The 72,089-nt window shown below is 38.0% G+C and overlaps 3 protein-coding genes, 1 long non-coding RNA gene and 1 pseudogene across 6 annotated transcripts; 1 reads left to right on the forward strand and 4 right to left on the reverse strand.

The window, feature by feature from the left end:
* The first annotated feature begins 5,660 nt into the window (after positions 1-5,660).
* Positions 5,661-8,237, forward strand: LOC121803353 (annotated as a pseudogene).
* A 761-nt stretch (positions 8,238-8,998) lies between these two features.
* Positions 8,999-11,790, reverse strand: LOC121805183 (very-long-chain 3-oxoacyl-CoA reductase 1-like). Its single transcript, XM_042204972.1, has 3 exons — positions 11,083-11,790; positions 9,789-9,858; positions 8,999-9,516 (listed from the first exon to the last, which is right to left on the reverse strand). The coding sequence occupies exons 1-3, from the start codon at positions 11,718-11,720 to the stop codon at positions 9,262-9,264; spliced, it is 963 nt and encodes a 320-aa protein (XP_042060906.1). The 5' UTR covers positions 11,721-11,790; the 3' UTR covers positions 8,999-9,261.
* A 3,415-nt stretch (positions 11,791-15,205) lies between these two features.
* Positions 15,206-16,361, reverse strand: LOC121803565. The gene is made up of 3 exons (XR_006051074.1): positions 16,225-16,361; positions 15,491-15,673; positions 15,206-15,396 (listed from the first exon to the last, which is right to left on the reverse strand). It is a non-coding gene; the product is annotated as an uncharacterized LOC121803565 (long non-coding RNA).
* Positions 16,362-18,791: 2,430 nt separating this feature from the next.
* LOC121802737 (ATP synthase mitochondrial F1 complex assembly factor 2-like) lies at positions 18,792-21,643 on the reverse strand. Of its 3 annotated transcripts, XM_042202432.1 has the most exons (5): positions 21,174-21,643; positions 20,256-20,430; positions 19,949-20,170; positions 19,096-19,195; positions 18,792-18,990 (listed from the first exon to the last, which is right to left on the reverse strand). In XM_042202432.1, the coding sequence occupies exons 1-4, from the start codon at positions 21,576-21,578 to the stop codon at positions 19,134-19,136; spliced, it is 864 nt and encodes a 287-aa protein (XP_042058366.1). In that variant the 5' UTR covers positions 21,579-21,643; the 3' UTR covers positions 18,792-18,990; positions 19,096-19,133. The 3 variants fall into 3 exon arrangements, with proteins under 3 accessions (XP_042058366.1, XP_042058365.1, XP_042058364.1); XM_042202431.1 differs by having other exon boundaries at positions 18,792-19,195; XM_042202430.1 differs by having other exon boundaries at positions 18,792-19,195; positions 19,763-20,170.
* An 8,628-nt stretch (positions 21,644-30,271) lies between these two features.
* LOC121804150 lies at positions 30,272-32,052 on the reverse strand. Its single transcript, XM_042203689.1, has 2 exons — positions 31,123-32,052; positions 30,272-31,018 (listed from the first exon to the last, which is right to left on the reverse strand). Exons 1-2 carry the CDS (start codon positions 32,050-32,052, stop codon positions 30,272-30,274), a joined length of 1,677 nt encoding a protein of 558 aa, XP_042059623.1.
* Positions 32,053-72,089: the final 40,037 nt, after the last annotated feature.

The following is a 72,089-nucleotide window of genomic DNA, read 5'->3' on the forward strand; positions in this document are numbered from 1 at the left end:
GCGACCGCTTCAAGGATAAACGTTGGGCCGCCGCCTTTGTGGCCGCTTAAGTGTTGCCCCTCCAAGCATTCGGGCAATTCTTCCACTTCCAATGCATGCAGTCAATGTTGCCAAGCATACCAGGAAATCTGTGGACTGTTTCATGAAGATGAAGCAACCGTTGACAATCTTCGGTGGTGGGTGCCCGAAGGAATTCCTCACCGAAAGCAGAACGAATGGCGACCTAAAATATTTTGAGGCATAGGATTCCAGTTGACTCACCCACATGTAAATACTCGTCGAAGAGGTCAGTCGTTTGCCCAGTAGAAAGTTGTCGGAGGGCACAATTACACTTCTGCAACGCCGAGAGACTTTGCCGACCGGTTGCGTCTCTACGTGATTGGAAATATTCAACACGGGCAGACAATGTGTTGACAATACGCATAAACAACCGTTTTGACATGCGGAAACGACGCCGAAAGTAATCTGTCGGAAACCGCAGTTCGTCAGAAAAATAATCGACAACGAGCCTTTCGTGGGCTCCCTCCCGGTCACGAGGGATGTAGCGGCGATTTGATCTCGTTGGTCGATGAGGAGGGGCGGGGGCGACATAGAATTCATAGGCGGCATAATATTATTGATAGTATTCTTGCTCTTTGCGCTCCGCTTTTGCAATGATAGCGTTCATATCCATTTTTGAATTTAGAGAGTGTTTGAGTGAGAGAGGAAGATGTAGGTGATGAATTGAGAGATAATTTGATGTGAAAAATGGATGATGAATATGTGTAATTTATAAATGATATTGGGATTAAAAAAAATTTTAAAAAAATCCAAAAACGGTCATATTTTTGGGATTCCAAAAATATTTTTTTTAATTTTTAGTATTATTTTCGATTTTAAAAAAATATCCAACGGAATCCTCCCCAGGTTGTAGCATGTTTTTGGTCCTCCCCAGGTTTTGTAGGAGGTCCACTATCTTCCTGGCCAGTATCAGTGTCCTTGCTCTTCTTTTTGTTGCAAGGAGTCTTCTCCTCCTCGCTTGAGATCTCTACAAGATCATGAACCTTGCTGGGCCCCTTCTTTTTCTCAATCCTACGCCTGATGATTCGCCTCGATGCGTGCTTCAACCCTTCTTTTCTCTCTGCCTTCTTCTCGGCCAGTTGGTGAGCCCCAGTGGCTCTAGTGAATCTTGACTTCTGACAAATAGTCTCTTCAATATCCTCTTCATCAGGTTCTTTAGTGGTTTCCCTTGAATTCTCTTCCGGACCTTGATTGATTTGAGGTTCAACAACTGGTTCAGTTTCATCAGGACCACTCATCTTGGTCAGTATGTCCCCTTTATCCTTCGTCCTTCTTGATTCCCCAACTGACTCCTTCCGTTCAGGCTCCTTGTAGGATGTTCCTGACCACAATGTCACCTTGCTCACATTAGCCTTGTCAGGTATGTGTACCGTAACTGGGAGCCTTTTCGCATTCCCACAAATCTCGTTCATCGAACTGGCCAGGTAGGACAGTTGCTTATTCAGCATGTCCATATTTTTCTAATGCTCTTTCTGGGCATTTTGCATGCCTTGCACCACTTCATTATTCGACTGAAATTCACTCCTCATGGTTTGCTGGTAAGCAAGCATCTCTCCCATCATCTCTTCCATAGATCTTCCTGACTTGTTTTGGTGTAGGAAATGGTTAGGGTTTTGCTGATGGTGGGGATTATACTGGGTGTTAGGGTATGGGTGGTAGGTATAGTTTGGCTGATTTTGATGAGAGGGGTACTGGCCGAATTGGTTAGAGTTGTGGGGTTGACTGTGATTGGGATTCAGGTGGTGTATGTAGGGATTTTGCTGGTGGTGGGAGTTATACTGGCCATTGGGATGCGACTGGTAGATGGGATGGTTTTGATTGTAAGGGTACTTTTGCTGATTTTGGTGTGAAGGGTACTGACTGAACTGGTTGGGGTGGTGATGCTGGTTAGGGCATGGGTGATTTTGGCAATGTTGGGGTGAGTGTGATTGGTAATTCTGGTTTCCCATCTGATATTGTGGCACATAGGTGGTATTTTCATATGGATTTGGTGGGTGCGGATTATGTTGGTTTCTTCCTGACCAGTTCGGCTGTGAATCTTGGGCTGGGGGTCCATCGCATGCATTCTGAGGTGGGTTGGGTTGGTTAGAGTTTCCCTCTCCCCATCTAAAGTCCAGGTGTTCTCTCCAAGGCGTGTACTCCTGCTTTTCAGGATTCCAGTTCCTATTTGAATTCCAAAGCCCAGTCGTATTTGAATAGTGATCCTCTTGGGCAGTTACCATGGTGGCATTAACTGGAGGAACTTGCGGTTTACTCTTCTCAATTGCTGACAAAAGTGTCCTCTCGAGCTTGTCAATCCGACTCTCTAATTGATCATTATTTCCTACTGCTGCAGCGTTTGCCATACCTCTTCTGGACGGGAGAGTACGTGGATTGTCACAGGCTCTTTTCGCGTAGAGAAGTCTTTCCATAATTCTCTTGGCCTCACTAACTCGTAGTTTGGAAAAACTTCCTCCACTTGATGAGTTCACTAAGTCCTTGCTCTCCGCATTCATCCTCTCATAGAAAATCGAGTAAATTTCTACTTCCAACATATGGTGGTTTGGGCATGCGTCCAACAGACCCATGTATCTTGACCAGTACTGACTCAGGGTCTCATCATAACCTTGTGTAACTCCTCGGAGTTTATCTCTCAGTGCACTTGTCCTGGCCGCTGGGAAGAACTGATCCAAGAACATCATCTTGAAGTCAGACCAGGTTCTAATACAATTTGGTGGCAGCCTCTTGAACCAAGTATTCGCCTCCTCTTTAAGGGCAAAGGGAAGGGCCTTCAGTCTGTAGTCGTCTTCGCTCGACCCCGCTGGCCGCTTTAGAGCCTTGCAGATTTTACAAAATTCATGCAAGAACTCGTATGGGCTATCACAACTCCTTCCCAAGAACACAGGCAAGATGGCCATAATGTGGGGCTCCACGTAGATTGCTTCTTGTCCTAGGGTCGTGACGATTGCTTGCGGTGGTTCTCCATCCAAGTGAGCGTACAACGAGCTTATCTCGGGATCATTTTCCTGGTCAGCCATGTTGGCTTTCTCCTCTTCAGTTGCGGATATTGATTCTGGTTCACTCTTGATGGTTGTGCTGCGATCCTCCTCACCGCTCGCATCCAAGTCAACAGGCAAGGCAGTGGTTAATTCTGAATGAGTGGTGACTGGATTTACCCCTTCTTCCCTTGGCCAGTTGGACTCAGTTTCATTTAACTGCGGAACACAAAAAATAAAGAAAAGTTTATCTACAATATTCACACCAAAATTCTTAACAAAACTCCTCATAAACTAAGAAACAAAAGAAAAGAAAAACAATTAACTATATGTACACCAAAGTGTCATGCAACAAATGTATGCAAAAACGCCATCCATCCCCGGCAACGGCGCCATTTGATGGAGGGAAAAGATGAGACTATGACTCTGTGTGTGCGTGTCAACTGGCCAGGAGGGTACCTAGACCTAGCTGTGTCATTGGGTCTGTGTCTATCTTCCCTATCAACAAAAAAATACCTCAACCCACTTCTACTGGCTAGTATAGTGGAGTAAGGGTCGAATCCCACAGAGATGGATGTAGGCGAGATACACTTGCGATGACATTCTGGGAGCGGTTGGTTAGCTACCACGCTTTTTTAGGGGGTTGAGTTTCACCTAGTCGGAAAATGAAATGGAACATATACCCCTCCTGACCAGTAGGTCAGGGTGGGCTCTAAATGCTGCATGCTAAAAGAAATTAAAATGCGTGTGTAAACTAGGGTGCGAGTGTGCATGTGAGAAGCTACTAGACGAAACTTACTAAAAATGGCTAGACAAAAGGTAAAGGGAATCAAAGGACATGCTGGCAGACTGTCTGCTAGGTGTGAAGAAAAGCAGAAAAAGTGCAAGCATAAAGCAACAAAAGCAATACAAGTGGTCCCATTCTTTGATTGTGACATTTTCTTCTTCACCAAGCTAAACTAACAAGATCTAACAAACTCCATTGATGAATGATCAAGCTTGAAAATTCGTAAATGCAATATTTAACTCGAAATTGAGAACGAAAGCTAAGAAAACTGAGATCTACGCAAACTGGTCAGCGGGACAAGGTAACAGAAGCAAGCAGAAACGATTCCCATGTATTTTTGATGAACTTAACCTGATTAAAACTTGTAAACACTCCAAGAAAACCTAGACCTAACTAAGCAAAGCAGATTCAAGCACTTAAACAACAGAAATCAACTTAAAACTACCAGATCTAGCTACTAGTAAGCAAGCTGAAACACAAAATAAAACCACAATAAACTTCATTGCATTCAAGATTATCACCCAAAAGATGTTCCAACTAAGTAGCTACTGGAATCCAAGTCAAAGGCAAGCAAAAACAAGTACTTAAACTAAGAAATCTTAAAAACAAAGCAAGTATAAGATTGTTTGGCTCATCGGAAACTGAAACTGGAGGAATTTCTGGAACTACGGCGGCTGGAATGAATCAGGCATGATGCTCCTGGCCGGCAGGTGGCCGGAATCTTCAAGTCAGGCTGCTGGATTTAGATGGAACTAAGAGCTAATAGAGATATTCTCCTCAAAAGTGATGTAGTAGTGATGATAAGTCCTAAGTGAAGTGGTGTAAAAATTTCTCCCTTTTCTTTATGTTCAGCTCCTATTTATAGGGTGGCTTGCCCTAATTTCTAGGGCTTTCTCTTCATGTGGAACGACAATTTTGCCCTTCTTTAGATAGGTGATTATTCCAAGCAAGTCCTTCCTTCTCGTGTCCAGTTCTGTAGCATCCATCCTGACCAGTTTGCGTATTTTCTGCTCATACTAACCAGTTTGCACACTTTTCGTAGCTTTTTCACTCGAATTCCTTCTGAACCTTTCCTCCTGATTTAGTACTTCAACCTGCACACTTTAACAACTATTTTGCAGATATTATCCAATAAAGCACCTTATACTGACCAGTAACCAAGGCCGAGAACGAGACTCATCAGCTACGTACAGCGGTACCTACCAGTAGAATTTATACATTGAGTGAATAAATGGTGCCGAAAATCTTTGTTGGATGCATGATTAATGGAATGTAAAGATTCCATGTTTCCAACTCCTTTTGTAAGAAAATAAAACATAACTAGGTGTGTGTATTTTTTCAAAATGTTGAATTCGATTTTGAATGGTCTCGCACGTAATTGATTTTCAACGATAACTTGAAATTTCAGATTATTAGAAATTCAAAAATCATGCAATATAAATAGTGTCTCTGAATACACAAAGATCGTATTTGGATTGCATGACTAATTAAATCCATTCTTCTAAGTTGGTAAATTTTATTTCAATTGCAAAACTAACTATTTCATCATCACAAATTCCACAGTTATGACACTAACAAAATCCACTGCATTATCAAATGCAAAAGTATTTCATTACCACAAAATTCCAACATTTTTTTAATCAACATTAACCTCAATTGCAACCCTATGATACTCTTCGGTTAGCTCATTTTCCCTCGTTTTGAGAACCCCACTAGTCTTGTCTCCTCCTAATATTTTGATGAAGTTAAGGTTGAGTGAAGAAAAAAACTGTATTTTTAATTACTTCATCCATTGGCAGAAATCTGAGATAGGTTTTTTTTATTGAGTTGAGAGGCAAATGGAAACTTCTAGAGGGTTTTGGGCTTCTTTGTGGAACTTGTTATGTTTCTTGCCTTTCTTCAGCAGTCTTCTGCTTCTTGGATTCATTAAAGGTTTGCATCAATTCCATCACTTCAACTTAATATTTTTTCCTCATTGTTTTAATCTCAGATTCTTGAATTAATATGTGGTTAAAGATAGAAGATTTTATTTTCCATTTCAGGTATCATTATGTTCCCTGTAATACTCGTCATAGTGACAATTGGAATTTCTGGGACAATACTACTTCTTTGGCCTATGCACTGTTTCTACACATATTATTGCATTTTAAGGTTAGTTTTTGAAGTTTGAACTTTTTGTGACACTGATTGCATTGCAACCACATTGCATATTGTTCTTGAATGCCTTCATATTTGCAGCACAAAGCAATTTGTTCCAGTTTTGAAGCTCATAATCTGCATATGTTTAGCTGCTGCCTTAATTTCATGGCCAACAATCGGCATTGCCTGCAGCGTTCTCTCCGGGGCAGCATACGGCCTCTTCTCCCCGATTCTTGCCACTTTTCGGGCAGTCGGAGAAGGGAAGAGCAGCAAGTTATCTCACTGCATTTGTGTATGCAACTGTTTCTGAGCTAATGAGCTTAAGTCCTTCCATTTCTCAAATGGCGTGGTTTGTGTTTCTCTCTAATTATTTGCAGGATGGGACATGGAGTGCTGTGGAGGGGAGCTTCACTATGATAAGGGATTTCTCTGATGTTTGCTACCATTCCTACCTCTGAATCATGGACGATCTCCTCCATTGAGAGGGGGAACGCTATGAAACCCGGTGTTGTTTCCCCTCCCTTCTGTCATTAGGCCGTCTCTCGGTTTCATGTTATGCCAATTTGAGCTCGCGTCTGTGCAGGTTGCTGCACGTTCCTCTGGCTCTTGTTGCTGGAGCTGCGGGTGTGGTGGTGGACCTGCCTGTGATCTCGGCTCTCGCCTTGTGCAAGAGCCCCTACATGCTTTTAAAGGGGTGGCATCGCCTGTTGCAAGACTGTGTTGGCCGTGAAGGGCCCTTCTTGGAGACCATATGTGTGCCCTTTGCAGGGCTCACAATCTTGCTCTGGCCGTTGGTCGTGGCTGCAGCCGTTGTCTGCTCCATCGTGTCGTCTGTCTTCTTGGGTGCTTACGCAGCTGTCATCGTGTACCAGGTCGGATAGAGAGAGAGTGAAACAGTCACATAGTTAGTGATCTTGTTGGAAACTTCAACTTTTGCTATGCAGGAGAGCTCAATCTGGTTTGGACTCTGCTACATTGTTGCCTCGGTGTCGATATATGATGAATACAGCAATGGCGTTCTTGGCATGCCCGAGGGGTCCTTGTTCCCCAGACCGCGTTACAGAGAGAAGGCCTCTCCACTGCCAACTTCCCTCTCTAGCCGAAGCTCCCCGCTTTCTCCTAGGGCTTCCCGGATGCTCGAACTGAAGCCTCTCGAGGTATGGAATGCAGTCATCAAAACTTTTTTCATGTCTAATGCTAAGATTTTCGCCATCTCTTTTGTGTAGCTAGCTAATAATGCCTTGTTCAAGGAGTGTCGGCGTCAAGGCGAAATTTTGGTTTTCGAAGGCACGATAAAACTGATCGACGTCGATGAGGCCATGAACCGGAGAATGCTCACCGTTGGGTTGCCTGCTTACTGCATTCTTCAAACACTAATGAGATCAGCTAGAGCTGATTGTGGTGGCATTTTGTTGAGTAAGTTGAAGAAATGTTTCTAATTTTTTCTGTGTTTTTAAGAAACGTGAAAAGATAGAAAGATTGTTGATACAGGTGAAGGCGTGGAAATAACGTCTTCAAATAGGCCTAAAGACGTGTTTTATGAGTGGTTTCTCAACCCTTCGCTGATCATCAAAGAGCAAATCAAAGCTGCTAGCCTCTCTGAGATAGAAGAGCATTATTTGGGCAGCTTGGTGCTGTTTAGCGGCGATGCCGTGAGATTGAAGAGCGCCCACGTCGGGACAGACCCTGAATCGGAAGTTAAACGGGCCGAGCTCAAGGCTCTAGGGCGAAGGCTAATCGGGATCACCAAGTCAATATCGAGATACCCTACGTTCAGAGCATGAGGGACGTCTTAGCACAGCTTGGTAAGAAATCAGGCAGCAGCAAGGCTCGTATGCTGAAGAGATCGGTGAGCATGTTCACTCGTGTTTTTACACGAAAACGTGGATCGGGTCAAGAAGATCCAACGGTGTAAGAAATAGAAAACTAAGTTCTTGATCTGTTACTCATTTGGTTTCAACAGAATCATAAGCTTTGTTTCGTATTTCATTTCATCAGTACACGTTAAGCACGGACACACACTAAGGCCATCCACTACGCGTGCCGCCGCCAGCCCGTGTTCCGTTCCGGAGGGACGGTTCCGCCGCGGGACGCGTTGCAGCGGTGCGTGCCGTCCCCAGCCCGTCGCCATGCCGTCCCGTAGCCCGTCGCTGTGCGACGCGGGACGCGACGTCTCGCCACGCGCCGAGGCGACGTGGCGAGCTCCCGATGCATGCTTGACGCCCACTCGCTGGCCCGCGAGTGGGCGTCGTCACGGATGACGCAATAATTCATTTTTTTTTAATTCGAATTTTAATAAAAAAAAATTCAAACGGTAATGTTACCGTTTTGTTTTTGCCGTTTTCAATTTTTTTTAATTTTTTTTTTTTTACTCTATAAAATACTCCTATTTCATACTAATTTCACACACAAACACACATATATTCCTCTCAAATCCTCTCTATATCCACTCCAATTTCCATCTCAAATCAACTCAAACTAATGGATCCTTTTGAGCAAATGTGTCAAAGCAGGCTCTTTTTGCCCAGAAGCAGGAGGCTGCTTGCAATGATGTGGAGAGAGCGTTCGGGGTTCTCCAAGCGCGCTTCAACATCATCAAAGCCCCGGCTCGTTCGTGGTTCATGGAGAGCATGGTTGACATCATGTATACGTGCATAATCTTGCACAACATGATTGTCTAAGACGAAGGACCCGAGGCGGGAAATTGATTCGACCCCGAATCCCCCGGAAGCTCAAAAGCAAGTAGTCCGCCGCGAAGTAGAGCGCATCCGTCTATACAAGCACGGTTGTCTATTCGGACAAGGACACGTGACTCTAGCGCCCACGCCCAACTCCAAGAGGATCCGTCTATACAAGCACATTTAGGAAAACTTTGGCGGAGAAAATTAAATTATGTCATTTTATTTTTTTAGGATTTTAATTATGTCTTTTTTCTATTTTTTTTGAATTTTAAGTTGTAATGTTGTTTTAATTTTAATGAAGTGTGTTTTTTTAATTGAATTTGTCGGAAAAAAAATTAAAATTGAATGAATAGTAATTTAAGAGCCGGTTAAGAGCCGGTTAAGAGCCGGAGCGTAAGTAAAAAAGTACAGTGGAACCCTCAAATAGTAGTTTAAAGGACGGTGAGGGGACAGCGTAGTGGATGCTCTAAGAGTTTTTTCAAGAAAAATGAGAAAATACATCCAAGTTCTAAGCAAAGAAAGTTACATATAAGTTACACAAATAACTAATTTCTTAGACAACATTCATAGTTGATGAGTGTGGAAATGAAAGAATGAAACGTAGAGATAGAACGGCTTTCTACTCCTCTTTCCTCGAATCCTTGAGTTGTCCTCGCTTTCTAATGGCGAGGCAGAACTTGAGACGCCAAGCGTCAATGGCTGACTCGGGCACTGAATTTGCCACAGCCCATAGGAGGGTGTGAGGCCAGTAAGGAGTGCAGCGGGGTTCGTAACCAATCCAACGCAAAGCTGCACGAGCATAACCGTCTGCTGATGGAACGAAGAAGGACGACCTTCTGATTGATGCCATCTTTGTGGCAACGTACAGCGGTACCTACCAAGAGCAGAATAACAGATTTAGCCCTAATATTTGTGATTTAGGGGCTGCCACCCGTGCTAATCATGACGATGGCATATATAAAGGCATCTGACGTAGAATCAAATGATAGTCATAGCAACTCATGTCAACTGGAGCTTGAAATCTGCCGACCTAAACATGATCCCTAATTTAAGGAAATTGAAAGGCACTACGACTATTGCAATGGGATTCTTGATGCAAAGTTGATACTCCAAAGAAAGAAAAAGAGAATATGCTGAGCGGAATACCTGACACTGTACGTCAATCCCACTCTTTTTGTACTCAACGTATAGACATCTTGAAAACTGATCAATATACCTGTAAAAACAAAACAACCTCAAATTAGTAAAACAGTAGTTCCAGCAAACAAAGTTGAACCCCCCTTTCATAATCTCACTCAAATTAGTCGGAGTCATAAAAATAACCTTCAATCCATCATATAAGTCCAGTCACCCGATAAAACAGTAATACACGAGCATACACATACTTATTCATTCATATTTCAAAACCACAATAATCTTCATTCTAAAATGGGAACAAAGACTAACCACTTTTTACATCTAACATCTACAATACTCAAATTTCAGTAGCAACCAAAATTGAAAATGGCATACATCAAGAACCACCAAACTTATAACAACTTGTTATTTCCTAATACGCATTTCAAAAAGCTTCAATCAAAACCAACAAGCCAGCAAATCAAACCTCACTAAGAACAGAGAATTAAACACTAAAAATTGTAACCAGATTCTAAAATAGGCACACAATAAACAACCACTTTGTACGTATATCTACTTTTCAAGAATCAAGGAAAAAAGAAAGACAACTAAAAACCTACTGAATCAATTGCAACTCAGTCTCAGATTCATTAATTTCAATCTTAACACCAAAATGCAACAAATCAACCGCCAACAAGATCAGCTGGTCAAACATCAAGCAACCAACCATTACCCCCTACATTTCACATATATGATATATCCACTTCTTCGATACTAATTCCAGCATCCATCTAAAGAGAGAGAGAGAGAGAGAACGGATCAAACTCACGTAGATTAACTAAACAGCAAACAATTTTCCAGATTTGGCACACAAAGAAACCAAATTTTTCCTCACATTTCAAATCTATTCACATCTCATACTAAATTCCAGCATCAACCCTCAGATCGAGAGCCAAGATAAGCTAAATATCAACTAATCTAAAGAAATTCCAGGTTAGGCACGAAAAAATATATATTTTCCCAGCATTTGAAATCCATAAACTTCAATACTAAATCCAAATCCCATCATCACGCTACAGAGAGAGAAAGATAAACAGTTCAAACCTCACAAAAAAATGCTAATTAATCAAATAACCAATCTCACACGTTACTTTAAACCAAAACCAGCAAATCAAACAACCCACGCAACAAAACAGAGACATCAAAACACGAAAACACCAACAAAAGGGCAAAAAGGAGAGAGATCAAACAGATCAACTAAACATCAAACAAAGTAACAAGAAAAGATGAAAAATCTTTCAAGAAAAAGAGCAAAAGGACTAACGCTTTAGTAGCAGCATAAACAGAGTAAAGCGGATCAGAAGGAATAACAATAGCAGCACCGGAGCCAATATTCACAATCGCCCCCTTTTTCCTCTCCACCATCCCGGGCAACACCGCCTGCGTCACCTTCGTGGTCCCAACAACATTCACCTTAATCAAATCATTCAGCAGCTTCTCATCCACCTCGTGGAAGAATCGCGCGTACGGATACGAAACCCCAACATTGTTAATCAGCAAACCCACATCCAAACCCTCGATCGCCGCCTTAATCCTCGATACCCCGTCTTCTAATTCGCCCGAGAAGTCCACCACCACCGTCTTGATCTGAATCGCCCCGAATTTGGATTTAATCGCGCCCGAGACCCCCTCGAGCTTGCTAGGGTTTCGGCCGACTAGAACCAAGTTGAGACCTTTACGCGCCAGCTGGAATGCGAAGGATTTGCCGATGCCGTCGGTGGGGCCCGTGATTACTGCCCAGGAGCCGTATTTCTTGAGATTTTTGGCGGGGCGGAGGAAATTGACGTAGGCCCAATTGAGGAAGGAGATGGAGAGTTTGAGGAGAGAGAAGGAGCCGAGGGAGAAGAGGAGGAGAAGCCATGTGGGCTGAGATTTGAGCTGCTCCAAGATGCAATCCGCCATGAGAGATAATTTTGAGGGAGTGAGATTTGAGGTTTTAGTTAACAATTTGATTTATATTTATATAGTTACTCCCTATGCTATGTTGGTTTGTTGTATGGTAATGTGAAATAAAATAGATTGCTTCTTTTTGTTAAAGACATTAATGTCATATTTTTAAGTGAGGACTAATGATGACCACTTTATTTTATTTTTATGGAAGTTGGTAAATCTTTCCTATAATTGTTTGATTTTTTAAATACTTTTAAAATTTAAGAAAAAAAATTTAGTTTGTAGTGCTCTAAAATATTTAGTTTCTTTTCATATTGTCTTTAATTCATTATCTTAAATGGTGCATGATTCCTTATTTTCTTTTCCTTTAACTCAAAAAAATGGCAAAAGTTTTTTTTTTAATTTGTAAATGTTTTAAATTCAAAGAAATACATATTGTCATTATCTTAAATGTTGCATAATCTCATTTACATGGTAAAAAATCTAATTTACTTGATCTAAATTTGATTTATACGAGTCTAGAAAACAAAATTAAAGTATATTTAAAATAAATAATAATAATAATAATAATAATAATAATAATTTTTTAGCAAGTTACTCGAACCTAACACAAAATTATCAGATTCTTAACATGTCAGCTTGGTAATAACAAAAGTCCAATAAAATTTGACCTAACTTCATTAATTTCGTTCATATTCGTATCAGACTTTTATATCGGGTCGAAATATCCTTTACAACAACTTTCTTCAAATGATTTAGTTTTAATTCAAATCTTGGCCCTAGGATTAGATGATCTAATGGTCAATAATTAACCAAAAACACGAAGGTCATAATTAAGTAATTTTAGGTCATATTATAATATTTGGGTTTAATGTCATGCTAAGATCATTTTAGGTCATGCTTTGTTAGCATGACCTAAAAATTAACTAACTATGACCTAAAAGTGCCCTACGTATGATATTGTTCTGCGTTTCTGTATTTAAATCTAGTTTTGCATAGATCAAAACCCTATATATATATATATATGTATATATATATATATATATATATATATATATATATAGGGGTGCATTATAATGATAACCCTAATTTCCGTAATAACCCTATAACTAAATCTGGACCACACATTTTTAAAATCACGTGGTCTAGATTCAAACTTAGATTTACTTCATAAAAAAAAGCGTGGGGGTAAATATGTCATTTCGCTCATGATAAAATTTACGTATCCAAATTTCGCTCATTTAATTTCTGAATTTCGCTCATTTTATCATTTTATCAGTCAGTCAAAAGTATCATTTTATCAACTCCGAGTATCATTCTATCCGGCAAAACTATCATTCTATGCAATAAACCTAACATATATCATTTTATCATTTTATCAGTCAGTCAAAAGTATCATTTTATCAACTCAGAGTATCATTGTATCCGGCAAAACTATCATTATATGCAATAAACATATCATTTTATCATTTTAAGTGATATTTGGCGAAATTCAGAAATTAAATGAGGGAAATGACAGTTTAACCCCGCGTTTTTTTGTTTATGAAGTAAATCTAAGTTTGAATCTCAACCGCATGATTAGAAATATGTGTGGTCCAGATTTGGGTATATGGTTATTACGATATTTAGGGGTTATCATATGATCACGACTCTCTCTCTCTCTCTCTCTCTCTCTATATATATATATATATATATATATATATATATATATATGGATGTATTCATTTCCTTTTTGTTCTATTGTTCTTTTTAATCTCAGCCCCACGATTTTGTCATCCGACGGTTAGATTGATGCCACGTGTTATTTAATAATGCAGATTTTTAGTTTAATAATGCACACCGACTAATAATGCACCATTATAGTGTAATAATGCAGATCATCACAACCATTCAATTCAAGGATCCAAGTGCTGTGATTAAAAGAAGCTTGGACTGAAAAGCTGCGAAGGACCTTAACACACCTCTATATATATATATATATATAAAAGGAGATGATCAAAATAAATATATGCTGCAATTTTAAAATTTTAGATAGGCCCCCCTCTCTTAATTATATTGACAAAGTTTTAACTAAATTTACAAGGGGTAATATATGAGACGATATGTAATTTCCTCCTTGTTATAGGAGTTGATTTGTAATTTCCTCCTTGTTATAAGAGTTGATTTGTAATTTCCTTCTTCATATATATGATATAAATATATGAAGTTAATTTAAAATATATATATATATATATATATATGAGACGATATGGTGAGAGGAAGACAGTTGGATGGATAGCAGTAGCATTCAATTTGGAGATTAAATTAGTTGAGCTCTTCAAAGATCTCATATTTGCAGTAGTTGGTTGAATCAGATGGCCAGAAATTGAGCCAATTAGGTGAACAACAATAACAACTTTATATTCAATAATTCACCAATATTTATACATGCTGCAAATAAAATACTATAATCGATAATGAAATTATATTTAACAAAAATAGAAACCAAAGATGACAAGCATGTTTTAAGATGGTATTGGCCTAGAAGCAATTAGAGCGCCTACCTTTGAAGTTTGGAGTGTGCCAATGCCATCTATTATCAAGTTTAATTCTTTGCTTTTGGTTTAAGTTTGTTTTGTGATGCTTTTAGAGCATAAAGGTCGAGCATTGTGGTCAATACTGAATTTGTCATTTTGACTATTAAAATTTGGTACATAGTTTTTTGGCTTCAGCTGACCAATTAGTTAGGATTTCATAAGTTAGAGGTCAAAATTGATAGCTTTATGAGTGTTTTTATGATCATGCAACAATTGATGTCTTTTAATTGTATCTCCATAGTACATAAAGTGTGTGGTTTACTATGATACTTTGATTTAGTATTCGTCATGTGCATAGTACAAATTTCTTTCATAGAGGAGTTCATGTTTTAGAATTATCACCATTTGACATCATTAGTTGGTTAATCCATAATAGATTATGTTTCTTATATTCATTAGTTGATTTATTTTTGGGTTTAGCAGCTTTCTTTTACCAAAAAAAGAGTTTATAAATTAATAAATATACCATATGTGGTGTGATCCGTTGCTAACTTTTCTTAAATTGCTAACTTGCTAACTCATCAACGTAATGTATTAAATATGTCAACACGGTGATACTGAAATGTCAATATAAACTTAAGTTGATATTTTAATACATTGTGTTGACATTAATATTCAAATGTCAATACAAATATGTGTTGACATTTTAATGTGATCGTGTTGATATTTTTAATACACTACGTTGATGAGTTAGCAAGTTAACAATTTAAGAAACGTTAACATTATAACGTACCCCTATAGGCTATATCATATATAATATCATTTTGCGGATCAAAATCAACTGTACACTATGATCCAACTGATATATTCTTCATCATAAATATTGTTTTTGCATTACTTAGTCTTTAAGTGTGTGTAGAGAGAGAATAGATAGATAGTCTTATAAGAACAATAATAGAAAGGAAATACGGAAATCTGCCAATCAATCGATTTATTGGTTACACATATATCCATATACAAAAACAAAGTAAAAAATTGACAATAGTCTCAAATAGAATTTGACCACTATATATATGTGTGTCTATTTCTTGTCAATTGCACATTTCCACTTTTAATAATTTCCAGTTCTCCAAAACGCAATAGACGCCTCAGAAACAACAAAGCCAACCCGTCTGTATGAATACAAAAAAAGTTAGAAAAAAGGTCATATTTTTCCATATAATTATTTTGAGGCAGAATAAAATTATGAGAATCTATATAAAAGACCTTGCGGGGTGCGTCATGGCGGGCCGTGCTTTGAGTACGGGCCGGCTGGTCAGATCCCCCTGCCGAGCTTTTGGCCTTCTCGTCCCGAGCCTTTGCAAATATGACCGTAAATCCATCCGCCGAGGCCGGATTATTCACATCCCATTCTCCGAATTTAGGCAATGCCCGACCCTTCTCGTTCTGCTGCGCTCCACAAAATAGACATGCCGCCAAAATTTGACCATGTAATATTAATTTTAGCTACTCAGTACCATCTCTTTTCAAGACTGAATAAATTGAAATCTCTTTATCCCATCCAGAAAAAAAATATTAATGTTCATCAATTGCTACATGTACATGTTGTTCCAACCTAGTCGATCTAATTGACGTTAACAATGTTCTAATCTACCAATTAGGTACATTAATGAAATAATTAATACTCCATATAAATGCTTGTCTTTATTTCGCATGTTAAGTAAAATCTAAAACAATTCATTCTCCCAAGATGAAAAGTTTGAAAATAAAAACTAAAAATTACCCAAAAAACTAAAACAAATTGAAAAGATCAGGAAGAAATCCAGATTATCACAAGAATTACATCAAACATAAATTAATCGGACAAAAACATGAATTGCATTTGATCATGTCTTGGCAGATAAATCTTAATTCAAATAAAAATTACTAAATCAAATCGTCTTATTGATGATATGCAAATCAATCCAAAAAAATAAGATTAGAAAAAAGAAGAAACTTACAGACGTCATTATTGCAGGCTTTAGAGCTCAGGTGGAAGAGAAAAACGAAAATTGTGTTTTTCTAGAGAGAGAAAGAATGAGATAATGAAGATTATATGAGATAATTCGCAACGCCTTTTTAGGAGATGAGGAAATAGCAACTGTTACAATTTTTTCCACAAACATATTCCTTCTTGCAAATTGCAATCCAAATTTTGATTACATAATCCTTGGGTTGACATTATCATTCACATTTTCTACCATATTTTTATATACAGAGCATACCACTACGTTGCACGTATTATTAGGAGTATTATTTTTTTTAGTACCAATTTTTCAAAGTTAAACCAATGCATAATACTTTATGGCCTTTAATATATGATTTGTTATGGATTTTTATTCTAGTCTCCAAATTTGTTTTCAATAATTTACATCGTCTTTTGAAAAGCAAACATTGCGTCTCCAATAACCATATGCAATTTTTTTTCTTTTTAGTTCGTCTCACAAGAATATACACTTATTAATTTTGGAAACTCTTTTATCTCTAATGAGATGATACATATTCTCCACTAGCAATACTTTAATTATTTTTTTCTCTAACTCTCTTAGTGTACCAATTTTTTATTAAAATTCGTGTCGAACCCAGAGTACATATTCTTTTGAAACAGAGGGAGTACTAAATAATTTTATTTTTTTCATTTTAATTCACCCATCAAAATTAATCATTTCTATTTATGTAAAAAGAAGACTAAAGGCCATTTTTGATCCTAAACATATGACGATTTTATAATTATAGTCTCAAACATTATTTTTTGAATTATTACATCCTGAACATATGATTTTGGTTCGTAAATGGTCCTTTTCTAACTCTGTCGTTATAAAATTAACAGTCAAACAAAATTAAGTCAGTCAAACGAAATTAAGTCAGTTTTGAGCTAATTAATATAATAACCCCAAATAAATTAGAATTTTCAATATTTTTTAAATAATTAATCAAAACGAACGTGTCTTCTTCCACATTTCACTAAAAACATTCTACAATCCAAATTACTCTTTCTTCTTCCTCATTCAACCCAAGAATACTCCACAAACTCTAGTTCTATCATTTCATTTAATTTGAGATACATGGAGCTCATGTCCGATTTGGTTTTCAGTTTGAACCACTACTTCAGCGGCTTCCTTTCCACCAGCTATGGTGGTGCCACACCCTTCCTTGCAACTCCCCATTCTGCTCCACCGCACACTCTTCCTTCCCCTCTTCCCATCTTTGTGCTATCTCTAATTGCCCTCTCGAAACCATCAAAATGAGCACTTGCCACAAGTTTCCTGCCCATCATACTATGCCTACGGCGACGACAGCTTCGTCGCTAAGCTATACCATGGCACCCTCCCCTCCTCCCCATCCTTAAACCTCTCTAATTTCACAATTGGCTACGCGCATTCCGTCCTTAGGGAACCCATCGGCGTCGCTGAATTCGGCTGCCAAGGGAAACCCAGTAGAATCGACAGACAAACACACATTAGCTTTCTAGAGAGAGAAACTATGCATCCCCATTAGCTGAGCCATTCCCCCACTTTCTCTCTCCCTCACACACATCAAAGGCATGAACATTCGTCTCCATCGAGACGGATCACAGCTCCTCTCTCTCCTCTCCCTCTCGCTGTTATCGGCATTTGTCTCCTTCGCTGCAGATGACTTCAACTGCCACGCGAGGTCCACAGCTCGTTGACTGACCTCGACGGAAATATTTCAGACTTTTTTCAGTTGTGCCACAACCTTCAAACCCTGAATCTCGCTCGTAATTTGCTTTTCTAGTTCGATCCATGAGCAAAGAGACTTTGAATTAATCTATGTTCTTGTTTTTTAATTTTCTAATTTATTTTATTTATTAATCTATTTTCTAAATTATTATTAATAAAATAATTTTAAAATTCTAATAATAAATTGCTAATCCAGTCAGAAAACTCACTTATTTGCATTAACCGTTAACTTTTAACAGCTCCGTCCAAAATGGACTAAATGCAAACCGTTTTCATTTGTTCGGGATGCAATAATTCATAAGAAAATATTTTGGATCAAAATCGTAAAACCAACATAAGTTTATAACCAAAAATGACCTTCAATAAAAAAAACCATCATTTTCTCTTTTTCACTATGCCAATTTTTTCGCTCGATACTTTTTCAATTATGCATTAAAATAATTTATAATAAGACTAATACTAAAGGAGACCAATTCGTACCAAGTTTAGCAAGCTTCAATTAAGAGCTAGACCCAACTCAATTATTTAGTAGATTGAAAACATGTCTGAATCTCAATTAACCCTATAGACTAAAGCTTAACTAACATACCATAATAAGGCCAAGTCGAGTATTGTCAAGCTCGAGTTGAAGCCTCGTGTGACTATCAACCCGAGTACAGCTAAAGCGAGCTCAACTCACTCACCGCTCTCAAGTTCAAATTAAACTCCCAGCAAAAACAAGATGCCCCATTAAAAGATGTGGTCTCCACACATACGATTAGGATGGGCTCAGATTTTTTTTCTGGACACCCAATTCTTAATCTTGGCACAGTTTATGGATGACAATGTTGTAAAATATGGTCCCATTATATATATAGACTCATAACATCCTCAACAACCTAAGAACTAACCACACAACCCATCATGTTCACAAAGATCACAAATTTAGCTGCTGTTTTTGTGATCATTCTAGTGATCTTTCATCACCCAGTGTCACAAGTTACCGGAGCAAATGCCCGTCTCCCCCTCCTTGTGAATCCTCAAACCCTAAGAATGTCTGAATATGTTACTATAACTGGTGCGCTCTGCATAGCTCGACGTGAATACATCTTACTCTTCTACTTCCTTAACTACTCTGATTGGTTGCTTTACCTTGCAGGTTGTAGCAGTGACTGCGATGTAGCCTGCTGTTACTGTGATATCACGACACAGCCACCGGTCTGCATCCAGTGCTGCAAAGGCGATCCTTGATCTGCAAAGTATGATATACATGTATACATATATGTATTTTATACATTAACTTACACCATCTTCTAACACAATGTACAGGAATTCTATAAGCACTTAAGATACATAACATTGAAATCTTATGAAAAATCACTTAGAAATTATTTGATCCACGAAAAAATGAGTCATATATGTAATCTGAGATAAGATCGACATAAGCGTACATAAGGCAGTTCCCTTTTCACTCCAATCTGTCTTGGTAGTTCATGATGAGTATTCAAAGGTCAAGAAAAAGAAAGTGCAGTAACAATGAGGTGCTTCCTTTGATTCACCAAGTAATATTCAAACCATAGTCTTAAAACACGTATGTGAGAGAGAAAGATTTCAATGTTACAACCAGTGTAGGAAAGAGCAGGAAAAATCTGAGTATTACACACAAGAACTCTGACATCTCAACATTCTTTTATTATGTTTGTTATCTTTAGGTCGAATACATAACTTGCTATGTCAAAAAACACCAACCAATCATTTGGCTCTGGCAAGATATGGCACTTAGTAAGCAGAAAGGGAAAGCTCGCTCTTGGAATATTACCTGACTATGATTAAGGCAAAAATTAATGTTTTCTTGAAAGTCCTAAAAACACAGCTGCAGACGAAATTTGAACTCTAAGATCGGCAATATCAAGATCATGGCCCCCTTCAACCAAACCCCACCTATCAACCTGTAAATCTTCCTCCAGTCTTATCAACTCAATCGTTTGCTCAATGCTCAACTTACCACGAAACATGCCAACTGCAATGATCAAAGAGTGTGCAGCTGCAGCAATTGCATCGATTGCAGCTAGTTCATAATCATCCGCTTTCTTAAGAACGTTCTCAAAAGCCTTAACAAGACCCTCTTCCTGCTTTCCACCAAAGAAACTCGTGTACATAACAGGCTTAAAGCCAAATTCCAATTCCACCCATTTAATTAGGGGACCGAATTTCTCCACCTGCAATTCTGAAAGAAGCAACTATATGTTCACATCACATAGATTTTGAGCGGAGTACTGGCATAACTAGACTTGTACACATATTATACACACCTCGGAGATCCCTTGTAAGATCATTGTCTTGGGGAGCACGACAAAATACCAGATCTTGATGGAACTTTTGCATCAGATTTCCAATTACCTTTGGCCTAGTGACCGGTACTCTTTCCAATGCAGTACAAGCAAGCTTCATCAGAGGCATCGTAAATGGTCTAATTCCATCTGTTTGCTACAAGACAAAGATTTACCCCTTAAACGTCAAATCAAAGTATATTTTATACATTCAATACGAACTGTAGTTTATAAAGCTGCGAAGCACCCTATAACTAAACACAAAGGAAATGCTATGACGCACATCGGCACCTACATAAATATGATAGTCGATTGCCCACACCAGATAAACAGACAATATCATGGCACTATCACAATTAGAAAAATAAATGTAAGATGGTCTTGAAAATATTCGAAAGCACTTCTTGACCAGGATACACAGAAAACTAACAAAGACACTGGAAAGACATAAAAACTGCTAATAACTAGGGAAGATATGAATCAGACAGAATCCACATAATATAACTTGGACAAAAAAAGAGTAGAAAGTTACAATTTTGATCCACAATTAATATGCAGGTGATGCATATTAATTGTTCCCAAAACTAGTTCTGCATAAAATGTTCTACAATGAAGCTGAACTAGCATATACCGAAAAAGACCGAGATTAACCAACATTCGAAATCGAAACTTGTGACGACAAAGCTATTACTTAAAGATCAATTCAACAAAAAAATTGCAGAACTTGAACAACACACTTGTTAAAATCAACGCAGAAAACCTAAAATTCTAAGAAATGGTAGAGCTTAACCAGCATCAGAAGTCGTGAATTTTATGACAGTGAAGCTGTTAAAGTTCAATTCGAAAACAAATTGCAGAGTAAAGTTAAAACCCTAAAACAAGGTACAAACTGGAATGCACCTGGTACTCCCACTCAGCTGCAATGGCCTTAGCCAGAGCTAGGGTTGGGCACTTGAGATTCCTCTTGGAGGGGGTTTTGAGCGTCCTGTAATCCAGCATGACTCTCCACCCAATCCCGTCGTCAGCTTCTTTTGTCGTCACCTCATTGTAGAATCGTTTTCCGACAATCGAGCCAGTCATGAACGACATCGGCATGCTCACAGAATCGGACGCCCTTTCCCGCCCCTTCACGTATATTGTGTCGTCTCCCTCGCCGGGTTTTGGATCTTTGGAGGAGAAGGTGAATGATGACTGTTCGCTCTCGGAGTCGCCGGATGCCACCGCGACACTGAAGCGGCGCGCGGAGGAGGTGAGGGTTCTCAGAGCGCAGGGATTTAGGGCTTTTCCGACAATCCATGATGCCATCTTCGCTTTCAGAGAACTGATTGTGTGTGTATGTGTGAGAGAGAGAGAGACAAAGAGTGAGTATGTTTTTGACCGCCAATAATTGGGCTAGCAAAGGCCAATTATTTATAATTGTCAAGCCCAATCTCAATAATTGAAAATTAATCAGGCCCATTTTAGAAAATTTACCTCTGGATGTTATGAACGTGAAGGGGTAGTTTAGATAAATCTTATTCTCTCACTTTCATTTATTACCATAAATACTAAAAAAAATTACACATTTCATTAATTTATTTCACTCACGTCTTATTATAGAACTAATATTATCTTCATCCTTTATCCTTTAAAATTAAAAATTAATTTTAGAAACGTCGTAGGGATCTGTCGAGTCGGCAGATTCGGTAAGGCACGAAGCTGGAGAGTCGCTGGTAGTGTTGCTAAAGATGTCGTGAGCGTTTGGCGAGTCGCCGTCTTCGTCAAGGCACGAAGCTGGCGACACGCGCAGTGGCCGAGGGAGGTGGGGTCGGCAGAGCCCAACCATCGTTCCCGGAGAACCGTCGAAAAACTCCTCTGAACAACCCCCGACCCGACGACGGTGGCGACGGAGGTGGCGACGACGGAGGCGACGGAGACGAGGAGTGAATTTTTTAAATTAATGTACTTTTTTTAATTAATGTACTTTTTTTTTATTTTATTGTACTTTTTTAATTAATGTACATTTTTAAATTTTAATAGTATTATTAAATTTTCTCGTATCTGTGTTGTAAATTTAATTTCGTATGTTGTGTGATTGTTAATTATTTGTTTTATATAATTTTGAGTGATGTGGCTAGGCTATGGCTGTGCTATGGGCTTGTCTTGATGATGTGGCAGGAGGATTTTTAATGATGTGGCAGGAGGAGTTTGTGGCTAGGCTATGGGTGGGTTATTCCTATTGTGGATGCTCTAAGAGCATCCACAATGGCGCCTAGCGCACCGCCTAGCCGAGCCCCGGCGCTAGGCGGTGCGCTCGGGGAACCATTGCAACCGCCTAGCGGTTTTCCGAAAAAAAAATCGCATAGCGCTAAGTGATATACGGGCGCTCGGCGATCCGCTCGGCGCCATTGCAGGGCCTGGATCGCCGAGCGCATCGTCCAGCGGATTTTTTAAATTTTTTTATTTAATTTTTTTTATGAAACTCATTATTGGTTGTTTCTCTTTTATAGAGACATCCGTGAATGTTTTATGTTCCACTTTCGATGTGGGACAAACTCATTTTTGGTTGTTTCTCTTTTGTAGAGATATCCTTGAATGTTTTATGTTCCACTTTCGATGTGGGACAAACTCATTCTTGGTTGTTTCTCTTTTATAGAGACATCCTTGAATGTTTTATGTTCCACTTTTGATGTGAGACAAACTCATTCTTGGTTGTTTCTCTTTTATAGAGACATCCTTGAATGTTTTATGTTCCACTTTCGATGTGGACAAATTCATTCTTGGTTGTTTCTCTTTTATAGAGACATCCTTGAATGTTTTATATTCCACTTTCGATGTTGGACAAACTCATTAATGAGGATGTTGTAATGTTATTTTAATTTTAATGAAGTGTGTTTTTTTAATTAATGTACTTTTTTAAATTTTAATATTATTATTGAATTTTCCCGTATCTGTGTCGTAAATTTAATTCCGTATTTTTTGTGATTGTCAATTATTATTTGTTTTGTATAATTAGAAGTGATATGACTAGTCTATTGCTGGGCTATTTGCTTGTTCTGATGATGTGGCATGAGGATTTTTAGTGCTGGTGATGTGGCAGGAGGAGTTTGTGGCTGCCTATGACTGGGTTATGGCCGGACGAAAACCATTGTGGATGCTCTAATAGTAGGAGACATGAAATGCTGCACGACACTAAATTATCGCCACTGCAAACGTGGCAATTAAATTCCGATTAATTTTCTCTCATTTAAAAGCTTTTTAAATATTCTCTCTCCTCTGTTTCCATATTATCTTGCTTGACTAATTTAGGGAAATTGCAGTTTAAACTTTTTTATCTGCAAATTCTCCAATTTTTTGATGGAAATTCTTGAATAAAATTTCTTCTCCATCTTTAATAGGGAAGATTGAACGATGGACTGCTATTATCATGGATTTGTCGAAGGGCAAGAAACGATTTCAAAACAAGTTTAAATGTGTCGACACATGTTTCTCTGCAAAGATCAATTTTTTTTAAAAAAAGTAAATCTGCAAAAGCTGGTTTTAATGAAATTTTAGGAAGAATTTGTAGAAACCTTGAGAAAATTAAATCCAAAAATTCGTTGAAGTGTGCAGATGGAATTCCAATTGAATGGTTGACTTATGGGAATGATTTAGCATTAATTAAATTGTGGGAAGCACCCATGGTACTAAATCGTAGGGCTATCAAATCAGGTACCTGCGGGTACCAGATCCCGAAAAATCCAAAATTTGCTACCCAATACCCGATCCGCAAACAATTTCGGGTACCCGAATACCCGATTCGGGTATCCAGTCCCGAAAAATAGGGTACCCTATCCCGATTTTTTTAAAAAAAATCTTTATTTTTTTCATATTTTTCCAAGTTCCAACCTATTAAATACTTACAAATTCCAAATTCCATAAGTTCCTAATCCTAATAACAATACAACATTCAAAGTTATAATTTTCCAATCACACTTCACAAGTTATAACAATATAAGTTATAGCATACACAATAACTATCAAAGATTCATAATTCAAAATGTCACAAGTCAATGAAGTCATAATCTCCAATCCATTATCCATAAGTAACATAAGTTCAAGTGACATAACAATATAACATAAGTCTAATAGTCAATTTGGAGAAAAAAATTAACATTCTTCATCCAAAATCCATCATTCATTCATTCTTCATCCAAAATCCATCGTTCTCCGTCTAAATTCAAATTGATTAATTGAGTCAAATTGATTAATTGAGTCAAAGTCAATAAGTAAATAATAAATTGATAAATTAAATAAATCATTATCAAAATTATATATTTTTTTTCGGATTTTCAGGTATTACCCGATCGGGTATCGGTAACCCGATACCCGAAAATCCCAATAACCCAATACCCGAGCCCGACCCGAAACCTGATTTTTGGATATCGGGTATCCAATTACCCGATTTTTTCAGGTTTGGGTATACCCGATACCCATTTTGACAGCCCTACTAAATCGCAAGGTTGAAGAAGAACAGTTCATGAGTAGAAAATACTGGGGGCCCATCGTAACCACAATGTGTGAATGATTGAAGGAGTAATATTTTAGAGTGATATTCGATATGGGTAGAGGTCTCCAAACCGAACCGAACCGGACGAACCGGCCCAGAACCGTCACCGGCGGTTCCAAACCGGAACCAGAACCGTCGGCGGCGGTTCAAACCGTGACCGGAACCGGCGGTTCCACCGGGCCGGTTCAGGTTTCAATTTTTGGCAAACCGTAACCGGCGGTTCCCGACAAGTTTTCAGGCCTACTACTAGCCTTTTCAGAAACCACTGCCACGGATGCCGGTTTTCGTCAGAAACCGTAGACGAAACCGGTGGTTTTCAGCCTAAAACCGGCGGTTCCGCCGGATATTCAAAATTTTGAAATTTGAATTTTTTTTATTTTTTTTAAATTCAATCACAATTTTCCTCTATAAATACCCCCCTCCTCTTCATTTCTATTCACCCATTCTTGTGTTAATAAGAATTTTTCTTCTCAATCTCAATTTCTCTATTCTCCATCCTCATTCTCTCAAGTTGTTTACGTTATTTGCGCTCATAATTTACTCACGTTGTTCACGCTATCATCTTCACACAATCACACTACTCTCTATTCTCCACTTTTAATTTCCATAAATATCATGTCTTCAGCTCGTTGCGGTGGTGATCGGGGCAAGGGAATTGCCCAAGATCAAAGTGATACTCGTCGTCGACGTGCCCCTACTAGAGCACAAGTTGCGGAGGAGGTGGGAAGGCGAGCCGCTCTTCGAGCTCAAGTAAGTTCTAATATGTTTTAGTTTTTTGTTAATTCATTTTTATTAAATTCATAATTTCATTTTTCAACATCTATGTGTCTATGTGTTTTATTTTTGTGTTAGTATTTTTACTTAGTTGTATAATTTTCATAGGAGCAAGAAGATCGAAATGCGGCCTTGTTACTTGCCCTCGCCAACGATGACCAACAAGGGGGGCATTCACATTCGGCTTCGCGTTTCGAGTACGATGTGAATCTATCGTCGGACGAAGGCGATGATGGATCGCATCAATTCCCCCCTTCTAGCACCGGCCAAGTTGGCGAAAATGATGAGGAGGCCGATGTTCCTCCTTCCGCAGGACGACAAAAGAAGAAGATGCCTCCCAAGTTGAAATCCGATATTTTCACCAAACAATACAAGAAGGTCCCGGTGGTAATTTCAAATCCTAATGATCTGACCACTACCGTGGAGACAAGTGAGTTCAAAGCATACTGCAACTATTGCGATAAAGTCTATCCATTTGGAACCGGTGGGGGATATGGTACTCTCCATCGCCATTTGAAGACAAAACACCCCGTGGAATATGGGCATACTAAGTCCCAAAGCCAAATAAACTTCCCCGCCGGCTCATCGTCTCAAACAGGTACGCCTCTATTTAAATATGATCTCAAAAATGTTACCGATGCTATGGTAAGATGGCCGGCAATGAAACATTTGCCGTTTAATTTTTTTAATGACAAAAAATATGAAGTTACGATGCAAACCGCTTTTAATGTTGCTACAAAAAGAATTCCCCCTCTACTGCGAATGGAGTTGGGCTCCATACTGTCCAGCCAATCCTTGGCATCATCCTCCAGAGAAAAAGGGAACACCCTTAATCTGATCTGTTCATCTGTGACTCCATTTATCTTCGTCGTGTTGCAGATCTGGATGAATTTAGTGAGATGCTTGTTAGGATCCTCTGTGGGTCGGCCTCTAAAAGCATTGTTTTCCGCCATCTGAAGTAGTCCTCTCCTGAGTTCAAACGTGTTGGCATTAACATTGTTGCCAACGGGTGGGTTTGCCACCCCATGATAGGCATACATGTTCTGGACAGGTACCACGTTTTGCCTTTGATTTAACTGCCTTTGCAGGTCTTCGAGTTGTTGTTGAAGCTGAGCATTCGTTGGAGGAGGTGGTGGAACATCATTCCCCTCTACGTTCTTCATCAGAATAGGAGAATGTGGCTCAAACTGAATAGGGGAGTGAACTGGTGACGGAGTAGGTGACGGTGATTCTTGAACTGGTGAAGGTGATCGTCTTTGGACCGGAGAAGAGACTCAGATCCTTTGATTTAGCCTTCTCAAAGCGTTTCTCCTTCTGTTGGATGCTTCGATCTCAAGATCGATAGGCTCTAAAGGTAAACCCCTAGAGCGTGTGTGCATACAACCTGAAACTAGAAAACTCAATGTGAGAGCTCAAAAATAAAATAAAAATTAAAGCAATAAAGTCTAAACTAGTAATCTCTATCTTCACCACGATATTGAGCTAAATTAACACAAATTATCCCCGGCAACGGCGCCAAAAACTTGACTCAACTTATTTTAACACAAGAAAATCCCGCAAGTGTACGGGGCTAGTGTAGCACAAAGCAAGCAAGAGTATCGTATCCCACAGAGACAAAATGTATAAACTCAAGTACCACGGACCAATTTTAACTACTATCTAGACGATTCAAAGGTTTGGTTGATTCTTGGAAAAACAATTAAACATAAACAAGTTAAAAGCACGCAACAAAGGATAGATTTCAAATAAGAGAACGAGGTAGAGCTTTGGATCCGACTATAATACCCACAATGTAAACAACTCAACAACTTTGATTACCCGTTAAAGTCTCTAGGATTAGAAGGACAATCGCTATTCTAGGCTAAGCCCCCTCTCGAGTGCGCTCAACCCGTTGATTAACTATTAATATTGAAGTCTCCTTCTATACTTCACAATTAACTCCTATACTCAAAAGATTCAAGTCCTCACTCTAGAATTCCTTATCTCGAATGCAAATTATCTAGGTGTTGTTCATTCTTTTATCAATCCTAATTAGGTATCTCTCGATTACTCAAAACTAGGTCAATATATCCAATTGGTAGCTAGACAATTGAATTGAAAGGCACAAGAATGAAACAAAATAATCACAAGAGCATAGGTAATCAAAAGCTATTGAATCAATCACAAGTATTCATTGTAGTCTTTACCAAAACTCTACAAATGATTTAGCTACTCATATTCAACTCAAAAACATAAGAATAAACCATAGTCATTGAATAAAACATGAAAACCAATGAAAATACTCCCAAGGGTGGATTGAATGGAAATTCATCTTCGTCTTCAATCTTGTTGAGGATTGGGACGCCTTTCCTCTCAATTCCATTCTCCAAACCTTCAAAAGCTGCTATGGGGCGTGTATGGTGTGTTGAGGTCGAAAACCTAGGTCTCCTTTTATACCCGGGGCGGAAATAATAGCAATTTCAATCTCGCAGAACACATCGCCCGACCGGGCGATTTTAAGTCGCCAAAACGCCCGGTCGGGCGAACTTTCTGGAGTTCGCGACCAAAACGCCTGGTCGGGCGTTTTCCCCTTAAAAATCGCCCGGTCGGGCGTTTTCTCTGGAATCCTCTAAAAGCATTGTCTTCGTCTTCGAAAGGGCTTCGCGTGAGTATCTTGCACGCCCCCATCGGAGTCCGGATGAGAGAGTTATGGCTATTATCCGAAAGTCGCGCATTGAAGCGCGCCCGGTCAGGCGATTCTTCCTTCAAGCTCGTTTTCAAGTCATTTTCACCTGTTTTAGCTCCAAACACTCGACAAACTCGTCAAAACATTTATGTAGTGGATAATGGATGTAAACTCAAGTAGTATGCTACAAAAACACTGAAATGTTCACGTTAAACATCCAAAATACTTGCAAAACCACGAGTTTATCAACTCCCCCAAACTTAAACACTTATTTGTCCTCAAATAAAAAGTACAAAACATAGAATGTGAACTCGTGTAAGCATGTTGGATTGTCATCACTGCCTCAGTAAAAGAAAACAGAATCATCATGTATCAATAACTTCGCAAACTAGTACACCAAAATGAACATTGCTTCAAGCTAATAGCACGTATTCCACTTTGTCAATTTGCCCTCACCGGAAGTATATAGTGTGATAAAATTTTTTTCTTCTTTCTCTCACTCTCAAAGTGTATGTGTATAAAATGGACCTCTCAAATCAATCAAAAATGTATAGCTTACTATAAGCTTGCTCGAAGTCTAGACTCTCTTCTACTGTGTTGTGACTACAGATTTAGGATCCGAAAGGTCTTTACTAGAGGTTGTAATGTAAGGCTCTTTGGTAAGGTGAGGAAATATTTGGCTAAAAAGTGACTAAACCCAATTATAGCAAAAGTGATCAATTTCACTACATCAAACTTAGTACCCCACCAACCATTCGAATCTCAGTAAATTCTAGACTTTGTCAAGATTTCTTCTCACTTCCCAATTCCTTTAATTTTTTTTTTCTTTTCAAGATCTTTTTTTTTGTACATCATTTCCCTTTTTTTCTTATGCACAACCAATTCTTTCATTCAAACAATGATGTCTATGCACTTTTCACAAGTAAACGCGCTACTTTTCTTTCTACCTTATCTCTCCAACTCTTTTCACAAAATATAAACTAAAATTCACCAAGAGTGTATGGATATTCCCTTTTATTTAGCTTCCAAAGAAAAAGGCTTTAACGGCTCAAAGTGACTAGCTAGGGAAAAATATTATGAATAAGGTCATAAATTTGGATATCAAAAGTAGCTAAGAATGATGGCCTAACGTCCTCTCCTATTCCTATAATCACTATGTAGACTCAAGAAGACCGCGAGCAAGTTCTAGAAACATATAACATAGTTGTTGAAAAATCACACATTTTTGGAAAAAGATATTGGCTCAATTCTCACATGGTATTTTTCGGCAAATGACAAAGCAACGAGCAATTCACTCTAGGCAAATCACAAGCAGGAAATACGAGTTACTTAGCTAAATCAACAAGTTTTCACAAACATTTTACGCAAGTTCTCATCATAGACAATTCATCCAACAAACCTACTTAATTCATCTCCAAATGTCTCCAACTTCCCATTCAATTTCACCCAAGGGAGTATACAAAAAGAAACAACACAAACTAACAAAGCACACACAAGGAAAACTTCACTAATCATTATATCAATTACGGTACCATCAAATAAAGAGAGAGAGAGGTAAAAGAAGGAATCCACTAGACACCCCCCAAACTTATTCCAAGCAAAGCTGGGATAAGTTTGAAAGATAGTGGATCTCTCATGTACCTTCACTGCCGAGGAAGAGGCGCCACTAGCCACGGGCATTGATGTCGTTTTTCACCCATCGAAGCCTATTTCCCCGTTCCACTCAAAACACAAAGAAAACACAAAAACACACCAAAACGAGAACAAAACAAAAACACACCAAAACACACAAAAATAAAAAATTTACCTACTAGGGGTGCCTCCCCCATAGCGCAACTGTTTAACGTCGTTTGCCCGACGGTCTTCAAGCTTTCACTTAATGATCCAATCTCACTCGGATAATGTCATCGGGGCCCTTCTTCGCTTTAGCGGCCAAGTAGAGCTTGTGTAGACGCTTCTTCTACCAAGTGGGCTTCACATCGGCCCCAACAACACCTTCTTTAGGTATTCCAATTTCCACTTTGGCAACCTTCATCTTTTTACCCCCAATCCATGTTCATCTTCAAACATCCATTCAGGCATAAATATTTCCTCCAAAGGATTCTCAACCTCATCATCCCTAGCCCTCACATGTGCCGCTTGTATCATCTTGCACTCTTCAACTTTTAAGGGCACCTCTTCCACTCTCTTGGACTCTTCCACTTCATGACGTTTCATCTTGTCCAACAAGGAGAGAATGACCGTCTTGTTTCCATGCCTAAGGGTGAGTTCTCCCTTAGTGACGTCAATTAGAGCTTTTCCAGTTGCTAGGAATGGTCTTCCAAGGATGAGAGGGACATTTGGATCCTCCTTCATGTCCAAAACAACAAAATCCACGGGGAAGATAAAATCATTCACCCTTACTAATACATTCTCAAGGAGTCCATTCGGGTATTTGACAGATTTATCCGCCATTTGAAGGGTAAATGTAGTTGGCTTCAAGACACCAAATTTCAACTTTCGGAAGAAGCTTAAAGGCATGAGATTTATGCTTGCCCCTAAGTCATACAAGGTCTTAGTTTGCCTATCATTCCCGATCACACAAGAAATGTTAAAGCTCCCCGGATCTTTCATCTTTGCCGGCATCTTTTCTTGGATGATTGCACTACAATTCTCGGTCAAGTTTACGGTTTCATAATCAACCAACCTCTTCTTCTTGGACACAATCTGTTTCAAAAACTTGAGGTAGCCGGGCATTTGTTGGAGAGCCTCAATAAGAGGAATATTGAGGTGCACTCTCTTGAAGATTTCAAGGAACTTAACAAGCTTCTCGTCCAACGTCTTCTTTTGCACCACTTGAGGAAAAGGAATTTTAACCTCTTTCGGCGTGGGGAAACAATTGCCTTGGGTTGAACCTCGGGCTGCATAAGAGGTGCTTCCACCTCAATCTCCTCTTCTTCTTTCTCTTCGGGCACTTCTTTAGCTTCCAACTCGGGCATAGGAGGACTCTCATAGCTTGTCCCACTCCTTAAGTAGATTGCCTTGCAGTCTTTTGGATTTGGAACTGTAGTGCTTGGGAATTGCCCCGATTGATGTAATTGTCCCACGACTTGGGCAATCTGACTCATCTGCGTCTCCAGGCTCTTCATATGTCCTGCCATGCCATGCATATTATTCTCAACTTTCTCTAGCCTTTGATTGGTATGCTCCATGTTCTTGTGTGACTGAATCATGAATGCATTCAATATGTCCTCTGAACTTTTGTTCTGCGGCTCAGTGATCATTCCTTGAGAAACTGTGAACCCCGGTGGTGGTTGAAGGGCATTGTTGGGGTTCCCATATGATAGGTTAGGATGCGCCTTGTTCCCAAAATGATTGTAACCTCCACCCCCTTGATTGGGGCGGGAGTTGTTATAGTATCTATTGCCCCCTTGGTGTATGTAGCTAACATCCTCTACACCCTCTTTCTGCTCCTGTATAGCCGGTCCCATCCCCATGAGATCTATCTTCTTGTGGAGGAGCTCCATTTGTTTATACATGCTGTCCATATGGCTGCTCTCTGCGGCAGAGGCTACTCTGTGTATGTTGCTCTTCTCGTTGTTCCAGCCTTCATCATTAGAGGTCACTCTCTCAATCACCTCCATGGCCTCTGCTTCTCCCTTCTTTAGCAATGACCCCCCTGCGCTCAAGTTCAGTTCGCGCTTTGCTTCAGGCAGACACCCCCTATAGAATGCTAGGACTTGATGCGTCGGATTCAGCCCATGATTGGGGCACCTCTTCATCAGCCCCTTGAATCTTTCCCAAGCTCCTCGGATACTCTCTTGGGGAGTCATCTCAAACGAAATGATTTCTGACTGCCTCTTCAATGCCTCACTCGGTGAAAGTTCTTTTATGTGCTCAGTTACAATAATGAAACAGAAACTTGTAGCTGGATTTCTTTTTATGTGCTCGATTACAATTATCATAATTTTACTTCAACAGAAATTGAATTTCAATTAAAATCAAGTGTTTTAAGGCACATAGTCAGCTGCTTTTCATAAAAATTGAAGTATGCAATATTATAATTTACTATTTATTATTTTATTTTTTGAATTTTATTTGATAGTAGCAAAAAAAAGTTGTCCTAGTTTAATAGATAATGATGAGGGGTATCATTTAATTGCTAACTACGACTAATTTAAAACTATAAGCTATGTAGAGATCTAGTGGTCTACAAATTGCCACGTGTAATTTCGTTTTATTATTATTTAAATTTAAAAGATTAGAAAAATACTAAATTGGGGTTTTAGACAAAAATGTCAATATAGGGCATTAAACATATCAACGTGATTCCTTGAATATGTCAACACAATTTTACATTGACAATATATAGTCGTGATCATATGATAACCCCTAAATATCGTAATAACCCTATAACCAAATCTGGACCACACATATTTCTAATCATGCGGTTGAGATTCAAACTTAGATTTACTTCATAAAAAAAGCGCGGGGGTAAAACTGTCATTTCCCTCATTTAATTTCTGAATTTCGCCAAATATCACGTAAATGATAAAATGATAGGTTTATTGCATAGAATGATAGTTTTGAGATTCAAACTTAGATTTACTTCATAAAAAAAAAGCGCGGGAGTAAAATTGTCTTTTCCCTCATTTAATTTCTGAATTTCGCCAAATATCACGTAAAATGATAAAATGATATGTTTATTGCATAGAATGATAGTTTTGACGGATAGAATGATACTCTGAGTTGATAAAATGATACTTTTGACTGCCTGATAAAATGATAAAATGATAGGTTTATTGCATAGAATGATAGTTTTGCCGGATAGAATGATACTCTGAGTTGATAAAATGATACTTTTGACTGACTGATAAAATGATAAAATGATAAAATGATAGGTTTATTGCATAGAATGATAGTTTTGCCGGATAGAATGATACTCTGAGTTGATAAAATGATACTTTTGACTGACTGATAAAATGATAAAATGATACATGTTAGGTTTATTGCATAGAATGATAGTTTTTCCGGATAGAATGATACTCTGAGTTGATAAAATGATATTTTTAGCTTATAAATGTTAGGTTTACTGCATAAAATGATAGTTTTGCCGGATAGAATGATACTTTCAGCCGATAGAATGATACTTTCAGCCGATAGAATGATAGGTATTTTTGGTGTATAAAATGACATTTTTGTTTAATAAAATGATACTTTTACCTGATAAAATGATAATCAAAGCGGATAAAATGACAGTAATCTTATAAAAATGATACTCTGAGTTGATAAAATGATACGTTTACTGCTTTGTAGGTTTGTATATTATGTATTGTGCCGATTATATTAGGTTTATTGCATAGAATGATATTTTTGCCGGATAGAATGATACTCTGAGTTGATAAAATGATACTTTTGACTGACTGATAAAATGATATATGTTAGGTTTATTGCATAGAATGATAGTTTTGCCGAATAGAATGATACTCTGAGTTGATAAAATGATACTTTTGACTGACTGATAAAATGATAAAATGATATATGTTAGGTTTATTGCATAGAATGATAGTTTTGCCGGATAGAATGATACCCTGAGTTGATAAAATGATACTTTTGACTGACTGATAAAATGATAAAATGAGCGAAATTCAGAAATTAAATGAGCGAAATTTGGATACGTAAATTTTATCATGAGCGAAATGACATATTTACCCCAGCGCTTTTTTTTATGAAGTAAATCTAAGTTTGAATCTAGACCACGTGATTTTAAAAATGTGTGGTCCAGATTTAGTTATAGGGTTATTACGGAAATTGGGGTTATCATTATAATGCACCCATATATATATATATATATATATATATATATATATATATATAGATTAGTGATCAAGGTATAACTAATTTTAAGTGTATAACTAGAGAACAAATCTCAGTCACTCATTATCTTAATCTAATGACTAGATTAAGTATTCATTTTCTATTAATAAAAATTGGATGGGGGTATTTTGGGGAAAAAAAGCTCCACCTTCGACATGGGGGAAAAAATTTGTAGGATTGTTCTTCGCTAACCATTTGATTTCCGCCGCTGGCAAACGCCACGCTGTAGCTAAGAGGCTTGTCGTCGTTCGTGGAGAGCGAGAAGAGGTAGTGCTTCTCGTCCAGCTTCACCACCGGAGATTGATAGGCTTGCCGTCAACACTATGCGCGTTTCCACCGCGTTTCATCACGGTCAATTGTTAAACTGCATTTCCTCCCTTTTTAGCTGAATCTGAATTTAGTTCGAGTGTGAAGAGATGCTGTCGTCGTCGAGAGATAACTGGGAGCGGCTGGTGGAGGCGGTGATTAAGAGATATGAGATAAGGCAGCTCTGTCACCAAAACTCCATCTCCACCATTGCATCCGATACTCCGAGATCCTCTTATTCCAGTGAAGACATTCTCAGGTATTTCCTGCTCTGCTCATCTCACTTTTCAGTGTAAATTACACCATCACCGACGTTTCTAATAAAAAAAATGACAATGAAAATTTGAGAATATTTCAGAATTCCTAGTGATTTCTGGTCGTGGATTAAACTGATATGGTTTTCTGGGATTGATGTTTCTTGGTTTGATGGTTGTTGAACTTGAGTTTTTGATTCCATTGGGTTGCAGCAGTTAGTCTTTTCTTGGCGATTTCAAAGACTAATCAATTGCAATGGGGGATTTGGCGGTATGCTTTTGCTTCGACAGCTGCTCGGATCGATTCTTCGAGATTCGATTTCAGAGAAGATGAATGGGAGAGAGCTCGGATTTGGTGGTGGGAGATTGATGAACTAAATGTCGTAGCTGATAACGCCATTTCTGGAATGGAATTTGGAAATGAAGCAATATTTTGATTGGGGAATTTGGTCGAACATATGGTGGACTGATGAATCTTGTCGTTGATGGTGGATTTAGTATGGAGAATTTGTCCGAACAGATTAAATATCGATTTGTGAAATTATGAATCCTCATGCAAAAAGCATAAGACATTTCCATGTGTAACTTACTGGATAAATTCGATGTTGATTTTACGGAAACAAATGTAGGCCAAGGAAAGTGATTGGAACCGTTTGTGCTTTTGTGCTAGGTCAGACTTCTCAAACAAGAGAATCCCCTAGATCACGAGGTCTAGGAACTCTGAGGATCTCAGAAGTCTCAGTCGTCGGACACACAAATTCCGCATTCAAAACCCTCAACCCGCTATACTATGAATTAGTAAAGGGAAGCAGGGATCGATCCCACGAAGATGGACGCGTAGGAAGGCATTCAGAAGACTCTGGAAAGATAAATGGCTGCTGCCACGCAAAATTGGGTTGAGGTAAACTATTACTAGACTCAGGAATTAAATCTAACAATAGACATAGGAAACTGTAAACATCATGCAGACTTGGAACATATTCTTAACTCCAATCTCTCAAACAAATTTCCTTGACCTAGTAAACAACTACCTAAATTAGCTAGACAGAAAGAACGCAAGCAGTGGGGACCATCTCCCTAAAACAGCAAGGAACGGAAGAAAAAGCTGCAAATAACAAACTATGAATTTAACTAACAACAAGCTGCATCTCATTACCTGATTTAAACGCGGACATGGAGAGAACAAAGTAAATAACTAGATTCAAATAGGACATACAAATTCGGACGTCGGAAACTGACGATTAACTGGAAACCAACAGATCTACTTCTACTAGACGAAGTGAGCAGAAAACAGAAATAAGACATCAAACTCATGCACAATCAGACAACTCTGCTTCAGATCCACACGTCGGACACTTAATCCACTCCGGATCCAAGCAATCCGAACCCAATTACAACCAAAATTAACTCCATAGACTCCGATTCAACAAATCTACTCCGATCAACTACAATTCATTCACGATTCTACTCCAATTCAACAGATCAAGTGCGAAAAGCATCCATTCAAGTAAATAACTATAAACTCAGAAATGAACATCATCCATACTCAAAAGCAACATCATCATAACGGAAAATGGAAATTGCGTAGATAAGATCAATGAAAATACGACAGTCAACACAGCCGAGCTTCGAACATCCAAGCTCGGTGAAATTCGCAGCAACAAACGAAATAAAAGTAGTAAATTGTATCTTCGCCCTTCGTGAGGACGGTGTTACACAACAACCAAACTGAAAGTGAACCCCAACACCCCTCAAATTTCAAGACCCAAGTGTGTAGGAATGTTTGCGAGTGAACCGAGAGCCAAAACAAAAGTGCCAAAAAAGGTCCCCGAGTCTTGCATGCTCTCTCCTTTATATAGATGCGGAGGTGATCATTGTAGAAGCCTTCGTAGAAATCTCTATTCTGCCCTTCAGCTTTAGCGATCTCCTTCGTCTGGTCATTTTTCTTCAAATTGTTCACTTTATCGCCAAATTTCCCTCGCCAGGCAATTGTCTTCCTTTCTTCCTTGGCCTGGCGGATTCTACTACACACCTGGCTTAAAAAGATGTGTTAGACCCCGTAAATGCATGAAATTAATCCCCTGACCAATGCATGAAATTAGCATTATCAAACTGCTCACACTTAAACCATGCTTGTCCTCAAGCATGAAAGACAAGAAAAAGAAATAAGGCGAATTTCAATGCATGGTTATCCTATGACCGACTCTGGACACAAACTAGACACAAAATCATAGACCTAGACATACTACAGACCTACAAAAAGAAAATAAACACTTAAAGAAAAAAAAAACAAAAAAAAACACAAAGGCATGAACTAGTTGCAACTTTTGGGCAGCCGTCCCCACAAGCTTAAGGTCTATCCGATTCGTCTACAGTCTTCAAATCCTCCCCTTCCCTTCTTCTACCTAATCGGTCTGTCAGTTCGTCAAGATAGCCTATTGACCTCCCAATTGTTGGATTCACTCGATCTCTCATTCCTCACCAAGGATGTTAGGATCGATTCGCTCTTAATTCAATGACACACCACTGATGCTTCGGGTTATGAGAGTTTCTCCTTCCTACAGTCCCCTTTTCCTTTTAATTCCTGGGTCAGGTTACTATTACTTCCTGCCCTTAGATCTCTTTTTTCCTTCCTATTCCCCTTTTATATATATATATATTTTTTATTCCCCCTGGACTTCGTCCAGCTTATACCTCTGATTTTTTTATTTTATTTCTCCCATGGACTTCGTCCAGCTTATACCTCATTTTCCCGGACTTCGTCGTGCTTATACCTCCAAAAACCCTCTCTTTTTTTCTCCTTCAGACTCTTCTCCCTATGCAATCAGTGGCGGCCCCCTTTTTACATGTTAGCTCAAAGTGTTTAGGCTTATAACTCACTCTTATAGTGGGGCTTCACAACTAGGTCATCTAAGACATCCTCTATCGTTCTTACTACCTTCAAACCGATGTCAGCTTATTAAGGAAAAATGCCTCAAAGTTGACATGCATCCTATCTTCAATTGCTCTTACCAAGGGAATCTTGCCTCATTGTATTCACTAGCTCAAGCGACACACAAAAACCTAAAGACTCCTATACACGTTAACAAAAACTCCACTAACTCCCTCCCCCTCCCACTTCACTCAAGCTTGTCCCCAATCTATCCCAGTGAAGGGGGGAAATGGAAGTAATAACAGATAAAAAAAAACAAACAAGCATAAGCAAAACAAACTTCTCACACTTAGACCGAGCAACAGGCTAAGTGGGAGAAATTACAACAGAACAAAAGCCAAAACATGCCTAAAAGAAGCACAAACTTCTCAGACTTAGACCAAGGATTGGGCTAAGTGGGAGAAGACACATATAAACGTACACATATAAACATCACGAGGCATGCTGGAAAAACAAACACAAAAGCACAAACTTAAAAAAAACAAACATAAAACCGAAAAGAAAACGAAAGAAAAACTGAAAGGTAAAAGTTACTTGGTCATGGGGGGTCTCAATTCTGGGTTTGGCCCCCGCGGGAGCCAAACTGGGGTGGAACATAGGGGCGGGTCACTTTCGCTTTCTTTCTAGCCGGCGACGCCGGCTTCTCCTCTTCCTTCCCGCTTTGTTTCGACACTGGCTTCTTCACAGACAACGGCTTCGATGCAGACGGGGCTAACATGGGCTTGGAAACTGGTGGGGGTTGCTGGAGGGACGAGCTTCCCTGCCCTAGCTGCTTGGACACGCTGCTGGGTCCAGAGGGCAATTTCTTCTGGGGCTCGGGAAACTTCTCCTTCAGCCACTTGGTCATCATCATCATCAAGTTTATGGCCTCTGCCATACGATGATTCTGCGCGGACGACCTCACCACCAGCTCAGTAATACTGCCCCTGAGGACTTTTATCTCGTCCCGGACTCCGCCGAGTTCTTTCCTCATCTCGCCCATCTCCTTCTGGACTTCACTGAGCTCCTTCTGCATCATGCCCATTCCCTTCTTCATCTCTTCATACTCCTCGCTGGTCACTGTCTCGACACCATCCTGTTCCGGTTTCACTTGGGGTTCCATCCTGCCCACCTCATAAAAACACACATCCTTCCCATGCATGTAGAGCAGACCCTTGTTGAAGAAATAATCAACGCTGAATATTTCTGGCGGCTCACACATGACTACCTTGGGCGCGGATTTGGCTATCTTCATTATCGTGTTGCTCTGGAGGTAAGTTCCGAGAAGGTGACATGTATACATGTGGCGGGAGGGATTGGCGGCCATTTGATGACAAGCCTGAGCCAGCCAATACCCCAAGTGTACCTTTACTTCTTTCGCCATGCACCATGTAAAATAGAGGTCGGCAGTTGTCAAGGCAGAATTGGAAGTCCCCATCAAGTTGTAGCTTATAAACGTCTGGGCAAATCGCAGGATGCGGTTTTCAATATGGAAGCTCTTTGAATAGCTGGTCTTGAATTTCCCCACCTTAGGATGGGTGACAAACTCCCATGCAGACTGTGGCTTAAACCCGGGGGTGAACTTCGGAGCTCCAACTACTCGCTCGTTCTAAATTCCCTCATCATCCTCTGCGCGAGTGAACAGCCCCATCCGTAGGGAGCACTCCCTGTTACTCATCTCGTGCTCCTCAGTAAACAGCCGGAAGGTGATCGAGTCCGCATCAAGATCGGTGGTGGGTTTTAGCCTAAATGTCGAGAAGAACTTCCGTGCTAACACCGTTGGCACTTCCGCGGTGCAATGTTTCAAGAGCCAATCAAACCCAATGGCACCTATGTATAGGCGGAACTCCTCATCTGAGTCAATCTCCCTCAACTCCTCCAGATCGTATTGTTTCCCTGACTTCGCCAACTTACCACTACCGCTTCTCTCCTTATATGTTGCTGCCCTTTTTGAATCCCCAAACTTCCCCATTGCATCGAGCAGCCCTTTTGTCAACCAGACCTCTGCTGGCTCGAAATTCAACTCTTCCTCTTGCTCATCCATCGATTCATCCTCAGACTCACTAGCCGGGTCAAGGCCGACTTGTGCCTCAGACTCACTAGCCGGATCATGCTAAAAGTGATGTGTTTTGTAAACAACAGTGAAGTAAAATCATGCTAAGAGTGATGTGTTTTGTAAACAACAGTGAAGTAAAATCATGCTAAGAGTGATGTGTTTTGTAAACAACAGTGAAGTAAAATAATGCTAAGAGTAATGTGTTTTGTAAACAACAGTGAAGTAAAAATCATGCTAAGAGTGATGTGTTTTGTTAACAACAGTGAAGTAAAATCATGCTAATAGTGATGTGTTTTGGTAACAACAGTGAAGTAAAATCATTCTAATAGTGATGTGTTTTGTTAACAACAGTGAAGTAAGATCATGCTACGAGTGATGTGTTTTGTAAACAACAGTGAAGTAAAATCATGCTAAGAGTGATGTGTTTTGTAAACAACAATGAAGTAAAATAATGTTAAAAGTGATGTGTTTTGTAAACAACAATGAAGTAAAATCATGTTAATAGTGATGTGTTTTGTTAACAACAATGAAGTAAAATCATTTTAATAATGATGTGTTTTGTTAACAACAGTGAAGTAAGATCATGCTGAGAGTGATGTAATTTCTAAACAACATTGAAGTAAAATAATGCTAAGAGTGATGTGTTTTGTTAATAACAGTGAAGTAAGATCATGCTAAGAGTGATGTGTTTTGTAAATAACAGTGAAGTAAAATCATGCTAAGAGTGATGTGTTTTTTAAACAACAGTAAAGTAAGATCATGCTAAGAGTGATGTGTTTTGTTAACAACAATGAAGTAAGATCATGCAAAGAGTGATGTGTTTTGTAAACAACGGTGAAGTAAAATCATGCTAAGAGTGATATGATTTGTAAACAATGGTGAAGTAAGATCATGCTAAGAGTGATGTGTTTTGTAAACAACAGTGAAGTAAAATCATGCTAAGATTGATGTGTTTTGTTAACAACAATGAAGTAAAATCATGTTAATAGTGATGTGTTTTGTAAACAACAGTGAAGCAAAAGCATGCTAAGAGTGATGTGTTTTTTAAACAACGGTGAAGTAAAATCATGCTAAGAGTGATGTGTTTTGTAAACAATGGTGAAGTAAGATCATGCTAAGAGTGATGTGTTTTGTAAACCACAGTGAAGTAAAATCATGCTAAGAGTGATGTGTTTTGTAAACAACAGTAAAGTAAAATCATGCTAAGAGTGATGTGTTTTGTAAACAACAGTGAAGTAAAATCGTGCTAAGAGTGATGTGTTTTGTAAACAACATTGAAGTAAAATAAAGCTAAGAGTGATGTGTTTTGTTAACAACAGTGAAGTAAGATCATGCTAAGAGTGATGTGTTTTGAAAACAACAGTGAAGTAAAATCATGCTAAGAGTGATGTGTTTTGTAAACAACAGTGAATTAAAATAATGCTAAGAGTAATGTGTTTTGTAAACAACAGTGAAGTAAAAAACCTTCTGCTAGTGATGTGTTTTGTTAAAAAGAGTGAAGTAAAATCATACTAATAGTGATGTGTTTTGGTAACAACAGTGAAGTAAAATCATTCTAATAGTGATGTGTTTTGTTAACAACAGTGAAGTAAGATCATGCTACGAGTGATGTGTTTTGTAAACAACAGTGAAGTAAAATCATTCTAAGAGTGATGTGTTTTGTAAACCACAGTGAAGTAAAATAATGCTAAAAGTGATGTGTTTTGTAAACAACAATGAAGTAAAATCATGTTAATAGTGATGTGTTTTGTTAACAACAGTGAAGTAAAATCATTCTAATAATGATGTGTTTTGTTAACAAAAGTGAAGTAAGATCATGCTGAGAGTGATGTAATTTGTAAACAACATTGAAGTAAAATAATGCTAAGAGTGATGTGTTTTGTTAACAACAGTGAAGTAAGATCATGCTAAGAGTGATGTGTTTTGTAAATAACAATGAAGTAAAATAATGATAAGAGTGATGTGTTTTTTAAACCACAGTAAAGTAAGATCATGCTAAGAGTGATGTGTTTTGTTAACAACAGTGAAGTAAGATCATGCTAAGAGTGATGTGTTTTGTAAACAACGGTGAAGTAAAATCATGCTAAGAGTGATATGGTTTGTAAACAATGGTGAAGTTAGATCATGCTAAGAGTGATGTGTTTTGTAAACAACATTGAAGTAAAATAAAGCTAAGAGTGATGTGTTTTGTTAACAACAGTGAAGTAAGATCATGCTAAGAGTGATGTGTTTTGAAAACAACAGTGAAGTAAAATCATGCTAAGAGTGATGTGTTTTGTAAACAACAGTGAATTAAAATAATGCTAAGAGTAATGTGTTTTGTAAACAACAGTGAAGTAAAAAACCTTCTGCTAGTGATGTGTTTTGTTAAAAAGAGTGAAGTAAAATCATACTAATAGTGATGTGTTTTGGTAACAACAGTGAAGTAAAATCATTCTAATAGTGATGTGTTTTGTTAACAACAGTGAAGTAAAATCATGCTAAGAGTGATGTGTTTTGTAAACAACAGTGAAGTGAAATCATGCTAAGAGTGATGTGTTTTGTAAACAACAGTGAAGTAAAATAATGCTAACAGTGATGAGTTTTGTAAACAACAATGAAGTAAAATCATGCTGAGAGTGATGTGTTTTGTTAACAACAATGAAGTAAAATCATGCTAAGAATGATGTGTTTTTTAAACAACGGTGAAGTAAAATCATGCTAAGAGTGATGTGTTTTGTAAACAATGGTGAAGTAAGATCATACTAAGAGTGATGGGTTTTGTAAACAACAGTGAAGTAAAATCATGCTAAGAGTGATGTGTTTTGTAAACAACAGTGAAGGAAAATCATGCTAAGAGTGATGTGTTTTGTAAACAACAGTGAAGTAAAATAATGCTAAGAGTGATGTGTTTTGTAAACAATATTGAAGTAAAATAAAGCTAAGAGTGATGTGTTTTGTTAACAACAGTGAAGTAAAATCATGCTAAGAGTGATGTGTTTTGTTAACAACAGTGGAGTAAAATCATTCTAATAGTGATGTGTTTTGGTAACAACAGTGAGGTAAAATCATTCTAATAGTGATGTGTTTTGTTAACAATGGTGAAGTAAGATCATGCTAAGAGTGATGTGTTTTGTAAACCACAGTGAAGTAAAATCATGCTAAGAGTGATGTGTTTGGTAAACAACAGCGAAGTAAAATCATGCTAAGAGTGATGTGTTTTGTAAACAACAGTGAAGTAAAATCGTGCTAAGAGTGATGTGTTTTGTAAACAACATTGAAGTAAAATAAAGCTAAGAGTGATGTGTTTTGTTAACAACAGTGAAGTAAGATCATGCTAAGAGTGATGTGTTTTGTAAACAACAGTGAAGTAAAATAATGCTAAGAGTGATGTGTTTTGTAAACAACAATGAAGTAAAATAATGCTAAGAGTGATGTGTTTTGTAAACAACAGTGAAGTAAAATCATGCTAAGAGTGATGTGTTTTGTAAACAACAGTGAAGTAAAATAATGCTAAGAGTGATGTCTTTTGTAAACAACAGAGAAGTAAAATCATGCTAAGAGTGATGTGTTTTGTTAACAACAGTGAAGTAAAATCATGCTAATAGTGATATGTTTTGGTAACAACAGTGAGGTAAAATCATTCTAATAGTGATGTGTTTTGTTAACAATAGTGAAGTAAGATCATGCTACGAGTGATGTGTTTTGTAAACAACAGTGAAGTAAAAATCATTCTAAGAGTGATGTGTTTTGTAAACAACAGTGAAGTAAAATCATGCTAAGAGTGATGTGTTTTGTAAACAACAGTGAAGTAAAATCGTGCTAAGAGTGATGTGTTTTGTAAACAACGGTGAAGTAAAATCATGCTAAGAGTGATATGGTTTGTAAACAATGGTGAAGTTAGATCATGCTAAGAGTGATGTGTTTTGTAAACAACATTGAAGTAAAATAAAGCTAAGAGTGATGTGTTTTGTTAACAACAGTGAAGTAAGATCATGCTAAGAGTGATGTGTTTTGAAAACAACAGTGAAGTAAAATCATGCTAAGAGTGATGTGTTTTGTAAACAACAGTGAATTAAAATAATGCTTAGAGTAATGTGTTTTGTAAACAACAGTGAAGTAAAAAACCTTCTGCTAGTGATGTGTTTTGTTAAAAAGAGTGAAGTAAAATCATACTAATAGTGATGTGTTTTGGTAACAACAGTGAAGTAAAATCATTCTAATAGTGATGTGTTTTGTTAACAACAGTGAAGTAAAATCATGCTAAGAGTGATGTGTTTTGTAAACAACAGTGAAGTGAAATCATGCTAAGAGTGATGTGTTTTGTAAACAACAGTGAAGTAAAATAATGCTAACAGTGATGAGTTTTGTAAACAACAATGAAGTAAAATCATGCTGAGAGTGATGTGTTTTGTTAACAACAATGAAGTAAAATCATGCTAAGAATGATGTGTTTTTTAAACAACGGTGAAGTAAAATCATGCTAAGAGTGATGTGTTTTGTAAACAATGGTGAAGTAAGATCATACTAAGAGTGATGGGTTTTGTAAACAACAGTGAAGTAAAATCATGCTAAGAGTGATGTGTTTTGTAAACAACAGTGAAGGAAAATCATGCTAAGAGTGATGTGTTTTGTAAACAACAGTGAAGTAAAATAATGCTAAGAGTGATGTGTTTTGTAAACAATATTGAAGTAAAATAAAGCTAAGAGTGATGTGTTTTGTTAACAACAGTGAAGTAAAATCATGCTAAGAGTGATGTGTTTTGTTAACAACAGTGGAGTAAAATCATTCTAATAGTGATGTGTTTTGGTAACAACAGTGAGGTAAAATCATTCTAATAGTGATGTGTTTTGTTAACAATGGTGAAGTAAGATCATGCTAAGAGTGATGTGTTTTGTAAACCACAGTGAAGTAAAATCATGCTAAGAGTGATGTGTTTGGTAAACAACAGTGAAGTAAAATCATGCTAAGAGTGATGTGTTTTGTAAACAACAGTGAAGTAAAATCGTGCTAAGAGTGATGTGTTTTGTAAACAACATTGAAGTAAAATAAAGCTAAGAGTGATGTGTTTTGTTAACAACAGTGAAGTAAGATCATGCTAAGAGTGATGTGTTTTGTAAACAACAGTGAAGTAAAATAATGCTAAGAGTGATGTGTTTTGTAAACAACAATGAAGTAAAATAATGCTAAGAGTGATGTGTTTTGTAAACAACAGTGAAGTAAAATCATGCTAAGAGTGATGTGTTTTGTAAACAACAGTGAAGTAAAATAATGCTAAGAGTGATGTGTTTTGTAAACAACAGTGAAGTAAAATCATGCTAAGAGTGATGTGTTTTGTTAACAACAGTGAAGTAAAATCATGCTAATAGTGATATGTTTTGGTAACAACAGTGAGGTAAAATCATTCTAATAGTGATGTGTTTTGTTAACAATAGTGAAGTAAGATCATGCTACGAGTGATGTGTTTTGTAAACAACAGTGAAGTAAAAATCATTCTAAGAGTGATGTGTTTTGTAAACAACAGTGAAGTAAAATAATGCTAAAAGTGATGTGTTTTGTAAACAACAATGAAGTAAAATCATGTTAATAGTGATGTGTTTTGTTAACAACAGTGAAGTAAAATCATTCTAATAATGATGTGTTTTGTTAACAACAGTGAAGTTAGATCATGCTGAGAGTGATGTATTTTGTAAACAACATTGAAGTAAAATAATGCTAAGAGTGATGTGTTTTGTTAACAACAGTAAAGTAAGATCATGCTAAGAGTGATGTGTTTTGTAAACAACGGTGAAGTAAAATCATGCTAAGAGTGATATGGTTTGTAAACAATGGCGAAGTAAGATCATGCTAAGAGTGATGTGTTTTGTAAACAACAGTGAAGTAAAATCATGCTAAGAGTGATGTGTTTTGTTAACAACAATGAAGTAAAATCATGCTAATAGTGATGTGTTGAGTAAACAACAGTGAAGTAAAATCATGCTAAGAGTGATGTGTTTTTTAAACAACGGTGAAGTAAAATCATGCTAAGAGTGATGTGTTTTGTAAACAATGGTGAAGTAATATCATGCTAAGAGTGATGTGTTTTGTAAACCACAGTGAAGTAAAATCATGCTAAGAGTGATGTGTTTTGTAAACAACAGTGAAGTAAAATCATGCTAAGAGTGATGTGTTTTGTAAACAACAGTGAAGTAAAATCGTGCTAAGAGTGATGTGTTTTGTTAACAACAGTGAAGTAAGATCATGCTAAGAGTGATGTGTTTTGAAAACAACAGTGAAGTAAAATCATGCTAAGAGTGATGTGTTTTGTAAACAACAGTGAATTAAAATAATGCTAAGAGTAATGTGTTTTGTAAACAACAGTGAAGTAAAAAACCTTCTGCTAGTGATGTGTTTTGTTAAAAAGAGTGAAGTAAAATCATACTAATAGTGATGTGTTTTGGTAACAACAGTGAAGTAAAATCATTCTAATAGTGATGTGTTTTGTTAACAACAGTGAAGTAAAATCATGCTAAGAGTGATGTGTTTTGTAAACAACAGTGAAGTGAAATCATGCTAAGAGTGATGTGTTTTGTAAACAACAGTGAAGTAAAATAATGGTAACAGTGATGAGTTTTGTAAACAACAATGAAGTAAAATCATGCTGAGAGTGATGTGTTTTGTTAACAACAATGAAGTAAAATCATGCTAAGAATGATGTGTTTTTTAAACAACGGTGAAGTAAAATCATACTAAGAGTGATGTGTTTTGTAAACAATGGTGAAGTAAGATCATACTAAGAGTGATGGGTTTTGTAAACAACAGTGAAGTAAAATCATGCTAAGAGTGATGTGTTTTGTAAACAACAGTGAAGGAAAATCATGCTAAGAGTGATGTGTTTTGTAAACAACAGTGAAGTAAAATAATGCTAAGAGTGATGTGTTTTGTAAACAATATTGAAGTAAAATAAAGCTAAGAGTGATGTGTTTTGTTAACAACAGTGAAGTAAAATCATGCTAAGAGTGATGTGTTTTGTTAACAACAGTGGAGTAAAATCATTCTAATAGTGATGTGTTTTGGTAACAACAGTGAGGTAAAATCATTCTAATAGTGATGTGTTTTGTTAACAATGGTGAAGTAAGATCATGCTAAGAGTGATATGTTTTGTAAACCACAGTGAAGTAAAATCATGCTAAGAGTGATGTGTTTGGTAAACAACAGTGAAGTAAAATCATGCTAAGAGTGATGTGTTTTGTAAACAACAGTGAAGTAAAATCGTGCTTAGAGTGATGTGTTTTGTAAACAACATTGAAGTAAAATAAAGCTAAGAGTGATGTGTTTTGTTAACAACAGTGAAGTAAGATCATGCTAAGAGTGATGTGTTTTGTAAACAACAGTGAAGTAAAATAATGCTAAGAGTGATGTGTTTTGTAAACAACAATGAAGTAAAATAATGCTAAGAGTGATGTGTTTTGTAAACAACAGTGAAGTAAAATCATGCTAAGAGTGATGTGTTTTGTAAACAACAGTGAAGTAAAATAATGCTAAGAGTGATGTGTTTTGTAAACAACAGTGAAGTAAAATCATGCTAAGAGTGATGTGTTTCGTTAACAACAGTGAAGTAAAATCATGCTAATAGTGATATGTTTTGGTAACAACAGTGAGGTAAAATCATTCTAATAGTGATGTGTTTTGTTAACAATAGTGAAGTAAGATCATGCTACGAGTGATGTGTTTTGTAAACAACAGTGAAGTAAAATCATTCTAAGAGTGATGTGTTTTGTAAACAACAGTGAAGTAAAATAATGCTAAAAGTGATGTGTTTTGTAAACAACAATGAAGTAAAATCATGTTAATAGTGATGTGTTCTGTTAACAACAATGAAGTAAAATCATTCTAATAATGATGTGTTTTGTTAACAACAGTGAAGTTAGATCATGCTGAGAGTGATGTATTTTGTAAACAACATTGAAGTAAAATAATGCTAAGAGTGATGTGTTTTGTTAACAACAGTAAAGTAAGATCATGCTAAGAGTGATGTGTTTTGTAAACAACGGTGAAGTAAAATCATGCTAAGAGTGATATGGTTTGTAAACAATGGTGAAGTAAGATCATGCTAAGAGTGATGTGTTTTGTAAACAACAGTGAAGTAAAATCATGATAAGAGTGATGTGTTTTGTTAACAACAATGAAGTAAAATCATGCTAATAGTGATGTGTTGAGTAAACAACAGTGAAGTAAAATCATGCTAAGAGTGATGTGTTTTTTAAACAACGGTGAAGTAAAATCTTGCTAAGAGTGATGTGTTTTGTAAACAATGGTGAAGTAATATCATGCTAAGAGTGATGTGTTTTGTAAACCACAGTGAAGTAAAATCATGCTAAGAGTAATGTGTTTTGTAAACAACAGTGAAGTAAAATCATGCTAAGAGTGATGTGTTTTGTAAACAACAGTGAAGTAAAATCGTGCTAAGAGTGATGTGTTTTGTTAACAACAGTGAAGTAAGATCATGCTAAGAGTGATGTGTTTTGAAAACAACAGTGAAGTAAAATCATGCTAAGAGTGATGTGTTTTGTAAACAACAGTGAATTAAAATAATGCTAAGAGTAATGTGTTTTGTAAACAATAGTGAAGTAAAAATCATGCTAAGAGTGATGTGTTTTGTTAACAACAGTGAAGTAAAATCATGCTAATAGTGATGTGTTTTGGTAACAACAGTGAGGTAAAATCATTCTAATAGTGATGTGTTTTGTTAACAATAGTGAAGTAAGATCATGCTACGAGTGATGTGTTTTGTAAACAACAGTGAAGTAAAATCATTCTAAGAGTGATGTGTTTTGTAAACAACAATGAAGTAAAATAATGCTAAAAGTGATGTGCTTTGTAAACAACAATGAAGTAAAATCATGTTAATAGTGATGTGTTTTGTTAACAACAGTGAAGTAAAATCATTCTAATAATGATGTGTTTTGTTAACAACAGTGAAGTTAGATCATGCTGAGAGTGATGTATTTTGTAAACAACATTGAAGTAAAATAATGCTAAGAGTGATGTGTTTTGTTAACAACAGTAAAGTAAGATCATGCTAAGAGTGATGTGTTTTGTAAACAACGGTGAAGTAAAATCATGCTAAGAGTGATATGGTTTGTAAACAATGGTGAAGTAAGATCATGCTAAGAGTGATGTGTTTTGTAAACAACAGTGAAGTAAAATCATGCTAAGAGTGATGTGTTTTGTAAACCACAGTGAAGTAAAATCATGCTAAGAGTGATGTGTTTTGTAAACAACAGTGAAGTAAAATCATGCTAAGAGTGATGTGTTTTGTAAACAACAGTGAAGTAAAATCGTGCTAAGAGTGATGTGTTTTGTTAACAACAGTGAAGTAAGATCATGCTAAAAGTGATGTGTTTTGAAAACAACAGTGAAGTAAAATCATGCTAAGAGTGATGTGTTTTGTAAACAACAGTGAATTAAAATAATGCTAAGAGTAATGTGTTTTGTAAACAACAGTGAAGTAAAAATCATGCTAAGAGTGATGTGTTTTCTTAACAACAGTGAAGTAAAATCATGCTAATAGTGATGTGTTTTGGTAACAACAGTGAAGTAAGATCATGCTACGAATGAAGTGTTTTGTAAACAACAGTGAAGTAAAATCATGCTAAGAGTGATGTATTTTGTAAACAACAGTGAAGTAAAATAATGCTAAAAGTGATGTGTTTTGTAAACAACAATGAAGTAAAATCATGTTAATAGTGATGTGTTTTGTTAACAACAGTGAAGTAAAACCATTCTAATAATGATGTGATTTGTTAACAACAGTGAAGTAAGATCACGCTGAGAGTGATGTAATTTGTAAACAACATTAAAGTAAAATAATGCTAAGAGTGATGTGTTTTGTTAACAACAGTGAAGTAAGATCATGCTAAGAGTGATGTGTTTTGTAAATAACAATGAAGTAAAATCATGTTAAGAGTGATGTGTTTGTTAAACAACAGTAAAGTAAGATCATGCTAAGAGTGATGTGTTTTGTTAACAACAGTGAAGTAAGATCATGCTAAGAGTGATGTGTTTTGTAAACAACGGTGAAGTAAAATCATGCTAAGAGTGATATGGTTTGTAAACAATGGTGATGTAAGATCATGCTAAGAGTTATGTGTTTTGTAAACAACAGTGAAGTAAAATCATGCTATGAGTGATGTGTTTTGTAAACAACAGTGAAGTAAAATCATGCTAAGAGTGATGTGTTTTTGTAAACAACAGTGAAGTAAAATAATGCTAAGAGTGATGTGTTTTGTAAACAACAATGAAGTAAAATCATGCTAAGAGTGATGTGTTTTGTTAACAACAATGAAGTAAAATCATGCTAAGAGTGATGTGTTTTGTTAACAGCAATGAAGTAAAATCATGCTAATAGAGATGTGTTTCGTAAAAACAGTGAAGTAAAATCATACTAAGAGTGATGTGTTTTTTAAACAACGGTGAAGTAAAATCATGCTAAGAGTGATGTGTTTTGTAAACAATGGTGAAGTAAGATCATACTAAGAGTGATGTGTTTTGTAAACAACAGTGAAGTAAAATAATGCTAAGAGTGATGTGTTTTGTAAACAACAGTGAAGTAAAATCATGCTAAGAGTGATGTGTTTTGTAAACAACAGTGAAGTAAAATAATGCTAAGAGTGATGTGTTTTGTAAACAACATTGAAGTAAAATAAAGCTAAGAGTGATGTGTTTTGTTAACTACAGTGAAGTAAAATCATGCTAAGAGTGATGTGTTTTGTTAACAACAGTGAAGTAAAATCATGCTAATAGTGATGTGTTTTGGTAACAATAGTGAGGTAAAATCATTCTAATAGTGATGTGTTTTGTTAACATTGGTGAAGTAAGATCATGCTAAGAGTGATGTGTTTTTAAACAACAGTGAAGTAAAATCGTGCTAAGAGTAATGTGTTGTCACGCCCGCATTTCCTAAGGGTAGGAAGTACGGTGGACCGCGACTAGGGGAGGAATAAAGAAGCGGGGAAGAAAGGGGAAAAACATGAATATTTGACCCAAAGACATTTGATAAAAGGAAATTCATTTTAAAACCAGGTACTGTAGCGACATTTCTAGAGTTAATGTAAACAGAGTTAAATAAAACATTGTATCGGATTACAAAGCAGCGGAAAAGACCCAAAGACAGATGATGCCGGGTATGACGACACGACACCATCCAAAAGACCAAGTAAAACACTCATTTGGCTTTCACTGCTCAACATCCGTCATCCCCATCGCCGCTCAACCTGCACATTAAGAAAACGACATGCAGGGCTGAGTACTTATTGCACTCAGTGGACACACGCCAAAATCATAGTTTGTCATGCCATAACAGTGTAACCTTGGGGTTTTAAGTGTAAGAAAATAACCCAAGTACACAAAAATATATTTTCATAAATTCGACTGCGCAGTCATTTTCCGATATTGCCACCCTTATTCCCTCAATCATACACTATCTGATCCCAACGGTGACAAGGGGCGTGGCCACACCCCAGGTCACTAGACCGGCCAACTTGCTCTCAGATGGCACCCAGTCTCGTGTACACTAGCCTGAGGGTTCGCAGCCCAACAGACCCGAATTCGATTAAACATATGTGGTAAACCACTTCAGATAGGTTTCAAATCAAAACATTTGGCAAGACAAACAGTTCACCTCCATAAACAATTCCGGAACAGAGTCCGTATTAAAAACAACCCACGTAAAAGTAGGGTAGAAAAGCCCACCTCGATTGCTTAGCTTTTAAAAAGGTTCCCTTCAACCACACTTTCCTCGTAAAAGATCACCCTTTTGAAAGATAAATTGTATCATGATTAGAGTCAGAAGAGACGAGACTTTAAACGACAATGCATGATTCCTACGTGGACGACTTCAATATCTAGCACGTTACACGTACATACACTTAACAACATGTTACAAAACAAACACACAAAGTCACACGTTCGAAACACACCCCGCATGCAAACGACGTACCCAAAACGCGCACACGACACACGAACACAGCACTCCAAGTCCTGGCATACCCTTACTGTGCAAACGGCTCACTTGGCTCGGAAAAGGTTCGGAAAAACTCGGAAAAAGGATCGGCGTCTCGACATGGCTCGGTGTCTCGGCCGGTGGCTCGGCACCTCGGCCACCTGTTCGGCACCTCGGCCGCTGGCTTGGCACCTCGGCCGTCTGCTCGGCACCTCGGCCGCTGGCTCGGTATCTCGGCCGCCTGCTCGGCCGCTGGCTCGGCACCTCAGCCGCCTGCTCGGCACCTCGGCCGCTGGCTCGGCATCTCGGCCGCCTGCTCGGCACCTCGGCCGCTGGCTCGGCACCTCGGCCGCTGGCTCGGCATCTCGGCCGCCTGCTCGGCACCTCGGCCGCTGGCTCGGCATCTCGGCCGCCTGCTCGGCCGCTGGCTCGGCACCTCGGCCGACCGTCTCGCCGCCTGGCTCGGCACCTCGGCCGCCTGGCTCGGCACCTCGGCCGACCGTCTCGGCCGCCTGGCTCGGCACCTCGGCACCTGTCTCGGCACAGCTCGGCACCTGTCTCGGCACAGCTCGGCACCTGTCTCGGCACAGCTCGGCACCTCGGCACCTGTCTCGGCACAGCTCGGCACCTCGGCACCTGTGTACACTCACTTTCCTCCAACCTCCGATTCTCAAACCCTATACGACAACCACACCCCACATTCTACATCCCAAAACACACCCAGACACCTGGGATCATCCCTTCCAGACTCTCCACAAAACTGCCCTAGGCTGAACCCTACAACTCTCGGCCAACACACACGAAACCCTCGAACCAAACACTGATTTTCCCGAGCCATCTCTTGGCCAACCACACCCACATACATCACAAAAGCACAACACTCAGAAACCCAACCATTGCACATGAAAACATCTCCCAAGAACACACAACACGCAGAACTGCGCAGTTTACTTGCAAAAATCATAATAAATTCATACGACATCCAAAGAGGCTGAAAATTACACACCACACAGAAGACACACCAAAGTTTATACAGTTAAAAAATTCGTACCAAAAGGAGATCGTTTGCTCAGTCAAAAAGGGGTCGGAACCCACTGTCAGTTATCACCGAAAACATGTTCAACACAAGCACATAGCCACAAATCCTATTCAACATCTAACCCATCCAAAAACGTCCTACATGCATGTTTTTCGAATTAAACAAGAGTTGAGGCCTTGTGTTACCTTTCCCGGGTAGTTCAACGTAGTGAAAAAGCTTTACTTCCTCTTACGACTCCGATTCACGACGAAGGGGGGTATCACCTTGAGGAATCCAAGACGATGATGAGAGGGAGTGAATGAAAAAGATGAGAACCGAGAGGGAGAAGGAGAGAGGGAGCTTACCGGTGTTGAGAGCAATTGCAAGAGAGAAAAAAGAGAAACCGATGTGGGGAGAGATTGGAAAGGGAATGATGTATCGGTTAAGAGGGAGTGTGGAGGTTGAGAAAGTAGTGGGGAGGGGGTGAGAAACCGAGAGAGAGAGAGAGAGAGAGAGATTTAATTTTAATTAGGATTTTTAAAAACATGGCTTAATTAATTATTTAATTACATTTTAATTTGCCTAGGTAGAAAATACCACATCCACAACAATCAAATAAACACAAAATATTTTCCACACCATATTTTAAACACAAAAACATAGAAAAAATTTCATCCTTAATTAAAAGAATAAAATTCCACAAATTTTCGGGTATTACATTCCTCCCACCTTAACAAAAATTTCGTCCCGAAATTTGTTAGATTACTCAAACAGTTCTGGAAACTTCTCTCTCATCTTATCTTCTGATTCCCATGTTGCCTCTTCGGTTCCATGATTCCTCCACCGTACTTTCACCGAAGCAATTGACTTATTCCTCAATTCTTGCACTCTTCGATCCAAAATGGCCTCGGGCTTCTCCTCATAGCTTAGATCGGGATTTAGGACCATCATCTCTTCTTGGTGAACTATGTGTGTGGGGTCAAACACGTACTTCCTCAATTGTGACACATGGAAGACGTTGTGCACATTTCCAAAGCTTGGTGGTAGGGCCAATCTGTATGCCACCATGCCGACTCTATCCAAAATCTCGTATGGACCGATGAATCGGGGTCTAAGCTTTCCTTTCACTCCAAAACGAGTTATTCCCTTAGAAGGGGAAACTTTCAGAAAGACCTTTTCTCCGACCTCGAATTGTAAATCGGTCCTTCGAACATCCGCATAAGATTTCTGTCGATCCTGTGCCTCCTTGATCCTCCCACGGATTTGTCGGACAATCTCTATCATCTCTTCTACAGAGTCTGGTCCGAGAATTCTTCTCTCACCCACTTCATCCCAATAAAGTGGCGACCTACACTTCTTTCCATACAATGCCTCATATGGGGCCATCTTGATAGTCGCCTGGTAACTATTATTGTACGCGAACTCTACCAAGGGCAACACTTCTTCCCAACCTACGCCTCGATCTAGCACCACGGCTCGCAGCATATCCTCTAAGGCTTGAATTGTTCTCTCCGACTGCCCGTCGGTTTGTGGGTGGAAAGCTGTACTGAAATTCAACTTAGTCCCCAACTCGCGCTGCAGGCTTGTCCAAAATCTAGAAGTGAATTTAGCATCACGATCAGATGTGATTGTCGCTGGAACTCCATGCAAGCGTATAATTTCCCGTACATATACCTTAGCCAACTGATCGGATCCATAAGTGGCACGAACCGGCACAAAATGAGCAGATTTGGTGAGACGATCTATAATCACCCAAATCACCGTGTTCCCTCGCTGGGATTTTGGCAGTCCTATCACAAAGTCCATTGCAATATGTTCCCACTTCCATTCCGGAATCTCGAGGGGTTGCAATTTCCCATAGGGCCGTTGGTGTAGCGCCTTTACTTGTTGACATGCCAGGCATCTCTCCACAAATGCCGCAACATGTTTTTTCATACCGTTCCACCAAAACTGTCTTTTCAAGTCTTGATACATTTTGGTGCTCCCTGGATGGGCAGCGTATGGGGTTTCATGTGCTTCTCTCATGATTTCCATCCTCAAGCCTTCATCCTTGGGCACACACAACCTTCCCTTGTAGGTGAGACCGTTATCCGCTGCCTCACGGAAACTTCCGGGTTCACCCGTCCTCACTTCTGAGCGAATCCTTTCTAGTAGCGTATCTCGCCGTTGAGCTTCCACAATTCTGGCTCTTAAGTCGGGTTCCATCACCAACGTGGCTACTATCCCTTCCACAGTCTCGGGCATTCTCACCACTTCCAGGCGCATCTTACTGAACTCTCGGATTATACTCTCCTCGATAGTAAGAAAGGTGGCCAGCTGAGATTGAGACTTCCTACTAAGAGCGTCGGCCACTACGTTTGCTTTTCCCGGATGGTAATTTATACCACAATCGTAGTCCTTCACCAACTCGAGCCACCTACGTTGGCGCATATTCAGCTCCTTTTGCTCAAAGAAGTACTTTAGACTCTTATGGTCCGTGTATATCTCACAACGGACTCCATAGAGATGGTGTCTCCAGATTTTCAAAGCATGCACCACAGCTGCCAGTTCCAAGTCATGCGTCGGATAATTCAGTTCATGGGGCTTCAATTGTCTCGATGCATATGCAATCACTTTCCCCTTCTGCATAAGCACACATCCTAGTCCCACCTTCGACGCATCCGTATATACCGCATAGTCAGTCTCTGGCTCCGGCATAGCTAGGATTGGTGCGGTGGTCAATTTCTCCTTCAACAACTGAAAGCTCGCCTCACATTCTGGCGTCCAAATCATCTTGACTCCCTTTTTCAGTTGTTGCGTCATTGGCCTTGCTATCTTCGAGAATCCCTCGATGAATCTTCGATAATAGCCCGCCAGTCCTAAAAAGCTTCGGATTTCGTTTTGCGTAGAAGGTGACTTCCACTCCTGCACCGCTTCCACCTTGGCCGGGTCCACACGAATTCCATCTGAAGTTACTACATGTCCCAGAAAATTCACTTCCTTGAGCCAAAACTCGCATTTACTGAACTTGGCATATAGTTTCTCGTCCCTTAGAGTTGCTAGGACGGTTCTCAAGTGCTCTTTGTGCTCCTCTTCGTTCTTCGAGTAAATGAGCACATCATCGATGAAAACCAGGACAAACCGATCCAGAAATGGATGGAACACGCGGTTCATAAGGTCCCTGAACACTGCCGGGGCGTTCGTCAGTCCAAAAGGCATTACAACGAACTCATAATGACCATATCTTGTTCGGAACGCCGTCTTGGGTACATCTTCTCGCCGAACCCTCAACTGATGGTACCCAGACCTCAAATCCATCTTAGAGAAGACTCCTGCCCCTCGAAGTTGGTCAAACAAGTCGTCTATCCTTGGTAGTGGATACTTGTTCTTTAGCGTTAGTTTGTTTAGCTCCCGATAGTCGATGCACATCCTCATCGTTCCATCCTTCTTCTTTACAAACAACACTGGTGCTCCCCATGGTGACACGCTAGGTCTAATGAATCCCAATTCCAGTAGCTCTTGCAGTTGCACCTTAAGCTCCTCCAACTCTTTTGGCGCCATTCTATAAGGTGCTTTGGATATTGGTGCCGATCCGGGCTCCAGATCGATCGTGAATTCTACCTGCCTGTCGGGTGGGGGTCCCGGCAATGCATCGGGGAAAACATCGGGATATTCACTCACTATCGCCACATCTTCTATCTTCCTGTCTTTCTTCTCCTCCCCATTCAAATAAACAAGGTACGCTGGACATCCCTTCCTAATCATTGTAGTGGCTTGCAGCGCAGAGATAATGGACTTGCGTCGGCTCATTGGGATTCCGTGAAACTTCGTCGGCTCTTTTCCGGGGGTTTCAAACGAGATTTCCCTATCTCTACAATGAAGGGTAACGTGGTTCTCCGCTAACCAATCCATACCCAAGATTATGTCTACGCTACCCATCGTCATTACTTGCAAATTATAAGCCACTAAACTGAGTTCACCTATTCCAAAGTTCACACATGCACAAGATCGGGATATATCTATAGTCCCGCCTACCGGTGAGGTCACACTCATAGTGGGTTCGGTCTTAACAGTAGGTAATTCCAAAGTATCCACACAAGACGTTGATATAAAGGAATGCGACGCACCCGTATCAAACAAGACAACTATAGGCATATTGAGAAGTGTGCCCATACCTGCCAAGTTTCCTTGCCCAAAGGTTTCTTTCCCGTTTGCCGGCTGCTTCCCCCTCAAGGCGTAGGCCCTTGCTTGCGATGGTAATCCTTGGCGGCGTTGTTGCGGTGGAGGTGCAGGTAGTGCCTGGGATTGTGGACGGAAACCTAGCTGGTTCTGTCTCGTTCCCGTTCCCATGTGCTTGTTTGGGCAATTTCGGATGTAGTGGCCACTCCCACCACAGTTGAAGCACCTAGGGTCTCGACACTCCCCGGTGTGATACTTGAAGCATCTCCCACATTGAGGGTTCCTCGGCGGGGAATTTGCCCTCGGTTGAAAGGTATTCTGTCTTCCGCCATTGTAGGGTGCGTTCCTCATGTGTTGTGGCCTCTTGCCACCATACTGAGTTTGATCACCATCCCACCTCCTCTTCTCTTGATGACCTGGCTGAGCTTGTAGAGGTGTCGCGTTTGTTGTCGCCACAACTCTTGGTTTAGGGAGTGCATCTTCCACGTCCAGTGCACAAGTCAAGAGTAGATCGTACTGAAAGCAAAAACTGAAAAGACAACGAACTATTCTAATTCTAGACTACGACTCTATCATCCTCATCCATAGGTCCTTCCTCTGGGTCTTCGTCATCGTCCTCCTCGGGGTTCTCTTGCTGAGCCTCCTCGGGTTCTTCCCCGTAGTCATCTTCATACCCTTGCTCACCCTCGTACATGCTCACATACTTGTCCTGATACACAACCCTCTCTTCCACATCCTGTGGGGGCTGTTCCTCTCGAGAGTCTACCAGTGCACAATACACGGCCTTCCGAAAGCCAGCCATGTCACCCACCATGTCATCGGTAGCGGGCTCATGCCACGTGTACCTCCTCGCCGTTCTTTCGGCCCACTCTTTCCAGCTGTCGGGGAGCAATTCTATTAGCTTCTCAATGCCGTCATGCTCTGTCACTCCGAACTCCTGAGCTGCCCTCCAGAGGGTGTCGAAGTGTGCCACGAACTCGATCAGCGGTACGTGATCCTTCTTCCGGTACACTCTATAATCTCTGAGCACCCTCTGTGCCCTAAGTCTATCGCGATCACTCCGTCGCGGGGTTCGGAACATACGCGCCATCTATAGAAAAACAGAAACAACCGCCTCGCGTATAAAAACAGAGTACATAACCGAAGAAGAGAGGGAGATAAGTGTATACAGACGTATCGATGTTCTAACTCCAAACCTGCTGGTGTTCAAAGGCCAAACGTTCTTATCTACTATAGGTCCAAAAAGCACTAGTGAAATCCTATCACGTCTAAGTTCAAACATTCAAAAGGCCAACACATTCTCCCATAAAAGCTCACATCTACATTCACGTCATCATATCATCACACATCAGCCACATGCTTTCATATAAGTTCATCATACATCAACAGTTCATAACACCATAACAGTTCATAACTCAAATAATTTTCAACTTTTCCACATCACTTTGTACCCTTCCACATGTCTCAACATTTACTTAAACTTTACATAAAAACATTTTCAACACCAAAATCACAATTTCCTCCACTTCCATATACTTTCCAAAATTTCGAAATTTTCATTACCTCATTTCAGGTTGAGTGCGATGAGTCGGATGTTGAGCCAATGACACTTTTGAAAACTTAGTCAATTATTCATTTTGACACAGGGATACAAACTAAATCAAGACAGAAGAGACTCTTAGGTCCAGAGCAGAAAGAAAAAACCTAGGCTCTGATACCACTCTGTCACGCCCGCATTTCCTAAGGGTAGGAAGTACGGTGGACCGCGACTAGGGGAGGAATAAAGAAGCGGGGAAGAAAGGGGAAAAACAGGAATATTTGACCCAAAGACATTTGATAAAAGGAAATTCATTTTAAAACCAGGTACTGTAGCGACATTTCTAGAGTTAATGTAAACAGAGTTAAATAAAACATTGTATCGGATTACAAAGCAGCGGAAAAGACCCAAAGACAGATGATGCCGGGTATGACGACACGACACCATCCAAAAGACCAAGTAAAACACTCATTTGGCTTTCACTGCTCAACATCCGTCATCCCCATCGCCGCTCAACCTGCACATTAAGAAAACGACATGCAGGGCTGAGTACTTATTGCACTCAGTGGACACACGCCAAAATCATAGTTTGTCATGCCATAACAGTGTAACCTTGGGGTTTTAAGTGTAAGAAAATAACCCAAGTACACAAAAATATATTTTCATAAATTCGACTGCGCAGTCATTTTCCGATATTGCCACCCTTATTCCCTCAATCATACACTATCTGATCCCAACGGTGACAAGGGGCGTGGCCACACCCCAGGTCACTAGACCGGCCAACTTGCTCTCAGATGGCACCCAGTCTCGTGTACACTAGCCTGAGGGTTCGCAGCCCAACAGACCCGAATTCGATTAAACATATGTGGTAAACCACTTCAGATAGGTTTCAAATCAAAACATTTGGCAAGACAAACAGTTCACCTCCATAAACAATTCCGGAACAGAGTCCGTATTAAAAACAACCCACGTAAAAGTAGGGTAGAAAAGCCCACCTCGATTGCTTAGCTTTTAAAAAGGTTCCCTTCAACCACACTTTCCTCGTAAAAGATCACCCTTTTGAAAGATAAATTGTATCATGATTAGAGTCAGAAGAGACGAGACTTTAAACGACAATGCATGATCCCTACGTGGACGACTTCAATATCTAGCACGTTACACGTACATACACTTAACAACATGTTACAAAACAAACACACAAAGTCACACGTTCGAAACACACCCCGCATGCAAACGACGTACCCAAAACGCGCACACGACACACGAACACAGCACTCCAAGTCCTGGCATACCCTTACTGTGCAAACGGCTCACTTGGCTCGGAAAAGGTTCGGAAAAACTCGGAAAAAGGATCGGCGTCTCGACATGGCTCGGTGTCTCGGCCGGTGGCTCGGCACCTCGGCCACCTGTTCGGCACCTCGGCCGCTGGCTCGGCACCTCGGCCGCCTGCTCGGCACCTCGGCCGCTGGCTCGGCATCTCGGCCGCCTGCTCGGCCGCTTGGCTCGGCACCTCAGCCGCCTGCTCGGCACCTCGGCCGCTGGCTCGGCATCTCGGCCGCCTGCTCGGCACCTCGGCCGCTGGCTCGGCACCTCGGCCGCTGGCTCGGCATCTCGGCCGCCTGCTCGGCACCTCGGCCGCTGGCTCGGCATCTCGGCCGCCTGCTCGGCCGCGTGGCTCGGCACCTCGGCCGACCGTCTCGGCCGCCTGGCTCGGCACCTCGGCCGCCTGGCTCGGCACCTCGGCCGACCGTCTCGGCCGCCTGGCTCGGCACCTCGGCACCTGTCTCGGCACAGCTCGGCACCTGTCTCGGCACAGCTCGGCACCTGTCTCGGCACAGCTCGGCACCTCGGCACCTGTGTACACTCACTTTCCTCCAACCTCCGATTCTCAAACCCTATACGACAACCACACCCCACATTCTACATCCCAAAACACACCCAGACACCTGGGATCATCCCTTCCAGACTCTCCACAAAACTGCCCTAGGCTGAACCCTACAACTCTCGGCCAACACACACGAAACCCTCGAACCAAACACTGATTTTCCCGAGCCATCTCTTGGCCAACCACACCCACATACATCACAAAAGCACAACACTCAGAAACCCAACCATTGCACATGAAAACATCTCCCAAGAACACACAACACGCAGAACTGCGCAGTTTACTTGCAAAAATCATAATAAATTCATACGACATCCAAAGAGGCTGAAAATTACACACCACACAGAAGACACACCAAAGTTTATACAGTTAAAAAATTCGTACCAAAAGGAGATCGTTTGCTCAGTCAAAAAGAGGTCGGAACCCACTGTCAGTTATCACCGAAAACATGTTCAACACAAGCACATAGCCACAAATCCTATTCAACATCTAACCCATCCAAAAACGTCCTACATGCATGTTTTTCGAATTAAACAAGAGTTGAGGCCTTGTGTTACCTTTCCCGGGTAGTTCAACGTAGTGAAAAAGCTTTACTTCCTCTTACGACTCCAATTCACGACGAAGGGGGGTATCACCTTGAGGAATCCAAGACGATGATGAGAGGGAGTGAATGAAAAAGATGAGAACCGAGAGGGAGAAGGAGAGAGGGAGCTTACCGGTGTTGAGAGCAATTGCAAGAGAGAAAAGAGAGAAACCGATGTGGGGAGAGATTGGAAAGGGAATGATGTATCGGTTAAGAGGGAGTGGGGAGGTTGAGAAAGTAGTGGGGAGGGGGTGAGAAACCGAGAGAGAGAGAGAGAGAGAGAGAGATTTAATTTTAATTAGGATTTTTAAAAACATGGCTTAATTAATTATTTAATTACATTTTAATTTGCCTAGGTAGAAAATACCACATCCACAACAATCAAATAAACACAAAATATTTTCCACACCATATTTTAAACACAAAAACATAGAAAAAATTTCATCCTTAATTAAAAGAATAAAATTCCACAAATTTTCGGGTATTACATGTGTTTTGTAAACAACATTGAAGTAAAATAAAGCTAAGAGTGATGTGTTTTGTTAACAACAGTGAAGTAAGATCATGCTAAGAGTGATGTGTTTTGTAAATAACAGTGAAGTAAAATCATGCTAAGAGTGATGTGTTTTGTAAACAACAATGAAGTAAAATAATGCTAAGAGTGATGTGTTTGGTAAACAACAGTGAAGTAAAATCATGCTAAGAGTGGTGTGTTTTATAAACAACAGTGAAGTAAAATAATGCTAAGAGTGATGTGTTTTGTAAACAACAGTGAAGTAAAATCATGCTAAGAGTGATGTGTTTTGTTAACAACAGTGAAGTAAAATTATGCTAATAGTGATGTGTTTTGGTAACAACAGTGAGGTAAAATCTTTCTAATAGTGATGTGTTTTGTTAACAACAGTGAAGTAAAATCATGCTAATAGTGGTGTGTTTTACTAACAACAGTGAAGTAAAATCATTCTAATAGTGATGTGTTTTGTTAACAACAGTGAAGTAAGATCATGCTACGAGTGATGTGTTTTGTAAACAACAGTTAAGTAAAATCATGCTAAGAGTGATGTGTTTTGTAAACAACAGTGAAGTAAAATAATGCTAAAAGTGATGTGTTTTGTAGACAACAATGAAGTAAAATCATGTTAATAGTGATGTGTTTTGTTAACAACAGTGAAGTAAAATCATTCTAATAATGATGTGTTTTGTTAACAACAGTGAAGTAAGATCATGCTGAGAGTGATGAAATTTTTAAACAACATTGAAGTAAAATAATGCTAAAAGTGATGTGTTTTGTTAACAACAGTGAAATAAGATCATGCTAAGAGTGATGTGTTTTGTAAATAACAATGAAGTAAAATCATGCTAAGAGTGATGTGTTTTTTAAACAACAGTAAAGTAAGATCATGCTAAGAGTGATGTGTTTTGTTAACAACAGTGAAGTAAGATCATGCTAAGAGTGATGTGTTTTGTAAACAACGGTGAAGTAAAATCATGCTAATAGTGATATGGTTTGTAAACAATGGTGATGTAAGATCATGCTAAGAGTGATGTGTTTTGTAAACAACAGTGAAGTAAAATCATGCTAAGAGTGATATGTTTTGTAAACAACAGTGAAGTAAAATCATGCTAAGAGTGATGTATTTTGTAAACAACAGTGAAGTAAAATAATGCTAAGAGTGATGTGTTTTGTAAACAACAATGAAGTAAAATCATGCTAAGTGTGATGTGTTTTGTTAACAACACTGAAGTAAAATCATGCTAAGAGTGATGTGTTTTGTTAACAACAATGAAGTAAAATCATGCTAATAGTGATGTGTTTTGTAAACAACAGTGAAGTAAAATCATGCTAAGAGTGATGTGTTTTTTAAACAACGGTGAAGTAAAATCATGCTAAGAGTGATGTGTTTTGTAAACAATGGTGAAGTAAGATCATACTAAGAGTGATGTGTTTTGTAAACAACAGTGAAGTAAAATCATGCTAAGAGTGATGTGTTTTGTAAACAACAGTGAAGTAAAATCATGCTAAGAGTGATGTGTTTTGTAAACAATAGTGAAGTAAAATAATGCTAAGAGTGATGTGTTTTGTAAACAACATTGAAGTAAAATAAAGCTAAGAGTGTTGTGTTTTGTTAACAACAGTGAAGTAAAATCATGCTAAGAGTGATGTGTTTTGTTAACAACAGTGAAGTAAAATCATGCTAATAGTGATGTGTTTTGGTAACAACAGTGAGGTAAAATCATTCTAATAGTGATGTGTTTTGTTAACATTGGTGAAGTAAGATCATGCTAAGAGTGATGTGTTTTGTAAACAACAGTGAAGTAAAATCGTGCTAAGAGTGATGTGTTTTGTAAACAACATTGAAGTAAAATAAAGCTAAGAGTGATGTGTTTTGTTAACAACAGTGAAGTAAGATCATGCTATGAGTGATGTGTTTTGTAAACAACAGTGAAGTAAAATCATGCTAAGAGTGATGTGTTTTGTAAACAACAATGAAGTAAAATAATGCAAAGAGTGATGTGTTTTGTAAACAACAGTGAAGTAAAATCATGCTAAGAGTGGTGTGTTTTGTAAACAACAGTGAAGAAAAATAATGCTAAGTGTGATGTGTTTTGTAAACAACAGTGAAGTAAAATCATGCTAAGAGTGATGTGTTTTGTTAACAACAGTGAAGTAAAATCATGCTAATAGTGATGTGTTTTGGTAACAACAGTGAGGTAAAATCTTTCTAATAGTGATGTGTTTTGTTAACAACAGTGAAGCAAAATCATGCTAATAGTGATGTGTTTTACTAACAACAGTGAAGTAAAATCATTCTAATAGTGATGTGTTTTGTTAACAACAGTGAAGTAATATTATGCTACGAGTGATGTGTTTTGTAAACAACAGTTAAGTAAAATCATGCTAAGAGTGATGTGTTTTGTAAACAACAGTGAAGTAAAATAATGCTAAAAGTGAAGTGTTTTGTAAACAACAATGAAGTAAAATCATATTAATAGTGATGTGTTTTGTTAACAACAGTGAAGTAAAATCATTCTAATAATGATGTGTTTTGTTAACAACAGTGAAGTAAGATCATGCTGAGAGTGATGTAATTTGTAAACAACATTGAAGTAAAATAATGCTAAAAGTTATGTGTTTTGTTAACAACAGTGAAGTAAGATCATGCTAAGAGTGATGTGTTTTGTAAATAACAATGAAGTAAAATCATGCTAAGAGTGATGTATTTTTTAAACAACAGTAAAGTAAGATCATGCTAAGAGTGATGTGTTTTGTTAACAACAGTGAAGTAAGATCATGCTAAGAGTGATGTGTTTTGTAAACAAGGGTGAAGTAAAATCATGCTAAGAGTGATATGGTTTGTAAACAATGGTGATGTAAGATCATGCTAAGAGTGATGTGTTTTGTAAACAACAGTGAAGTAAAATCATTCTAAGAGTGATGTGTTTTGTAAACAACAGTGAAGTAAAATCATGCTAAGAGTGATGTGTTTTGTAAACAACAGTGAAGTAAAATAATGCTAAGAGTGATGTGTTTTGTAAACAACAATGAAGTAAAATCATGCTAAGAGTGATGTGTTTTGTTAACAACAATGAAGTAAAATCATGCTAAGAGTGATGTGTTTTGTTAACAACAATGAAGTAAAATCATGCTAATAGTGATGTGTTTTGTAAACAACAGTGAAGTAAAATCATGCTAAGAGTGATGTGTTTTTTAAACAACGGTGAAGTAAAATCATGCTAAGAGTGATGTGTTTTGTAAACAATGGTGAAGTAAGATCATACTAAGAGTGATGTGTTTTGTAAACAACAGTGAAGTAAAATCATGCTAAGAGTGATGTGTTTTGTAAACAACAGTGAAGTAAAATCATGCTAAGAGTGATGTGTTTTGTAAACAATAGTGAAGAAAAATAATGCTAAGAGTGATGTGTTTTGTAAACAACATTGAAGTAAAATAAAGCTAAGAGTGATGTGTTTTGTTAACAACAGTGAAGTAAAATCATGCTAAGAGTGATGTGTTTTGTTAACAACAGTGAAGTAAAATCATGCTAATAGTGAAGTGTTTTGGTAACAACAGTGAGGTAAAATCATTCTAATAGTGATGTGTTTTGTTAACAATGGTGAAGTAAGATTATGCTTAGAGTTATGTGTTTTGTAAACCACAGTGAAGTAAAATCATGTCATGCTAAGAGTGATGTGTTTTGTTAACAACAGTGAAGTAAAATCATGCTAATAGTGATGTGTTTTGGTAACAATAGTGAGGTAAAATCATTCTAATAGTGATGTGTTTTGTTAACATTGGTGAAGTAAGATCATGCTAAGAGTGATGTGTTTTTAAACAACAGTGAAGTAAAATCGTGCTAAGAGTGATGTGTTTTGTAAACAACATTGAAGTAAAATAAAGCTAAGAGTGATGTGTTTTGTTAACAACAGTGAAGTAAGATCATGCTAAGAGTGATGTGTTTTGTAAATAACAGTGAAGTAAAATCATGCTAAGAGTGATGTGTTTTGTAAACAACAATGAAGTAAAATAATGCTAAGAGTGATGTGTTTTGTAAACAACAGTGAAGTAAAATCATGCTAAGAGTGGTGTGTTTTATAAACAACAGTGAAGTAAAATAATGCTAAGAGTGATGTGTTTTGTAAACAACAGTGAAGTAAAATCATGCTAAGAGTGATGTGTTTTGTTAACAACAGTGAAGTAAAATCATGCTAATAGTGATGTGTTTTGGTAACAACAGTGAGGTAAAATCTTTCTAATAGTGATGTGTTTTGTTAACAACAGTGAAGTAAAATCATGCTAATAGTGGTGTGTTTTACTAACAACAGTGAAGTAAAATCATTCTAATAGTGATGTGTTTTGTTAACAACAGTGAAGTAAGATTATGCTACGAGTGATGTGTTTTGTAAACAACAGTTAAGTAAAATCATGCTAAGAGTGATGTGTTTTGTAAACAACAGTGAAGTAAAATAATGCTAAAAGTGATGTGTTTTGTAGACAACAATGAAGTAAAATCATGTTAATAGTGATGTGTTTTGTTAACAACAGTGAAGTAAAATCATTCTAATAATGATGTGTTTTGTTAACAACAGTGAAGTAAGATCATGCTGAGAGTGATGTAATTTTTAAACAACATTGAAGTAAAATAATGCTAAAAGTGATGTGTTTTGTTAACAACAGTGAAATAAGATCATGCTAAGAGTGATGTGTTTTGTAAATAACAATGAAGTAAAATCATGCTAAGAGTGATGTGTTTTTTAAACAACAGTAAAGTAAGATCATGCTAAGAGTGATGTGTTTTGTTAACAACAGTGAAGTAAGATCATGCTAAGAGTGATGTGTTTTGTAAACAACGGTGAAGTAAAATCATGCTAATAGTGATATGGTTTGTAAACAATGGTGATGTAAGATCATGCTAAGAGTGATGTGTTTTGTAAACAACAGTGAAGTAAAATCATGCTAAGAGTGATGTGTTTTGTAAACAACAGTGAAGTAAAATCATGCTAAGAGTGATGTGTTTTGTAAACAACAGTGAAGTAAAATAATGCTAAGAGTGATGTGTTTTGTAAACAACAATGAAGTAAAATCATGCTAAGTGTGATGTGTTTTGTTAACAACACTGAAGTAAAATCATGCTAAGAGTGATGTGTTTTGTTAACAACAATGAAGTAAAATCATGCTAATAGTGATGTGTTTTGTAAACAACAGTGAAGTAAAATCATGCTAAGAGTGATGTGTTTTTTAAACAACGGTGAAGTAAAATCATGCTAAGAGTGATGTGTTTTGTAAACAATGGTGAAGTAAGATCATACTAAGAGTGATGTGTTTTGTAAACAACAGTGAAGTAAAATCATGCTAAGAGTGATGTGTTTTGTAAACAACAGTGAAGTAAAATCATGCTAAGAGTGATGTGTTTTGTAAACAATAGTGAAGTAAAATAATGCTAAGAGTGATGTGTTTTGTAAACAACATTGAAGTAAAATAAAGCTAAGAGTGTTGTGTTTTGTTAACAACAGTGAAGTAAAATCATGCTAAGAGTGATGTGTTTTGTTAACAACAGTGAAGTAAAATCATGCTAATAGTGATGTGTTTTGGTAACAACAGTGAGGTAAAATCATTCTAATAGTGATGTGTTTTGTTAACATTGGTGAAGTAAGATCATGCTAAGAGTGATGTGTTTTGTAAACAACAGTGAAGTAAAATCGTGCTAAGAGTGATGTGTTTTGTAAACAACATTGAAGTAAAATAAAGCTAAGAGTGATGTGTTTTGTTAACAACAGTGAAGTAAGATCATGCTAAGAGTGATGTGTTTTGTAAACAACAGTGAAGTAAAATCATGCTAAGAGTGATGTGTTTTGTAAACAACAATGAAGTAAAATAATGCAAAGAGTGATGTGTTTTGTAAACAACAGTGAAGTAAAATCATGCTAAGAGTGGTGTGTTTTGTAAACAACAGTGAAGAAAAATAATGCTAAGTGTGACGTGTTTTGTAAACAACAGTGAAGTAAAATCATGCTAAGAGTGATGTGTTTTGTTAACAACAGTGAAGTAAAATCATGCTAATAGTGATGTGTTTTGGTAACAACAGTGAGGTAAAATCTTTCTAATAGTGATGTGTTTTGTTAACAACAGTGAAGCAAAATCATGCTAATAGTGATGTGTTTTACTAACAACAGTGAAGTAAAATCATTCTAATAGTGATGTGTTTTGTTAACAACAGTGAAGTAATATTATGCTACGAGTGATGTGTTTTGTAAACAACAGTTAAGTAAAATCATGCTAAGAGTGATGTGTTTTGTAAACAACAGTGAAGTAAAATAATGCTAAAAGTGAAGTGTTTTGTAAACAACAATGAAGTAAAATCATATTAATAGTGATGTGTTTTGTTAACAACAGTGAAGTAAAATCATTCTAATAATGATGTGTTTTGTTAACAACAGTGAAGTAAGATCATGCTGAGAGTGATGTAATTTGTAAACAACATTGAAGTAAAATAATGCTAAAAGTTATGTGTTTTGTTAACAACAGTGAAGTAAGATCATGCTAAGAGTGATGTGTTTTGTAAATAACAATGAAGTAAAATCATGCTAAGAGTGATGTATTTTTTAAACAACAGTAAAGTAAGATCATGCTAAGAGTGATGTGTTTTGTTAACAACAGTGAAGTAAGATCATGCTAAGAGTGATGTGTTTTGTAAACAAGGGTGAAGTAAAATCATGCTAAGAGTGATATGGTTTGTAAACAATGGTGATGTAAGATCATGCTAAGAGTGATGTGTTTTGTAAACAACAGTGAAGTAAAATCATTCTAAGAGTGATGTGTTTTGTAAACAACAGTGAAGTAAAATCATGCTAAGAGTGATGTGTTTTGTAAACAACAGTGAAGTAAAATAATGCTAAGAGTGATGTGTTTTGTAAACAACAATGAAGTAAAATCATGCTAAGAGTGATGTGTTTTGTTAACAACAATGAAGTAAAATCATGCTAAGAGTGATGTGTTTTGTTAACAACAATGAAGTAAAATCATGCTAATAGTGATGTGTTTTGTAAACAACAGTGAAGTAAAATCATGCTAAGAGTGATGTGTTTTTTAAACAACGGTGAAGTAAAATCATGCTAAGAGTGATGTGTTTTGTAAACAATGGTGAAGTAAGATCATACTAAGAGTGATGTGTTTTGTAAACAACAGTGAAGTAAAATCATGCTAAGAGTGATGTGTTTTGTAAACAACAGTGAAGTAAAATCATGCTAAGAGTGATGTGTTTTGTAAACAATAGTGAAGAAAAATAATGCTAAGAGTGATGTGTTTTGTAAACAACATTGAAGTAAAATAAAGCTAAGAGTGATGTGTTTTGTTAACAACAGTGAAGTAAAATCATGCTAAGAGTGATGTGTTTTGTTAACAACAGTGAAGTAAAATCATGCTAATAGTGAAGTGTTTTGGTAACAACAGTGAGGTAAAATCATTCTAATAGTGATGTGTTTTGTTAACAATGGTGAAGTAAGATTATGCTTAGAGTTATGTGTTTTGTAAACCACAGTGAAGTAAAATCATGTCATGCTAAGAGTGATGTGTTTTGTTAACAACAGTGAAGTAAAATCATGCTAATAGTGATGTGTTTTGGTAACAATAGTGAGGTAAAATCATTCTAATAGTGATGTGTTTTGTTAACATTGGTGAAGTAAGATCATGCTAAGAGTGATGTGTTTTTAAACAACAGTGAAGTAAAATCGTGCTAAGAGTGATGTGTTTTGTAAACAACATTGAAGTAAAATAAAGCTAAGAGTGATGTGTTTTGTTAACAACAGTGAAGTAAGATCATGCTAAGAGTGATGTGTTTTGTAAATAACAGTGAAGTAAAATCATGCTAAGAGTGATGTGTTTTGTAAACAACAATGAAGTAAAATAATGCTAAGAGTGATGTGTTTTGTAAACAACAGTGAAGTAAAATCATGCTAAGAGTGGTGTGTTTTATAAACAACAGTGAAGTAAAATAATGCTAAGAGTGATGTGTTTTGTAAACAACAGTGAAGTAAAATCATGCTAAGAGTGATGTGTTTTGTTAACAACAGTGAAGTAAAATCATGCTAATAGTGATGTGTTTTGGTAACAACAGTGAGGTAAAATCTTTCTAATAGTGATGTGTTTTGTTAACAACAGTGAAGTAAAATCATGCTAATAGTGGTGTGTTTTACTAACAACAGTGAAGTAAAATCATTCTAATAGTGATGTGTTTTGTTAACAACAGTGAAGTAAGATCATGCTACGAGTGATGTGTTTTGTAAACAACAGTTAAGTAAAATCATGCTAAGAGTGATGTGTTTTGTAAACAACAGTGAAGTAAAATAATGCTAAAAGTGATGTGTTTTGTAGACAACAATGAAGTAAAATCATGTTAATAGTGATGTGTTTTGTTAACAACAGTGAAGTAAAATCATTCTAATAATGATGTGTTTTGTTAACAACAGTGAAGTAAGATCATGCTGAGAGTGATGTAATTTTTAAACAACATTGAAGTAAAATAATGCTAAAAGTGATGTGTTTTGTTAACAACAGTGAAATAAGATCATGCTAAGAGTGATGTGTTTTGTAAATAACAATGAAGTAAAATCATGCTAAGAGTGATGTGTTTTTTAAACAACAGTAAAGTAAGATCATGCTAAGAGTGATGTGTTTTGTTAACAACAGTGAAGTAAGATCATGCTAAGAGTGATGTGTTTTGTAAACAACGGTGAAGTAAAATCATGCTAATAGTGATATGGTTTGTAAACAATGGTGATGTAAGATCATGCTAAGAGTGATGTGTTTTGTAAACAACAGTGAAGTAAAATCATGCTAAGAGTGATGTGTTTTGTAAACAACAGTGAAGTAAAATCATGCTAAGAGTGATGTGTTTTGTAAACAACAGTGAAGTAAAATAATGCTAAGAGTGATGTGTTTTGTAAACAACAATGAAGTAAAATCATGCTAAGTGTGATGTGTTTTGTTAACAACACTGAAGTAAAATCATGCTAAGAGTGATGTGTTTTGTTAACAACAATGAAGTATAATCATGCTAATAGTGATGTGTTTTGTAAACAACAGTGAAGTAAAATCATGCTAAGAGTGATGTGTTTTTTAAACAACGGTGAAGTAAAATCATGCTAAGAGTGATGTGTTTTGTAAACAATGGTGAAGTAAGATCATACTAAGAGTGATGTGTTTTGTGAACAACAGTGAAGTAAAATCATGCTAAGAGTGATGTGTTTTGTAAACAACAGTGAAGTAAAATCATGCTAAGAGTGATGTGTTTTGTAAACAATAGTGAAGTAAAATAATGCTAAGAGTGATGTGTTTTGTAAACAACATTGAAGTAAAATAAAGCTAAGAGTGTTGTGTTTTGTTAACAACAGTGAAGTAAAATCATGCTAAGAGTGATGTGTTTTGTTAACAACAGTGAAGTAAAATCATGCTAATAGTGATGTGTTTTGGTAACAACAGTGAGGTAAAATCATTCTAATAGTGATGTGTTTTGTTAACATTGGTGAAGTAAGATCATGCTAAGAGTGATGTGTTTTGTAAACAACAGTGAAGTAAAATCGTGCTAAGAGTGGTGTGTTTTGTAAACAACATTGAAGTAAAATAAAGCTAAGAGTGATGTGTTTTGTTAACAACAGTGAAGTAAGATCATGCTAAGAGTGATGTGTTTTGTAAACAACAGTGAAGTAAAATCATGCTAAGAGTGATGTGTTTTGTAAACAACAATGAAGTAAAATAATGCAAAGAGTGATGTGTTTTGTAAACAACAGTGAAGTAAAATCATGCTAAGAGTGGTGTGTTTTGTAAACAACAGTGAAGAAAAATAATGCTAAGTGTGATGTGTTTTGTAAACAACAGTGAAGTAAAATCATGCTAAGAGTGATGTGTTTTGTTAACAACAGTGAAGTAAAATCATGCTAATAGTGATGTGTTTTGGTAACAACAGTGAGGTAAAATCTTTCTAATAGTAATGTGTTTTGTTAACAACAGTGAAGCAAAATCATGCTAATAGTGATGTGTTTTACTAACAACAGTGAAGTAAAATCATTCTAATAGTGATGTGTTTTGTTAACAACAGTGAAGTAATATTATGCTACGAGTGATGTGTTTTGTAAACAACAGTTAAGTAAAATCATGCTAAGAGTGATGTGTTTTGTAAACAACAGTGAAGTAAAATAATGCTAAAAGTGAAGTGTTTTGTAAACAACAATGAAGTAAAATCATATTAATAGTGATGTGTTTTGTTAACAACAGTGAAGTAAAATCATTCTAATAATGATGTGTTTTGTTAACAACAGTGAAGTAAGATCATGCTGAGAGTGATGTAATTTGTAAACAACATTGAAGTAAAATAATGCTAAAAGTTATGTGTTTTGTTAACAACAGTGAAGTAAGATCATGCTAAGAGTGATGTGTTTTGTAAATAACAATGAAGTAAAATCATGCTAAGAGTGATGTATTTTTTAAACAACAGTAAAGTAAGATCATGCTAAGAGTGATGTGTTTTGTTAACAACAGTGAAGTAAGATCATGCTAAGAGTGATGTGTTTTGTAAACAAGGGTGAAGTAAAATCATGCTAAGAGTGATATGGTTTGTAAACAATGGTGATGTAAGATCATGCTAAGAGTGATGTGTTTTGTAAACAACAGTGAAGTAAAATCATTCTAAGAGTGATGTGTTTTGTAAACAACAGTGAAGTAAAATCATGCTAAGAGTGATGTGTTTTGTAAACAACAGTGAAGTAAAATAATGCTAAGAGTGATGTGTTTTGTAAACAACAATGAAGTAAAATCATGCTAAGAGTGAT

The sequence above is a fragment of the Salvia splendens genome, chromosome 5 (assembly GCF_004379255.2).
Source record: "Salvia splendens isolate huo1 chromosome 5, SspV2, whole genome shotgun sequence".
Lineage (NCBI taxonomy): Eukaryota > Viridiplantae > Streptophyta > Magnoliopsida > Lamiales > Lamiaceae > Salvia > Salvia splendens.

Bases quoted from the DNA above. Each gene is read 5' to 3' on its own strand.
- LOC121805183 (XM_042204972.1), bottom strand. From the start codon at position 11,720: ATGGCGGATTGCATCTTGGAGCAGCTCAAATCTCAGCCCACATGGCTT. The intron at 9,859-11,082 runs GTTAGTCCTTTT...TTGTTTTTACAG, and splicing joins GTTTATGCTGCTACTAAAGC to GTATATTGATCAGTTTTCAA. The intron at 9,517-9,788 runs GTATTCCGCTCA...TGCTCTTGGTAG, and splicing joins GGATTGACGTACAGTGTCAG to GTACCGCTGTACGTTGCCAC.
- LOC121802737 (XM_042202430.1), bottom strand. From the start codon at position 21,578: ATGGCATCATGGATTGTCGGAAAAGCCCTAAATCCCTGCGCTCTGAGA. The intron at 20,431-21,173 runs GTGCATTCCAGT...TTTGTCTTGTAG, and splicing joins CAGCTGAGTGGGAGTACCAG to CAAACAGATGGAATTAGACC. The intron at 20,171-20,255 runs GTGTGTATAATA...TGCTTCTTTCAG, and splicing joins TCTTACAAGGGATCTCCGAG to AATTGCAGGTGGAGAAATTC.
- LOC121804150 (XM_042203689.1), bottom strand. From the start codon at position 32,052: ATGACTCCCCAAGAGAGTATCCGAGGAGCTTGGGAAAGATTCAAGGGG. The intron at 31,019-31,122 runs GCAATTGTTTCC...GAAATCTTCAAG, and splicing joins AGCCCGAGGTTCAACCCAAG to AGAGTGCACCTCAATATTCC.